Source organism: Procambarus clarkii, chromosome 21 (assembly GCF_040958095.1).
Source record: "Procambarus clarkii isolate CNS0578487 chromosome 21, FALCON_Pclarkii_2.0, whole genome shotgun sequence".
Classification (NCBI taxonomy): domain Eukaryota; kingdom Metazoa; phylum Arthropoda; class Malacostraca; order Decapoda; family Cambaridae; genus Procambarus; species Procambarus clarkii.
The window spans coordinates 15,265,286-15,337,374 of NC_091170.1; the positions used below are offsets into that span (position 1 = coordinate 15,265,286).

General features: G+C 44.7%; 1 protein-coding gene across 1 annotated transcript; it reads left to right on the forward strand.

The window, feature by feature from the left end:
- Positions 1 to 20,217: 20,217 nt before the first annotated feature.
- LOC138367100 (fap1 adhesin-like) lies at positions 20,218 to 21,306 on the forward strand. The gene has a single exon (XM_069328502.1). The coding sequence runs from the start codon at positions 20,218 to 20,220 to the stop codon at positions 21,304 to 21,306; it is 1,089 nt and encodes a 362-aa protein (XP_069184603.1).
- The last annotated feature ends 50,783 nt before the right edge of the window (positions 21,307 to 72,089 follow it).

The window sequence follows — 72,089 nt, forward strand, 5'->3', positions numbered from 1 at the left end:
GCCAGATACAAGGTATCATCTGGGAGAGGAAATTCTTCAAGAGTCAGAGAAGGAAAAAGTCTTGGGGGTTGATATCACGCCAGACCTGTCTCCTGCCGCACATATCAAGCGGATAACATCAGCGGCATATGCCAGGCTGGCCAACATATGAACGGCATTCAGAAACTTGTGTAAAGAATCATTCAGAACTTTGTATACCACATATGTCAGGCCAATCCTGGAGTATGCAGCCCCAGCATGGAGTCCATATCTAGTCAAGGATAAGACTAAACTGGAAAAGGTTCAAAGGTTTGCCACCAGACTAGTACCCAAGCTGAGAGGTATGAGCTACGAGGACAGACTACGGGAATTAAATTAAACCTCACTTCGCTGGAAGACAGAAGAGTTAGGGGGACATGATCACCACATTCAAGATTTTGAAGGGAATTGATAGGGTAGATAAAGACAGTCTATTTAACACAAGGGGAACACGCACAAGGGGACACAGGTGGAAACTGAGTGCCCAAATGAGCCACAGAGATATTAGAAAGAACTTTTTTAGTGTCAGAGTGGTTGACAAATGGAATGCATTAGGCAGTGATGGGGTGGAGGCTGACTCCATACACAGTTTCAAGTGTAGATATGATAGAGCCCAATAGGCTCAGGAATCTGTACACCTGTTGATTGACAGTTGAGAGGCGGGACCAAAGAGCCAGAGCTCAACCCCCGCAAACACAACTAGGTGAGAACTAGGTGAGTACACACACACACACACACACACACACACACACACACACACACACACACACACACACACACACACACACACACACACCCCTCCCCCCACTCACCCCCCTTCTCCCCCTCACCCCTCTCCCCAGGACCTCCCTTCTCCCCCATCCCCCATGCCCTCCCTTCTCCCACATGCCTTCCCGTCTCTCCCACCCCCATGCCCTCCCTTCTCCCCCTCCCCCCTAAGCCCCCCACTCTCCCCCACCCCACCTAAATCTTCCCCTCTCCCCCACTCCCCTAAACCCTCCCCTCTTCCTCACCCACCTCAGCCCTCCCTTTTCCCCCACGCCCCCCAAGCCCTCCACCCTTTTCTCTCCCCCCAAGCCCCCACATCTCCCCTATCCCCCACAGCCTCTCCTCCCCCCATGCTTCCCCAACCCTCCCTCTCTTACCCACCCCCTGTACCCTCCCCCTCTTATCCACCCCCTGTACCCTCCCCCTCTTATCCACCCCCTGTACCCTCCCCCTCTTATCCACCCCCTGTACCCTCCCCCTCTCCCCCACCACCCCAAGCCCTCCCTCCTCCACCAATCCCCCCGTGCCAGGTCCCCCCAGCTCCCACTCACCCCAGATCCCAAAGGTCCCCCCCAGAAAAGAAGCAGAAGAGAGTCAGTTTCAGGGTGATGTACTCGAACATAGATGGGATCACAAGCAAGACAAGTGAACTAAGGGAAAGAGCACAAGAAGTTAACCCAGATGTAATCGGACTCACTGAAACAAAACTCTCTGGAATCATAACGAATGCCGTGTTTCCCCAGGAGTATACAGTAATAAGGAAAGAGAGGGAAGGTAGAGGAGGAGGCGGAGTGGCCCTACTCATGAGAAGGGAATGGAGTTTTAAGGAGATGGCCATCCCGGGCTGTGAGGAGTTCAGAGACTACATAGCAGGCACCATAACAATGGGAGGACCAAGAATAGTAGTAGCAGTAATATACAACCCTCCACCAAATGACAGGAGACCCAGTCAAGAGTATGAAAACAACAACAAGGCAGTTAACACTATAATTGAGAGGGCAGCCTCTGCTGCCTGTAGAAATAGATCCCACCTGCTCATCATGGGCGACTTCAATCACGGAAAGATTGACTGGGAGAACAAGGAACCGCATGGAGGCGAGGATACGTGGAGAGCCAAACTATTGGAGGTGGTGACAAGCAACTTTTTAACGCAGCATGTCGGAGAACCCACAAGGATGAGAGGCAATGACGAACCAGCGAGACTCGACCTAGTCTTCACTCTGAACGACTCCGACATAAGAGAAATCGGTTTTGAGGACCCAGTAGGAATGAGCGACCACAGTGTACTGGTGTTTGAGTACTTGATTGAAGAAGGGTTATTGAACTCGAGGAGAGATACCGAAACCAAAAGGTTAGCATACCGAAAGGGAAACTATGAGGGGATAAGAAAATTCCTAACAGATATAGCATGGGAAACAGAGCTCAGGGGAAAGACGGCCCAAGATATGATGGATTACATCACGCAGAAGTGCAAGGACGCAGCAAACAAGTTTGTCCCAGTCCAAAAGGAAAACAGAGAAATGAAGATGAGAAACCCATGGTTTAATCAAAGATGTAGGCTAGCTAAGCAGCAAAGTAAAAGGGCATGGAGAAACTATAGGAATAACAGGACACTGGAGAGCAGAGAAAGATACCAGAATGCCAGGAATGAATATGTCAGGATGAGAAGAGAGGCAGAAAGACAATACGAAAATGACATCGCAAGCAAGGCAAAGACTCAGCCTAAATTGTTGCATAGCCACATTAGGAGAAAAACAACAGTAAAGGAACAGGTTATGAGATTAAGGATAGGGGCGGAAGGATTCACTACAAATGACAAGGAAGTGTGTGAGGAATTGAATAAGAAATTCCAGGAGGTCTTCACCTTAGAACAAGGAGAAATTCCAGAGGTAAGTGAGGGAATAGCTAACCAGGAACCACTGGAAGAGTTTGAGATTACCAGTGGGGAAGTAAGGAAGTGTTTACTAGAGTTGGACGTGACGAAGGCTATAGGCCCAGATGGAATCTCCCCTTGGGTTCTAAAGGAAGGAGCAAGAGAACTGAGCCTACCACTCTCCATAGTGTATAACAAATCACTGGCAACAGGGGAACTGCCAGATACTTGGAAAGCAGCTAACGTAGTCCCGATATACAAGAAAGGGGATAGACAGGAGGCACTGAACTACAGGCCAGTGTCCCTAACCTGCATACCATGCAAGCTGATGGAGAAGATTGTGCGAAAAAAACTAGTGGAGCATCTGGAGCGAAGGAACTTTGTAACACAGCATCAACATGGGTTCAGGGATGGCAGGTCCTGCCTCACAGGGTTACTTGAATTCTACGACCAGGCAACAAAAATAAGGCAAGAAAGAGAAGGGTGGGCAGACTGCATATTTTTGGATTGTCAGAAAGCCTTTGATACAGTGCCACACAAGAGGCTAGTGCGAAAGTTGGAGATGCAGGCTGGAGTGAGAGGGAAGGTACTCCGGTGGATAGAGGAATACCTAAGCAACAGGAGACAACGAGTCTGTGTGAGGGGTGAGGTCTCAGATTGGCGAGACGTCACAAGTGGAGTCCCGCAGGGGTCAGTCCTTGGACCTATACTGTTTCTGGTATATGTAAATGATCTCCCAGAGGGTATAGATTCGTTCCTCTCAATGTTTGCCGACGATGCAAAAATTATGAGGAGGATTGAAACAGAGGATGATAGTAGGAGGCTACAAGATGACCTGGATAGACTGAGTGAATGGTCCAACAAATGGCTGTTGAAGTTCAACCCGAGTAAATGCAAAGTAATGAAACTAGGCAGTGGAAACAGGAGGCCAGGCACAGGATACAGAATAGGAGATGAAGTACTTAATGAAACAGACAGAGAGAAAGATCTAGGAGTTGATATCACACCAAACCTGTCTCCTGAAGCCCACATAAAGAGAATAACGTCTGCGGCATATGCGAGGCTGGCTAACATCAGAACGGCGTTCAGGAACCTGTGTAAGGAATCATTCAGAATCTTGTACACCACATATGTAAGACCAATCCTGGAGTATGCGGCCCCAGCATGGAGCCCGTACCTTGTCAAGCACAAGACGAAGCTGGAAAAAGTCCAAAGGTATGCTACTAGACTAGTCCCAGAACTAAGAGGCATGAGTTATGAGGAAAGGCTGCGGGAAATGCACCTCACGACACTGGAAGACAGAAGAGTAAGGGGGGACATGATCACAACCTACAAAATCCTCAGGGGAATCGACCGGGTAAACAAGGACGAACTTTTCAACACTGGTGGGACGCGAACAAGGGGACACAGGTGGAAGCTGAGTACCCAAATGAGCCACAGAGACGTTAGAAAGAACTTTTTCAGTGTCAGAGTAGTTAGCAAATGGAATGCATTAGGAAGTGATGTGGTGGAGGCTGACTCCATTCACAGTTTCAAATGTAGATATGATAGAGCCCAATAGGCTCAGGAATCTGTACACCAGTTGATTGACGGTTGAGAGGCGGGACCAAAGAGCCAGAGCTCAACCCCCGCAAGCACAATTAGGTGAGTACAATTAGGTGAGTACACACACACACACACACACACACACACACACACACACACACACACACACACACACACACACACACACACACACACACTCAAAGATTAAGACAGAGGAGGACAGCTTGAGGCTTCAAGAAGACCTGGACAAGCTGCAGGAATGGTAGAACAAATGGCTGTTAGAGTTTAATCCAAGCAAATGTAATGTAATGAAGACAGGGGTAGGAAGCAGGAGACCAGATACAAGGCATCATTTGGGCGATGAGATACTTCAAGAGTTAGAGAGAGAGAAAGACCTAGGGGTTGATATCACGCCAGACCTGTCTCCTGACAGGTCATATCAAGAGGATAACATCAGCAGCATATGCCAGGTTGGCTAACATAAGAACGGCCTTTAGAAACTTGTGTAAGGAATCTTTCAGAACATTATATACCACATATGTCACACCAATCCTGGAGTATGCGGCTCCAGCATGGAGTCCATATCTAGTCAAGCATAAGACTTAACTGGAAAAGGTTCAAAGGTTTGCCTCCAGACTAGTATCCGAGCTGAGAGGTATGAGCTAGGAGGAGAGACTACGGGAATTAAACCTCACTTCGTTGGAAGACAGGAGAGTTAGTGGGGACATGATCACCACATTCAAGGTTCTCAAGGGAATCGACAGGGTTGATAAAGACAGGCTATTTAACACAAGGGGCACACGCACTAGGGGACACAAGTGGAAACTGAGTGCCCAAATGAGCCACAGAGATATTAGAAAGATCTTTTTTAGTCTCAGAGTGGTTGACAAATGGAATGCATTAGGAAGTAATGTGGTGGAGGCTCACTACATACACAGTTTCAAGTGTAGATATGATAGAGCCCAATAGGCTCAGTAATCTGTACACCTGTTGATTGACGGTTGAGAGGCGGGACCAAAGAGCCAGAGCTCAACCCCCGCAAGCACAACTAGGTGAGTACAACTAGGTGACTACACACACACACACACACACATACACACAAGGGGAATAAAAGTGAAATCTTTAATAAGATACAGGACGAGGTTCAAAGACTCAAACAAGAGTTTATGGATTATATTCAAGAGGAAATTAGGAGGAGTAGGGTAGAATGGAAAGGAGAAATAAAGGGGGCTTACAAATGAATTTTGCAGGAATCAGGGATACTTGGCAAGGGAAGGGGGAGTAGAAGTTGATGGAGTAGTTAGTGTGAGAGGGGTGGGATCAGCCAGGGGGGAGGCGACCAGCATGACCCTGAACTGAGAAAGAGGACAATCATAATCCATGGATTGCTTGAAGCCAAGGCACCATCGAGGCAGGAAAGGATGGAGATTGAAGATTTAGAGCAACAGGGGATCTTGAGTGATATCAGAGCCCAGATGGCAGGGAATGAGGTGCAAGTCCACCGACGCATTGGGCCATAGAACTGTGACAACAAACGCCCTGTCCTGGTACAGTTCACTAACGAAGAGGCAGTGGATTACATACTGCATCACAAACACTTACTCAGAGGTAGCGAAAACTACTATAATGTGAATATTGATAAATTTATGACGAAAGAGGAACAGAGTGCCCACAGGGCGAGCAAACCTCCACGATACAACTCTTCCCATTTGAGTGTAGTTACACACCCCAGTGCTAACCCACCCCATGCCCCACCCCTTGCTAACCAGCTCACACTTTCTTCCCAAGTCACTCCCTCCCCAAATCAGCCCCCCTGCCCCTGCTCATCTCCACAACACCTCTCCTGACCCCTCTGACCCCACTGCATTCAAATCCATCTGCTTCATCCCACATTCCAAGGACCCCCTCATCCCTTCAACCCTCAAAACCCGCCCAGCCCTCATCCACTCAACCCTCAAAACCCGCCCAGCCCTCATCCCTTCAACCCTCAAAACCCGCCCATCCCTCATCCACTCATCCCCCAAAACCCAACAAGCCCTCATCCCCTCAACCCCCAAAACCCTCTCAGCCCACACCCCTCCTCATCCCCTCCCCTGCCATGTGACCCCCACCCTTGCGAGGGGGGCGCATGGAATCCCCCCGTGGGGGACTTCCCCCTACCTCTTCCTCCAGTTCCCTCTTCCCCCCCCTTCTGACCCAATGCCTACACCTACCCCTGAGTTCCAAATATCTACCTTCCTAGATGACCAGCCCTCATTCGCCCCCCAAGCACCTCTCCCGACCTCTTTCACCCCCAGACACCCACCAGAACCCCCAGACACCCCACGGATTCCCCCAGACACCCCACGGAACCCCCCAGACACCTCCACGGATCCCTCCATCCCCCATTCACCCCCAGATCACCCCAGCCACCCAGAGAAAGGGCGAACTCTGGTACAAGAGTTTCAATGAAGAATCTCAAGATTTGGTACACCAATGCTGATGGGGTATCTAATAAAGCAGAAGAGATAAAAGAAAGTGTGAGTGAGGCAGATCCTGACATAGTTGCAATTGTGGAAACTAAAATAAATGACATGATCTCGTATGCAATCTTTCCAGAGGGCTACCAGGTGATAAGAAAAGAGAGGACACAGAGACAGGGAGGGGGAGTATCACTCCTATTAAAGCGGAAATGGAAGTTTGAAGACCTGGGAAATTGGGTTACCAATGAGAACACAAGCTTCATACATGGAACTTTGACAGCAGATGGGAGGAAGATTGTGATCTTGGTAATCTACAATCTCCCTCCAAACAGTAGAAGACCCAGGCAGGAGTATGATGACAACAACAAGGCATGCATAGCTGAACTGCAGAAGGCAGCAACACTAGACCACAGAATGAGAGCGAAGCGGCTGGTCATGGGGGACCTGAATCATGGAGAGATAAATTGGGAATCAAAGAATCCCCATGGAAGGGATGAAACGTGGGGAGCAAAGTTAGATGATGTTATAGACAGGAATTTCCTAACAAAACATGTGAAGGAAGACAGAAGAAAAAGAGGAGATGCACCTAGCCAATTAGACCTGATTTTCAGCCAGAACGTAGAAGACATCGAGAATTTGGAGCATGAAATACCTCTAGGGGCCAGCGAGCATTGTGTCCTAGTCTTTGACTACATGATGGAATTCAAACTTGTGACCATGCGACAAAAGGTCTGGGAAAGGAGAGTTGATTACAGGAAAGGGGAGTACTGGAGGATACGGGACTATCTGGGAGAAGTGCAGTGGGAGGAAGAAATTAAAGGAAAAACAGTGCAAGATATGATGGACCTAGTCATACAGAAATGCCAGGAGGCCGAAGAGAGATTTATACCAACAGTAATGGGAAAAAATACGAATTAATATAATAACCCATGGTTTAATAGACAGTGTCAGGAAGTAAAAATGGCCAGCAGGCGGGAGTGGAGGAAGTACAGAAGACAAAGGACAGAGGACAACAGGATTAGATGCAACAGAGCTAGGAACGATTACATTAATATAAGACGAACATCGGAAAGAGACTATAAGAACAATATTGCGATCAACGCGATAAAGCAACCTAAGTTACTACACAGCCATATAAGAATAAAAATGTCGGTGAACGACTAAGTGACAAGACTAAGGAAAACAGAGGGGGCGTATACTCAAAAGTGACAAGGAAATCTGCGAGGCACTGAATGCCAGTTTCCATGGAGTTTTCACTACCGAGCCTGAGCAACTCCCATTGTTAGAAGGGATTACCCTAGATGAAAGACTATCAGATATAGAGATGACAGTAGGGAAGGTGATGAAATAGTTGACAACACTGGATGCAACTAAAGAAGTTGGACCAGACAAAGTATCACAGTGGATAACAATGGGGCGGGGGATCCAGTGAAGGGGGAGGGACGGGGAGGGTATGAGTTGAAAGGGGAGGGAGGACAGGAAGGAAAGGGGGGGAGGGAGGACTCGGCAGGAGGAAGGGAGGGGTAGAAGGGTGGGGATTGGGTGTGAGGGGAGGGAGATTTGGCTGAACATTTGAGTGGGGGCAGGAAGGGTTTGGGGTAGGGGGGGTTTCTATGCAGAGGAGGGTGGCGGGGTTGTCCTCCCTTCTGGTGTTACTGGGTAGCTGGTTGTGGGTTCCCCCCTCGCCTTTGGGGGTGTTGTGTTGGGAGCTGTGACTTCCTGGTTTTCCCTTCTCGCCCTGCGCCTCTTCCTTGCTGCTGCCGCCACGGCTCTCTCCTCCCTTGTCATGTCTCTCTGGAGGAATACATTTTTTAATTTTCCTTTGTGCTCTCATTTGCAAACACTATCTTTATCATTCGGTCTCGGTCTTTGATGTACCAACCTAGCCTGAAAACCTTCTCAATGCTATGCTCAGCCCCTTCCATGTCTAGTGCCTTTAGTACTTTATTCACTGCTGCTTTGTCCTTGTCATTCCACTCTGTCCTATTAGAGCCTTCCTGCTCTTTAAAATCCACAGCAACCACTGATCTGTTTCTTTCCTGCAGTTGGCTAGTGGAGCGTGCCGCCTCCTGTGAGGTGGCTGCTTTCATGGCCACCTCCATCACTGCAGTCATTACTTCAGAGTTATTTTTTTAGTATTTCTGCAAACTATTACCACCTTCTTCCTGGATGGTTTTCTGGGTCTCAGCCTCAATACCATTCTCTTTGAGGGCTCTAATCTCCTCCTTTGCTGCTGTCAGCTCTCTTTTCAGTTTGCTTATTTTGTTCTTTATTTCCTGCATCATTTCTTGCATCTCACTCTTGATGTCCTCCAGAAACTGGGCGAACATTTCCTTCATTTCGTCACCTTGACTTTTCCCTGTTCCCCTGGTACCTCTGGCTGTCATGCTTGCCCCTGTTCCTATAGTTGTGCTGTGATAGGATTTGTCAGGAGGGCAGAGCGGGATGGGGGAGGGAGAGAGAGAGATAGAGAGGAAGAGAGAGAGAAAGAGAGAGAGAGAGAAAGGGAGTGATAAAGGGAGAGATAAATTGGTGGGTGGGTGGCGATCCGACCCTTCCACTGAAGTGAGATGAAAGTAGAAGGGGAGGAGGGGAGGAGATGGAGAGAGAGGCGGGAGGGAGAGAGAGAGGGAGAGAGAGGAGAGGGAGAGAGGGAGAGAGCGGGTGAGGGAGAGACGGGGTGAGGGAGAGAGGGGGGAGGTGTGTGTGTGTGTGTGTATGTGAGTGTGTGTGGGGGGGGGCAGAGAGGGGGGAAAAGAAAGAGAGGGGGGGAGGGAGGGAGGGAGGGAGGGAGAGAGAGAGAGAGAGAGAGAGAGAGAGAGAGAGAGAGAGAGAGAGAGAGAGAGAGAGAGAGAGAGAGAGAGAGAGAGAGAGAGAGAGAGAGAGAGAGAGAGAGAGAGAGAGAGAGAGAGAGAGAGAGAGAGAGAGAGAGAGAGAGAGAGAGAGAGAGAGAGAGAGAGAGAGAGAGAGTGGGAGAGAGAGTTGGAGAGAGTTAGAGAGTGGGAGAGAGAGAGAGAGAGTGGGAGAGAGATAGAGAGTTGGAGAGAGAGAGAGAGTCGGAGAGAGGGAGTGGGAGAGAGTGGGGAGGGGAAGAGTGTGTGTATGGGGGATGTGGGGGGACTGGGGGTGGGGGGAGGGCGGAGATGGCGACCAGGGCAGATCAGGTCAGATGGAGGGTTAAGAGGGGGGGGGGATAGTAAGGTCCTATCCCCTGTTCCCAGGTGTTCATGCCTTTTCCCCTGACTGAACGTTTGTGTGTGTGTGTGTGCGTGTGTGTGTGTGTGTGTGTGCGTGTGTGTGTGTGTGTGTGTGTTTTAGCGTGTGCTCGCTTGTGTGCATGCATATGTACGTGGGCGGGCGTGTGTGTCTGTGTCACGAGTTCCCTTAAGCGTTCCCTCTACCTAAATGAGCCACGTTGAGATTTTTAAATATATATGATATCCTGAACAAGAATTTGATAATATTTTACCTCAATCTGTACACCTAATTAATTGACCAGAGAGGGGTACATACCAGTCTGCCTCCCGTTCACACAACTAGATGAGTAAGGACGATGTATGATGACGATGGTTATCCGTCGTTGTCTCCCACTTGGTGATTCACTAAGTGCTAGTAGATTGATGATGTCGGTTCTTCTCTGTCTACACTAAGCTCTGGAGTCAGTCACTGTATCGTTGTGTGACAGTTCACTAATTTACTGTACCACTGATCACAGTCACCACTCAACAAACACAATCAGGCAGTTCCACAGCAGGTCGTCCCACCTGGCCGTCAGGTCAGGTCGCTCTATGCGGTCCTCCACACTTAAATGCACCGGTGATGCCACTAGCTCCACTTTGGTTTTTTCGCCAAATCTTTGCACTATCACTAGCGATATGACTATGCTATGTAGCACCCTGCTAGCTACACACTGCGAGAGGCCAAATACTATGATCTAGCCTCTATACTCCTTCAATGTCCCGAGAAATTGACGAATTTCCGCGGACCTCACTAATCGTGTGTGTCCCCCTACCGGCTCACTACTACTGTGTGTGTGTGTGTGTGTGTGTGTGTGTGTGTGTGTGTGTGTGTGTGTGTGTGTGTGTGTGTGTGTGTGTGTGTGTGTGTGTGTGTGTGTGTGTGTACTCACCTATATGTACTCACCTATATGTGCTTGCAGGATCGAGCATTGACTCTTGGATCCCGCCTTTCTAGCTATCGGTTGTTTACAGCAATGACTCCTGTCCCATTTCCCTATCATACCTAGTTTTAAAAGTATGAATAGTATTTGCTTCCACAACCTGTTCCCCAAGTGCATTCCATTTTTCTACTACTCTCACGCTAAAAGAAAACTTCCTAACATCTCTGTGACTCATCTGAGTTTCCAGTTTCCACCCATGTCCCCTCGTTCTGTTATTATTACGTGTGAACATTTGATCTATTTCCACTTTGTCAATTCCCCTGAGTATTTTATATGTCCCTATCATACCTCCTCTCTCCCTTCTTTTCTCTAGTGTCGTAAGGTTCAGTTCCTTCAGCCGCTCTTCATATCCCATCCCTCGTAGCTCTGGGACAAGCCTCGTCGCAAACCTCTGAACCTTCTCCAGTTTCTTTATGTGTTTCTTCAGGTGGGGGCTCCATGATGGCGCGGCATACTCTAAGACGGGTCTCACGTAGGCAGTGTAAAGCGCCCTAAAAGCTTCCTCATTTAGGTTTCTGAATGAAGTTCTAATTTTCGCCAGTGTAGAGTACGCTGCTGTCGTTATCCTATTTATATGTGCCTCAGGAGTTAGATTGGGTGTCACATCCACTCCCAGGTCTCTTTCTCGAATCGTTACAGGTAGGCTGTTCCCCTTCATTGTGTACTGTCCCTTTGGTCTCCTGTCACCTGATCCCATTTCCATAACTTTACATTTACTGGTGTTAAACTCCAGTAGCCATTTCTCTGACCATCTCTGCAGCCTGTGTAAGTCCTCTTGGAGGATCCTACAATCCTCGTCTGTCACAACTCTTCTCATTAATTTTGCGTCATCTGCAAACATTGACATGTATGATTCCACTCCTGTAAACATATCATTTACGTAAATTAGAAAGAGGATTGGTCCCAGCACCGATCCTTGAGGTACTCCACTTGTTACTGTTCGCCAGTCCGACTTTTCGCCCCTTACCATTACCCTCTGGCTCCTTCCTGTTAGGTAGTTCTTCACCCATACTAGGGCCTTTCCGCTTACTCCTGCCTGCCTCTCAAGTTTGTATAGCAGTCTCATGTGCGGTACCGTATCAAAGGCCTTTTGGCAGTCAAGAAATATGCAGTCTGCCCAGCCTTCTCTGTCCTGCCTTATCCTTGTTACTTTATCATAGAATTCTAAAAGGTTTGTTAGGCATGATTTCCCTGTCCAGAACCCATGTTGGTGCTTGTTTACAAACCCAATGCTCTCCAGGTGCTCAACAAGTCTTAGCCTAATTATTCTTTCAAGTATTTTGCAGGGGATGCTTGTCAGTGATACGGGTCTGTAGTTAAGTGCCTCCTCCCTATCCCCCTTTTTGAAAATCGGTACGACATTTGCCTCCTTCCAGCAACTGGGCAATTCTCCCGACATAAGTGACTCATTGAAGATCATTGCCAGAGGCACGCTGAGAGCCTGCGCTGCGTCTTTAAGTATCCACGGTGATACTTTGTCTGGTCCAACAGCTTTATTTGCATCCAGTGTTGTCAACTGTTTCATTACATCCTCTGCTGTCACCTCTATATCTGATAGTCTTTCATCTTGGGTAATCTCTTCTAACAATGGGAGCTGCTCAGGCTCGGTAGTGAACACTCCATGGAATTTTGCATTCAGTACCTCACAGATTTCCTTGTCGCTTTCTGTATATGCCCCTTCTGTTTTCCTCAGTCTTGTCACTTGGTCATTTACCGACATCTTCCTTCTTATATGGCTATGTAGTAATTTTGGTTGCTTTTTCGCTTTGACTGCAATATCGTTCTCATAATTTCTTTCCGACACTCGTCTTATGTTAATGTAATCATTCCTAGCTCTGTTACATCTAATCCTGTTGTCCTCTGTCCTTTGTCTTCTGTACTTCCTCCACTCCCTCCTGCTTCTCACCTTTGCTTCCTGACACTGTCTATTAAACCATGGGTTATTATATTCCCTCCTGCTTTTTTTCTTTATTGTTGGAATAAATCTATCTTCAGCCTCCTTGCATTTCAATATGACTTGGGTCATCATACCTTGCACTGTTTTTCCTCTAAGTTCTTCCTCCCACTGCACTTCTCCCAGGTAGTCCCTTATCCCTCTGTAGTCCCCTTTTCTGTAATCAAGTCTCCTTTCCCGGACCTCTTGTCCTTTGGTCACAATTTTAAGCTCCATCATGTAGTCAAAGGCTAGGACACAATGGTCACTAGCTCCTAGTGGTATTTCATGTTCCAACTGCTCGATGTCTTCTACATTCTGAGTGATAATGAGATCTAATAGGCTGGGCGTATCCCCTCCTCTTTCCCTAGTATCTTCTTTCACATGCTGTGTTAGGAAATTCCTGTCAATAACGTCTACCAGCTTCGCTCCCCAGGTCTCCTCCCCGCCATGGGGATTCCTCGTTTCCCAATCTATCTCTCCGTGATTTAGGTCCCCCATGACCAGCAGCTTCGCTCTCATTCTATGCGCTAAAGTTGCTGCCCTCTGCAGTTCATCCATACATGTCTTGTTGCTGTCCTCGTACTCCTGCCTGGGCCTTCTACTGTTTGGTGGGGGATTGTAGAGTATCAAGATTACAATCTTCTTCCCATCCACTGTCAGGGTTCCATGTATGAAGCTTGTGCTTTCATTGGTACCCGGATTTTCCAGCTCATCAAACTTCCATTTCCGCTTTATTAGTAGTGCCACTCCACCTCCCTGTCTCTGTGTCCTTTCTTTTCTTATCACCTGGTACCCCTCTGGAAAGATTGCATCCGAGATCATGCCATTTATTTTAGTTTCCACTATTGCCACTATGTCTGGGTCTGCCTCACTAACTCTTTCTTTTATCTCTTCTGCTTTATTGGCTACCCCATCAGCATTGGTGTACCAAACCTTGAGACTCTTCTTGGAAACTCGGGTGTCAGAGTTCCCCCTTTCACCAGGGGTCTGGGGGGAACTGGGGGGTGTCTGGGGGGCAAGTGGGGGCTGTGGGGGCTGTGGGGGCGAGTGGGGGGGTGCTAGGGGGGTGCCTGGGAGTGCCTGGTAGGCAAATGGGGTCTGGGCATCTAGGGGGGTAAGAAGGGCATAATGGGTCTGAAAGTTAGGGGTCTGAATAGCATAGGGGGGTTGAGAAATAGAGTGAGACTGAGAGTCAGATAGAGGTTGAGAGGTTGGGGGGAAGAGGGATACTGAGGTGAGATGAGAATGGAGCATGGGTGCTGGGAGTGGAAGAGAGGGTATATTAGATAGGGGGGAATCGGGGGTAGGTGGGGGTTTTGGGGTAGAAGAGGGGAAGAGGGAGATGGGGGAAGGTGTTAGGGGGTCACAAGGTGAGGGGGTTAAATGTGTGTGTGTGTGTGTGTGTGTGTGTGTGTGTGTGTGTGTGTGTGTGTGTGGGTGTGTGTGTGGGTGCGTGTGTGTGTGTGTGTGTGTGTGTGTGTGTGTGTGTGTGTGTGTGTGTGTGTGTGTGTGTGTGTGTGTGTGTGTGTGTGTGTGTGTGTGTGTGTGTGTGTGTGTGTGTGTGTGTGTGTGTGTGTGTGTTAGTGTGTGTGTGTGTGTGTGTGTGTGTGTGTGTACTCACCTAGTTCTACTCACCTAGTTGTGTTTGCGGGGGTTGAGCTCTGGCTCTTTGGTCCCGCCTCTCAACCGTCAATCAACAGGTGTACAGATTCCTGAGCCTATCGGGCTCTGTCATATCAGTCAGCCTCCACCACATCACCCCCTAATGCATTCCATTTGTCAACCACTCTGACACTAAAAAAGTTCTTTCTAATATCTCTGTGGCTCATTTGGGCACTCAGTTTCCACCTGTGTCCCCTTGTGCGTGTTCCCCTTGTGTTAAATAGACTGTCTTTATCTACCCAATCAATCCCCTTCAGAATCTTGAATGTGGTGATCATGTCCCCCCTAACTCTTCTGTCTTCCAGCGAAGTGAGGTTTAATTCCCGTAGTCTCTCCTCGTAGCTCATACCCCTCAGCTCGGGTACTAGTCTGGTGGCAAACCTTTGAACCTTTTCCAGTTTAGTCTTATCCTTGACTAGATATGGACTCCATGCTGGAGCTGCATACTCCAGGATTGGCCTGACATATGTGGTATACAAAGTTCTGAATGATTCTTTACACAAGTTTCTGAATGCCGTTCGTATGTTGGCCAGCCTGGCATATGCCGCTGATGTTATCCGCTTGATATGTGCTGCAGGAGACAGGTCTGACGTGATATCAACCTCCAAGTCTTTTTCCTTCTCTGACTCCTGAAGAATTTCCTCTCCCAGATGATACCTTGTATCTGGCCTCCTGCTCCCTACACCTATCTTCATTACATTACATTTGGTTGGGTTAAACTCTAACAACCATTTGTTCGACCATTCCTTCAGCTTGTCTAGGTCTTCTTGAAGCCTCAAACAGTCCTCTTCTGTTTTAATCCTTCTCATAATTTTAGCATCGTCCTCAAACATTGAGAGAAATGAATCGATACCCTCCGGGAGATCATTTACATATATCAGAAACAAGATAGGACCGAGTACAGAGCCCTGTGGGACTCCACTGGTGACTTCACGCCAATCGGAGGTCTCACCCCTCACAGTAACTCTCTGCTTCCTATTGGTTAGATACTCCCTTATCCACTGGAGCACCTTACCAGCTACACCTGCCTGTCTCTCCAGCTTATGTACCAGCCTCTTATGCGGTACTGTGTCAAAGGCTTTCCGACAATCCAAGAAAATGCAGTCCGCCCAGCCCTCTCTTTCTTGCTTAATCTGTGTCACCTGATCGTAGAATTCTATCAAGTCTGTAAGGCAAGATTTACCCTCCCTGAATCCATGTTGGCGATTTGTCACGAAGTCCCTTCTCTCCAGATGTGTTACCAGGTTTTTTCTCACGATCTTCTCCATCACCTTGCATGGTATACAAGTCAAGGACACTGGCCTGTAGTTCAGTGCCTCTTGTCTGTCGCCCTTTTTGTATATTGGGACCACATTCGCCGTCTTCCATATTTCTGGTAGGTCTCCCGTCTCTAGTGACTTACTATACACTATGGAGAGTGGCAAGCAAAGTGCCTCTGCACACTCTTTCAGTACCCATGGTGAGATCCCATCTTGACCAACAGCCTTTCTAACATCCAGATCCAGCAGGTGTCTCTTGACCTCCTCTCTCGTAATTTCGAACTCCTCCAAGGCCGCCTGGTTTACCTCCCTTTCTCCTAGCACAGCGACCTCACCCTGTTCTATTGTGAAGACCTCCTGGAACCTCTTGTTGAGTTCCTCACACACCTCTCTGTCATTCTCTGTATACCTGTCCTCGCCTGTTCTAAGTTTCAATACCTGTTCTTTCACTGTTGTTTTCCTTCTGATGTGACTGTGTAGTAGCTTTGGTTCGGTCTTGGCTTTGTTTGCTATATCATTTTCAAAATTTTTCTCTGCTTCTCTTCTCACCCTGACGTACTCATTCCTGGTTCTCTGGTATCTCTCTCTGCTTTCTGGTGTTCTGTTATTCCGGAAGTTCCTCCACGCCTTTTTGTTCAGTTTCTTCGCTTCCATACATGCCCTATTATACCATGGATTCTTCTGTTGCTTCTCGGATTTTTCCCTTTGGGCCGGAATGAACCTGTTTACAGCCTCCTGACACTTTTGGGTAACATAGTCCATCATACCCTGTACAGACTTGTCTCTGAGGTCTGTGTCCCAAGGTATTTCACTTAGGAAACTTCTCATCTGTTCATAATTGTGTGTGTGTGTGTGTGTGTGTGTGTGTGTGTGTGTGTGTATGTGTGTGTGTGTGTGTGTGTGTGTGTGTGTGTGTGTGTGTGTGTGTGTGTGTGTGTGTGTGTGTGTGTGTGTGTGTGTGTGTGTGTGTGTGTGTGTGTGTGTGTGTGTGTGTGTGTGTGTGTGTGTGTGTGTGATCCTGACGATTTTAGGAACACAGAAGAAACTTTAATGTCCATAAGCACTTTCTGACAACACGAACTTGTCTTTCCTGTGAGACGCTTTATATAGGACCAAACATCCGACTAAAAATGGTGCCCTACCACCCAGGAGGTAGTTGAGTGAGAAACAGGGAAAGAGTACATTAGGTAATAACCGGGAGATAAAATTAACGAAGAAGAAATGATGGTTGTAAGAACGGAAATAAAATTAAGGAAGGAAGCAAGTACATAATGAAGTGTGGGAGCATATTTACAAGCTATCAAGTGATCAATAAATATATGTATTGACAATTTAAATACCATTAAGAGGGGAAAAATGGAATATAATAGATTTTACCACAGACAAAAATGAAATCGGGCATGCAAATTGATACAAGAAAATAAAAACAATTTGCCAGCATTTTCATATATTTCAAAAACTTCAATTAGTCTTAGAAAGGTGAATGGAAAATTGCATCAATTCAGGGAATAAATTGTACATGATATTAATAAAGAAAGGCAAAGCTTTAACAAAAACAACATGACTAGCCCAATTGAACATGGCTGAATGAATAAAGGCTATAGTGAGTGTTTGGATTTGAAATATATTAGATAACAAGCTGTACCCGGTCACGCGTTGCTGAGCCACAGCAACCTTCCCCTGTCCCCCAGTCCCCCATTCCCCACTCCATCCCCTCTTCTTCACCCATTCCCCCTCCCCCGTCCTCTTGTCCTCTCCACAATCCACCAATCCACTGTCCCCTCGTCCTCCCCCATCATCTCATACTCCCCCAACCCCTAGTCCTCCCTTCCATATTCCCCTCCCTTGTCCCCCTCGTCTTCCCCACCATCCCCCACTCCCGTCCCCTTATCCTCCCCGCCGTTCTCCATTCCTCTGTCCCCTCGTCCCCACCATCTCAAACTCCCACGTCACCTCGTCCTCCCCTCCATTACCCCCTCCCCTGTCCTTTCGTCTTCCCCACCATCCCCCACTCCCGTCCCCTTATCCTCTCCACCGTTCTCCATCCCCCCCCCCCGTCCTTTCGTCCTCACCACCATTCCCAACTCCCTCGTCTAATGCGTTCCCAAATGATCTGATGTTCCCATCAGAAAATTGGGAACTCTCAAATGATCTGATATTCCAATCACTGAAAAATAAGAACAGCTTAAAAAAAGAAATGAAAAAAAATTAAAAAATAAAGAAAATCTCACAAAATAAAAGGTATGGTAAACAACACAGCTCAATTCCAAGGCAATGTCACACAAAATATTTAAATCAAAATGAAAATAAATCAAAATCTATGAAAATTCTATTTATCAATGCAATCAGAAATATTGAAATTAAATTGTAACATATTTAGTACAGCATGTGTTGCTCTTACTTGCAACAGATGGCGCTGTTTTTACCAAAAAAACATTGTTTTACCTGTCACAAAGGGTGGCATTTATACTTATACTCACGAAATGAACGGTATGGTAAACAACACATTTCAATTCCAACGCAATGTCACACAAAACAATTTAATCAAAATTAAAATAAATCGAATTCTATGAAAATTCAATTAATCAATGCAATTGGAAATATTGAAATGGAATTGTAACATAAGTAGTATAGCGCGTGTTGCTCTTACGTGCAACAGATGGCGCTGTTTTTTTCAAGAAGAGCATGTTTTTATCTGTCACAAGTGTGGCATTTATATAGTAGGTATATAAAAACAAGCGCGAATTCCAAAGGAATGTTGTGTCAAAATTTCAAAGCAATCGGTGAAGAACTTTCGGAGATTACAGCGTGTGTTGCCCTTACGTCCAACAGATGACGCTGTTAAAAAAACATGTTTTCTCTTGTCACAGATGAGTCATGTATATAAAAACATGCGCCTATTCAAATGCAACGTTGTGTATAAATATCACAGCTATCGGTAAAGAGGTTTCGAAGATTTCATTCACATGAAAAAGTTTGTCAAAAGAACATGTATTTTTCCGTCACAGACGTGACATCTATATAGTATATATATAAAAACCCGCTCGGATGCGAATGGAACGTTGTGTGAAAATTTCAAAGCAATCGGTGAAGAACTTTCGGAGATTAGCGATTTTGAACTAACGAACATTTCCATTTTTATATATATATAGATTTATTTATGTACAAGAATTCGGTCCTGTTTGAAAAGACTGGGGGTCATATTTAAGGTACTGGTGCGGTAAACAATGAGAGAGGATTCAATTAAATTTCTTTCAGTGAAAGTGGTGTTGTAGGTAATGTATTTCATCAAATCCCAGTTGACTGAATAGTTGATAAGACTTAGGTGCATATAGATGGCATTCCATTGTTTCCCAATTCTGATAAAATATCTGTGTTGTTCAAGACGTAGCACGAGAGGTTTTCCAGTCTAATCAATGTTAAGTCATTTACATTCCTAATCAGCATGTTATTAGATAAATCCTGCTGGGGACAAGATAATTTTGGATAAAAAATCTACAATCAGTACTAATGTTGTTAAAAACTAAATTCTTACTAAATGTATGGAAAATATTAATAATTTTCGTGAACTGGATTTTTTGTACAATGACTTTGGCTCCATCCACTGGTGTACCTTCCCCATCCCAGAGCATCATCCACTGGTATACCGTCCCCATCCCAGAGCATAATCCACGGGTGTACCGTCCCCATCCCAGAGCTTCATCCACGGGTGTACCGTTCCCATCCCAGAGCTTCATCCACGGGTGTACCGTTCCCATCCCAGAGCTTCATCCACTGGTGTACCTTCCCCATCCCAGAGCTTCATCCACTGGTGTACCGTCCCCATCCCAGAGCTTCATCCACTGGTGTACCGTTCCCATCCCAGAGCTTCATCCACTGGTGAACCGTTCCCATCCCAGAGCTTCATCCACTGGTGTACCGTTCCCATCCCAGAGCTTCATCCACTGGTGTACCGTTCCCATCCCAGAGCTTCATCCACTGGTGCACCGTTCCCATCCCAGAGCTTCATCCACTGGTGTACCGTTCCCATCCCAGAGCTTCATCCACTGGTGTACCGTTCCCATCCCAGAGCTTCATCCACTGGTGTACCGTTCCCATCCCAGAGCTTCATCCACTGGTGTACCGTTCCCATCCCAGAGCTTCATCCACTGGTGTACCGTCCCCATCCCAGAGCTTCATCCACTGGTGTACCGTTCCCATCCCAGAGCTTCATCCACTGGTGTACCGTTCCCGTTCCAGTGCTTAACCCACTGTTGTACCCCCAATAATATCACTAATATTCCAGCACGATACAATGCCATGTCTTGCAACAACACAGAAGGTTTCTGCTGTCACGATAAACAACGGACCCATTAGTCTGAGAGAGAAGTCGTGAGACAATTTTCCTAAAAGTATTATTAACAATGAGTAAATTTACTCCACTGGTCCCTCTCACGGCTTCTTCAGACAGGTATAAATAATTCCACCCTGACTGTCAGCAAGGTACGTATAATACTTGACAATTCTGGAGAAAAATGTATACAGATGTTAATGTGTCACTGGTACTAGGTGTTAATGGGTCACTGCTAAAAGATATTAATGGGACACTGCTACAAGATGTTAATGGGTCACTGCTACAAGACGTTAATGGGTCACTGCTACTAGATGTTAATGGGTCACTGCTACAAGATGTTAATGTGTCACTGCTACAAGATATTAATGGGTCACTGCTACAAGATGTTAATGGGTCACTGCTACAAGACGTTAATGGGTCACTGCTACAAGATGTTAATGTGTCACTGCTACAAGATGTTAATGGGTCACTGCTACAAGACGTTAATGGGTCACTGCTACAAGATGTTAATGTGTCACTGCTACAAGATGTAAATGTGTCACTGCTACTAGATGTTAATGTGTCACTGCTACAAGATATTAATGGGACACTGCTACAAGATGTTAATGGGTCACTGCTACTAGATGTTAATGGGTCACTGCTACAAGATGTAAATGAGTCACTGATACTAGATGTTAATGGATCACTGCTACAAGATGTAAATGTGTCACTGCTACAAGATGTTAATGGGTCACTGCTACATGATGTTAATGGGTTACTGCTACAAGATGTTAATGTGTCCCTGCTACAAGATGTTAATGGGTCACTGCTACAACATTTTAATGTGTCACTGCTACAAGATGTTAATGGGTCACTGCTATTAGATGTTAATGTGTCACTGCTACAAGATGTTAATGAGTCACTGCTACAAGATATTAATGGGTCACTGCTACAAGATGTTAATGAGTCACTGCTACAAGATGTTAATGGGTCACTGCTACAAGATGTTAATGTGTCACTGCTACAAGATGTTAATGAGTCACTGCTACAAGATGTTAATGGGTCACTGCTACTAGATGTTAATGGGTCACTGCTACTAGATGTTAATGGGTCAAGGCTGCAAAATGTTAATGGGTCACTGCTACAAGATGTTAATGAGTCACTGCTACAAGATATTAATGGGTCACTGCTACAAGATGTTAATGAGTCACTGCTACAAGATGTTAATGGGTCACTGCTACTAGATGTTAATGGGTCACTGCTACTAGATGTTAATGTGTCACTGCTATAAGATGTTAATGTGTCACTGCTACTAGATGTTAATGGGTCAAGGCTGCAAAATGTTAATGGGTCACTGCTACAAGATGTTAATGGGCCACTGCTGCTAGATGTTAATGGGTCACTGCTACTAGATGGTTGAATGTGTTTTTCATGAGAGGGAACTCTTCGAAACCTCTTTACCGATTGCTTAGACATGTTGATACAACGTTGCATTCGAATAGGTGCGTGATTTTATACACCTACTGTATACATGCCTCACCTGTGACAGGAAAAAACATTTTTTTTTGGGTGGGGGGAAAGTGCCATCTGTTGGACGTAAGAGCAACACACGCTGTAATCTCCAAAAGTTTTTCACTGATTGCTATGAAATTTTTAACACCACGTTTCATTCGAATACATGCGTGTTTTTACATACCTACTATATAAATGCCACACCTGTGACACATAAAAACATGTTTTTTTTTAAACGGCGCAACTTGTTGCACATAATAACAATACACGCTATACTAAATATGTTACGCTTCCATTTCATTGTTTCTGATTGCATTGATAAATAGAATTTTCATAGATTTCGATTTATTTTCATTTTAACTTAATGTTTTTGTGTGACAATGCATTGGAATTGAGCTGTGTTTTTTATCATATCATTCATTTGGTAAGTATAAGTATAGATGCCACACCTGTGACTGATAAAAACATTCTTTTTTTAAGAAATTGTGCCATCTGTTGCACATATGAGCAACACACGCAATACTAAATATGCTACGATTCCATTTCAATGTTTCCGATTTCATTGATAAATTGAATTTTCATAGATTTCGATTTATTTTCATTTTGATTTCATTATTTTGTGTGATATTGCATTAGAATTGAGCTGTCATGTTTACCATACCGTTCATTTCGTGAGTATAGTTTATTTGTTTGTTTTTTCATTGTTTTTTATTTATTTTTTAACCATTTTTCTTATATCTCAGTGATGGGAACATTAGATCATTTGATGTTCCCAATTTTCTACTGGGAACATCAGATCATTAGGGAATGCATCGGATGAGGGAGTGGGGAATGGTGGTGAGGATGAGGGGATGGGAGTAGGGGGATGGTTGGGAGGACGAGAGGATAAAGGAGTGGGTAATGGTGGGCAGAACGAGGGGATGAGGGAGTTGAGGAGGGTTATTTTGAGGTTATCTTGAGAGGATTTCGTTTTTTTTTTTTTTAATGTCCCTGCGGCCCGGTCCTCGACCAGGCCTCCACCCCCAGGAAGCAGCCCGTGACAGCTGACTAACACCCAGGTACCTATTTTACTGCTAGGTAACAGGGGACATAGGGTGAAAGAAACTCTGCCCATTGTTTCTCGCCGGCACCCGGGATCGAACCCGGGACCACAGGATCACAAGTGCAGTGTGCTGTCCGCTCGGCCGACCGGCTCCCTTGTGTGGAGTCACACAAAGCAAAGCAAGACCGGCAATGTCACACAAAGGGTGGGGACAAAGGACAGGGGAATGGAGAATGGTGGGGAGGACAAGGAGACGGGGAAGTGGAGGACGATTGGATGGGGGAGTGAGAGATGGAGGGGAGGACGAGGGGATGGTGGAGAGGACAAGGGACGGGGGAGCGAGGAATTGCTGAGAAGGCGAGGGGACAAGGGGGGGGAATGTTTGGGAGGACGGGGAAACAGGGTAAGGTTGCTGTGGCTGAGCAACGAACATGCATTGTTGAGCCGCAGCAATGCATGGCTGGGTACAGCTAGTTTTATATATTTTTGGTTGTACTATTTATATTTAGCTGATGAGTATATCTGTTTCATCGTTCCACAAGATTTCTTCGTCTCTCTCAACCTCTACCCCGCTCCACCTCTACCTCTACCCTCCCCTACCTCTACCTCTACCTCTACCCCACTCCACCTCTACCTCTACCCTGCCCCACCTCTACCTCTACTTGGTATACATTTTCCCTCTCAACGTTCTGTAGCTGGTGCAGTAAATTAAGCTTCCCTTTCAGCGGTCCCTCAGTCGCAAATCCACATTAAATATTCATCGTATATTTTCAATATTTTCCCCTCCTTCCAAAATTTTTAATATCTCCCCCAAATTTTTCGTGTGTACTGATGGGTAAAAAAAAATGGCTCCCCTGGTGATGTTTGCTTCACCGTGACGCAAGTGTTTGCTCCCGTGTTTTATTGGGTTCCTTTATTCTACAGAGAGCCGCGCCTGCAAACACAGCAGCTGACCAAGCAAAATGGGTATTTGCTAAAATTTCCTCCATAAATGGAAGGGTGTAGAAATATCTCCACGCCGCTGCAGGAGCGGGAGAATGGTCGTTGATATCAGGAGGGGAGGGGAGGGGGGGGGGGGGAGAAGCCTACACCGACATACATATATATTTGAAGTTTGTTTAACAAGAAATTTTGTGACAGTGTTTTGCTTGATAATTCGAGATGAGCTCAAGAGTTCGGTTCACCCTTACACACTGTCTATATTATCAGTATTTAATATTTTTAGATAAATTTGTGTTACATATATATATATATATATATATATATATATATATATATATATATATATATATATATATATATATATATATATATATACATATATATATATATATATATATATATATATATATATATATATATATATATATATATATACATATATACATATATATTATAAATAAATTTCATTTTCGCTTTTGTGAGTGTTTTATACTATATTTGTTCAATATTAGTATACCATACGATGCGGATTAGTCCATTATTTCCGAAATGTTTATGAAGAATATTTTGTAACAAGAAATGTTCTTTTGGTGTCACCACCAACCCTCCAAGTGTCACTTATCTTACTCAAGTGTCACCACCAACCCTCCAAGTGTCACTTATCTTACTCAAGTGTCACCACCAACCCTCCAAGTGTCACTTATCTTACTCAAGTGTCACCACCAACCCTCCAAGTGTCACTTATCTTACTCAAGTGTCACCACCAACCCTCCAAGTGTCACTTATCTTACTCAAGTGTCACCACCAACCCTCCAAGTGTCACTAATCTTACTCAAGTGTCACCACCAACCCTCCAAGTGTCACTTATCTTACTCAAGTGTCACCACCAACCCTCCAAGTGTCACTTATCTTACTCAAGTGTCACCACCAACCCTCCAAGTGTCACTTATCTTACTCAAGTGTCACCACCAACCCTCCAGGTGTCACTAATCTTACTCAAGTGTCACCACCAACCCTCCAAGTGTCACTTATCTTACTCAAGTGTCACCACCAACCCTCCAAGTGTCACTTATCTTACTCAAGTGTCACCACCAACCCTCCAGGTGTCACTAATCTTACTCAAGTGTCACCACCAACCCTCCAAGTGTCACTTATCTTACTCAAGTGTCACCACCAACCCTCCAAGTGTCACTTATCTTACTCAAGTGTCACCACCAACCCTCCAAGTGTCACTTATCTTACTCAAGTGTCACCACCAACCCTCCAAGTGTCACTTATCTTACTCAAGTGTCACCACCAACCCTCCAAGTGTCACTTATCTTACTCAAGTGTCACCACCAACCCTCCAGGTGTCACTTATCTTACTCAAGTGTCACCACCAACCCTCCAAGTGTCACTTATCTTACTCAAGTGTCACCACCAACCCTCCAAGTGTCACTTATCTTACTCAAGTGTCACCACCAACCCTCCAAGTGTCACTTATCTTACTCAAGTGTCACCACCAACCCTCCAAGTGTCACTTATCTTACTCAAGTGTCACCACCAACCCTCCAAGTGTCACTAATCTTACTCAAGTGTCACCACCAACCTTCCAGGTGTCACTAATCTTACTCAAGTGTCACCACCAACCCTCCAGGTGTCACTTATCTTACTCAAGTGTCACCACCAACCCTCCAGGTGTCACTAATCTTACTCAAGTGTCACCACCAACCTTCCAGGTGTCACTTATCTTACTCAAGTGTCACCACCAACCCTCCAAGTGTCACTTATCTTACTCAAGTGTCACCACCAACCCTCCAGGTGTCACTAATCTTACTCAAGTGTCACCACCAACCTTCCAGGTGTCACTAATCTTACTCAAGTGTCACAACTAACCCTCCAGGTGTCACCCATCTCTGAAGATGACACCCATAACCCTCTTGTATTGATGATTTCGTTAGAATATAATTATTGAATATTACTTTATCTCTTGCTTTACCATATATTTGTGCTCTTGGAAGCTTGTACAGTAGGATTTTTTTATTATTATTATTTTCTACCACAGACGTGGCCACACATTTACAATGCTAACCAGCATATATACATTTTCTTCTGTCCTCCATGGACAGGGTTAGAGATGTGTTAAACATATAGTTCAGGGGTTTATTGAACAATCAACCACAGAAGGTGATTCGATGCTTTTAAAATGCTTACAGTAGGAATGAGATAGTTGAGTCATCAGCCAACATGTGTGCTCAGGCCTCACCACTACCTCTTCCCTTCATTATAGTGAGATCTTCCCTTCATTATAGTGAGATCTTCCCTTCATTATAGTGAGATCTTCCCTTCATTATAATGAGATCTTCCCATCATTATAGTGAGATCTTCCCTTCATTATAGTGAGATCTTCCCTTCATTATAGTGAGATCTTCCCTTCATTATAATGAGATCTTCCCTTCATTATAGTGAGATCTTCCCTTCACTATAGTGAGATCTTCCCTTCATTATAATGAGATCTTCCCTTCATTATAGTGAGATCTTCCCTTCATTATAATGAGATCTTCCCTTCATTATAGTGAGATCTTCCCTTCATTATAGTGAGATCTTCCCTTCATTATAATGAGATCTTCCCTTCATTATAGTGAGATCTTCCCTTCATTATATTGAGATCTTCCCTTCATTATAATGAGATCTTCCCTTCATTATAGTAAGATCTTCCCTTCATTATAGTGAGATCTTCCCTTCATTATAATCAGATCTTCCCTTCATTGTAGTGAGATCTTCCCTTCATTATAGTGAGATCTTCCCTTCATTATAGTGAGATCTTCCCTTCATTATAGTGAGATCTTCCCTTCATTATAATGAGATCTTCCCTTCATTATAGTGAGATCTTCCCTTCATTATAGTGAGATCATCCCTTCATTATAATGAGATCTTCCCTTCATTATAGTGAGATCTTCCCTTCATTATAGTGAGATCTTCCCTTCATTATAATGAGATCTTCCCTTCATTATAGTGAGATCTTCCCTTCATTATAGTGAGATCTTCCCTTCATTATAATGAGATCTTCCCTTCATTATAGTGAGATCTTCCCTTCATTATAATGAGATCTTCCCTTCATTATAGTGAGATCTTCCCTTCATTATAGTGAGATCTTCCCTTCATTATAGTGAGATATTCCCTTCATTATAGTGAGATCTTCCCTTCATTATCATGAGATCTTCCCTTCATTATAGTGAGATCTTCCCTTCATTATAGTGAGATCTTCCCTTCATTATAATGAGATCTTCGCTTCATTATAATGAGATCTTCTCTTCATTATAGTGAGATCTTCCCTTCATTATAGTGAGATCTTCCTTTCATTATAATGAGATCTTCCCTTCATTATAGTGAGATCTTCCCTTCATTATAGTGAGATCTTCCCTTCATTATAATCAGATCTTCCCTTCATTATAGTGAGATCTTCCCTTCATTATAGTGAGATCTTCCCTTCATTATAATGAGATCTTCCCTTCATTATAGTAAGATCTTCCCTTCATTATAATGAGATCTTCCCTTCATTATAGTGAGATCTTCCCTTCATTATAGTGAGATCATCCCTTCATTATAATGAGATCTTCCCTTCATTATAGTGAGATCTTCCCTTCATTATAGTGAGATCTTCCCTTCATTATAATGAGATCTTCCCTTCATTATAGTGAGATCTTCCCTTCATTATAGTGAGATCTTCCCTTCATTATAATGAGATCTTCCCTTCATTATAGTGAGATCTTCCCTTTATTATAATGAGATCTTCCCTTCATTATAGTGAGATCTTCCCTTCATTATAGTGAGATCTTCCCTTCATTATAATGAGATATTCCCTTCATTATAGTGAGATCTTCCCTTCATTATCATGAGATCTTCCCTTCATTATAGTGAGATCTTCCCTTCATTATAATGAGATCTTCCCTTCATTATAGTGAGATCTTCCCTTCATTATAGTGAGATCTTCCCTTCATTATAATGAGATATTCCCTTCATTATAGTGAGATCTTCCCTTCATTATAGTAAGATCTTCCCTTCATTATAATGAGATCTTCCCTTCATTATAGTGAGATCTTCCCTTCATTATAATGATATCTTCCCTTCATTATAGTGAGATCTTCCCTTCATTATAATGAGATCTTCTCTTCATTATAGTGAGATCTTCCTTTCATTATAGTGAGATCTTCCCTTCATTATAATGAGATATTCCCTTCATTAAAGTGAGATCTTCCCTGCATTATAATGAGATCTTCCCTTCATTATAGTGAGATCTTCCCTTCATTATAGTGAGATCTTCCCTTCATTATAATGAGATCTTCCCTTCATTATAATGAGATCTTCCCTTCATTATAGTGAGATCTGACAAACACATGAATTTCAGATTATATTGCAACTAGAGTCGAAGACTTTGGCCAATAATTCATATTATATACTTTTAGATCAACTAACAATCTGACCTACGTAGATCTTTACGTAGATCGCATGGAGGCTTCGTTCAGACATCAGAGTGGTAAACTCTTATTAACAGACCAGGTGGGCGATGGTCTGGTTGACAGACAATCAGTGAGGCTACCCTGGGAGATTATACAGTGATCTGATCCTTTATACTCAGTGTGACGGCGTGATGCCCTGCTTAGTGACCCCTACTGACAGCTCGACACATCGACGTCTACCTGATCGTTAACTCTATAGAAGCTCTCAAAATGTCAGCTTATTCTTAGTGATCAGGGTTGCAATTATTTGTGTGAAAGTTCCATCATATTAGGGAAATACAATTTTAAGAGGGGAGGTTGCTGAACTGGTTGACGGGTTGGTGTTGCACAAATTTGACCTGCTGCTGTTTCCAAGGAGATAGACAGTCTGTGTTGTTAAACTCGTGTAAAACAAGTGTTTGCTAAGTGAGTAATTGGGCGTCGGCACGGATACCGCGACTGGTAATATGTTGATTATTTCCAAAGAATAAAATGATAATACGATCTCGCTAATTTGCCATCGGATGGTGTGAGATGAACGTGATTGGGTCGTTAGGGAGTTACACGCTCTGCTGGTTAGTGATGCGGGCCGAGACCAGTATTTCTGAGCAAGAATGATTTAAGATTATCGTCATACATTCGTTGATAAAGGCAAAGGGAAAGGAGGGATTTATCAGGGGAAAAGCGCCAAGCAATAACGAGTATATAGTGCTTGGAAGGGGTCATTATAAGGATTTGGGATGGAACAGGGAAGGAATGGTGTCCAAGCAAAGGCAAAGGGAATGTTCAAGAAAGATTTCGATGTTCTTTTTCGTTGACTGGGATAATTGTGGAAGAGTCCCAGATGTCTTTTAAGTCACAGTCTCAAGTCCAGGTGTGACTGAAGTAATCAAAATGTTCCAACTCCACTAATGGAGCTCCAGTGGAAGAGTACTCACTGGGGCTGGTCTAGAATGATTAAGGTCTTATGAGTAAGTAATCCTTTTGTTTGTGAATATATATTTTCTTATTTGTTTGTGGTAAACTATCTCTGGACATCTCCCAGATATCTCTAATGAAAATTATTCTCATTCAATATTAATAAGTCCCAAAGTTCCAAATCAGATTTATTAACTTAAAGTCTAATACGGATTTCAAGGAAATATCCAGATTGACTGTCTTAATCACAGAGAACAATTTGTGAGTGCGTCGACACCTATTCACTCACACACTGTAAAGAAAACATCAGTAAAGGAACAGGTAATGAAATTAAGGAAAGGGGCAGAAGGATTCACTACAAACGACAAGGAAGTGTGTGAGGAACTGAATAAGAAAGTCCAGGAGGTCTTTACCTTAGAGCAAGGAGAAATTATTGAGATAAGAGAGGGAATAGTTAACAAGGAACCACTACAAGAGTTTGAGATTACCAGCGGGGAAGTAAGGAGTTGTTACTAGAGTTGGATGTGACAAAGGCTATAGGCCCAGATGGAATCTCCCCTTGGATACTAAAGTAAGGAGCAGAAGCACTGTGCCTACCACTCTCCATAGCGTATAACAAATCACTGGCAACAGGGAAACTGCAAGAAATTTGGAAAGCAGCTAATGTAGTCCAATATACAATAAAAAGGGATAGGCAGGAGGCACTGAACTACAGACCAGTGTCCCTAGCCTGCATACCATGCAAGCTGATGGAGAAGATTGTGCGAAGAAAGCTAGTGGAGCATCTGGAGCGAAGGAACGTTGAAACACAGCATCAACATGGGATCAGGGATGGCAGGTCCTGCCTCACAGGATTAATTGAATTCATCGACCAGGCAACAAAAATCAGGCAGGAAAGAGAGGGATGGGCAGACTGCATATTTTTGGATTGCCAGAAAGCCTTTGATATAGTACCACACAAGAGGCTAGTGAAAAAGATGGAGATGCAGGCAGGAGTGAAAGGGAAGATACTCCATTGGATAAGGGAGTACCAAAGGAACAGAAGACAACGAGTCACTGTGAGCGGTGAGGTCTCAGATTGGCGAGATGTCACAAGTGGAGTCCCGTAGGGTTCAGTCCTTCGAACTATACTGTTTCTGATAAATATAAATGATCTCCCGGAGGGTATAGACTCATTTCTCTCAATGTTTGCTGATGACGCAAAAATTATGAGGAGGATTGAAATAGAAGAAGACAGTAGGAGACTACAAGATGACCTGGACAGATTGAATGAATGGTCCAGCAAATGACTGCTCAAGTTTAACCCAATTAAATGCAAAGTAATGGAACTAGGCAGCGGAAACAGAAGGCCAGACACAGGATACAGAATAGGAGATGAAGTACTTCATGAAACGGGCAGAGAGAAAGATCTAGGCGTTGATATCTCAACAAACCTGTCTCCTGATGAAGCCCACATAAATAAAATTATGTCAGCGGCATAAGCGAGGCTGGCTAACATCAGAAATGCATTCAGGAATCTGTGTAAGGAATCATTCAGAATCTTGAATACCACATATGTAAGACCAATCCTGGAGTATGCAGCCCCAGCATGGAGCCCGTACCTTGTCAAGCACAAGACGAAGCTGGAAAAAGTTCAGAGGTATGCCACTAAAATAGTCCAGGAACTAAGAGGCATGAGTACGAGGAAAGGCTGCGAGAGATGCACCTTACGACACTGGAAGACAGAAGAGATTGGGGAGACATGATCACTACCTACAAAATCCTCAGGGGTATTGACAGAGTAGACAAGGATAAACTATTGAACACTGGTGGTACGCAAACAAGGGGACACAGGTGGAAAATGAGTACCCAAATGAGACACAGAGACGTTAGAAAGAACTTAAAATGGAAATAAATGGAACACACTAGGAAGTGATGTGATGGAGGCTGACTCCACACACAGTGTCAAATGTAGATGTGATAGAGCCCAGTAGGCTCAGGAATCTGCACATCAGTTGATTGATAGTTGAGAGGCGGGACCAAAGAGCCAGAGCTCAACCCCCGCAAGCACAAATAGGTGAGTACACTCAAGGATTTCCGTCTCCTGTCACTCTACACACTGCGCCCTCAATACTACCACTAGAAAACCGTTTGAAGGCCAATTAAATGTTTAACCAGGTCACCTGACCACCAAAACAAGTCCTTGGACTTCATCAATGTTGCCAGAGGTTCGTGGCGAAGTGAAATATCAACCTTTGCGGTCGAGATAAAACTCGACAATTACGTTTCCTTTAAACCTACAGTTATACCCCTATTTTATTTATGTGATTTGTTTACACAACACAACTAAGGAAGGTCTTATAATCTCGAATGACGCAATTCGTGGTGCACGAGAGATAGTTAACATTTTTGAACTAGATTATTGTATGGTGGGAGGAGAAGGACAGTATCTTGCGGTGACACAGATGATACTCTGGCACTGACGCAGATGGCCCTCTGTCACTGACGCAGATGACCCTCTGTCACTGACGCAGATGGCCCTCTGTCACTGGCGCAGATGGCACTCTGTCACTGACGCAGATGGCCCTCTGTCAATGACGTAGATGGCCCTCTGTCACTGACGCAGATGGCCCTCTGTCACTGACGCAGATGGCCCTCTGTCACTGACGCAGATGGCCCTCTGTCACTGACGCAGATGGCCCTCTGTCACTAACGTAGATGGCACTCTGTCACTGACGTAGATGGCACTCTGTCACTGACGTAGATGGCCCTCTGTCACTGACGTAGATGGCCCTCTGTCACAGACGTAGATGGCCCTCTGTCACTGACGTAGATGGCCCTCTGTCACTGACGTAGATGGCACTCTGTCACTGACGTAGATGGCACTCTGTCACTGACGTAGATGGCCCTCTGTCACTGACGTAGATGGCCCTCTGTCACTGACGTAGATGGCCCTCTGTCACTGACGTAGATGGCCCTCTGTCACTGACGTAGATGGCCCTCTGTCACTGACGTAGATGGCACTCAGTCACTGACGCAGATGACACTCTGGCACTGACGCAGATGGCTCTCTGTCACTGACGCAGATGACACTGACGCAGATGGCTCTCTGTCACTGACGCAGATGGCTCTCTGTCACTGACGCAGATGACAAACTGGCACTGACACACTGGTCCCGCCTCTCAACTGTCAATCAACTGGTGTACAGATTCCTGAGCCTACTGGGCTTTGTTACGTACTCCTAGCTGGATACGTATATACATTTAAATAAACTTATTTTGTTCCATTTCATCATTACCTGTATATGTATATATATTATATTTTTGTAAATTATCGTGGGGTGTGGCAATATCAGTGGGGACAGGAGCGCGGTTGCTCTTCACACGTCTAATACCTGTTAGATTCGGGAAATTAGAATTGCTGGACCTGTTCAGTTATGGGAGTTCCAGATGTCACTTTTTAATATTTATATATTTGTTAATTTACTGTAATTAAGCAGGTGGCATTGTAACTTATATATTTTGAAAGTAACTATTATATTTTATTGCATTCTTATGTATTTTGAGAACAAGTGGTTGTTCAATTAGTTTTAAATATTAAAAAGTGTATTTTCCATCCCTCATCCTGGATGAGGCAGAGGGGAAGAGAATTATGGGAAAAGACAGCGTGAGACTTAGTAGCTTCAAAGGACCAGGAGGGGTAACATGTGGGAGTTAAGTCTGAGAGTTCCTGTTGTCATTAGTAGATATATAGTCTGGGAGAAACAGTATTTCTGATTTCTCATCATGGAGTCCCCATCTGAAGAAGCATATAATGAAACTGGAAAAGGTTCAGAGGCTTGCAACGAGACTCGTCCCAGAGCTACGAGGGATGGGGTATGAGGAGCGCCTGAGGGAACTGTGCCTTACGACACTAGAAAGAAGAAGGGAGAGAGGGGACATGATAGGAACGTATAAAATACTCAAAGGGATTGACAGAGTGGACATAGACGAAATGTTCACACGGAGGAGTAACGGAACGAAGGGACATGGATGGAAGCTGGAAACTCAGATGAGTCACAGAGATGTTAGGAAGTTTTCTTTTAGCGTGAGAGTAGTGGGAAAATGGAATGCACTTAAGGAACAGGTTGTGGAAGCAAATACTATTCATAATTTTAAAACCAGGTATGATAGGGAAATGGTACAGGAGTCATTGCTGTAAATAACCGATGCTCGAAAGGCGGGATCCAAGAGTCAATGCTCGATCCTGCAGACACAACTAGGTGAGTACAACTAGGTAAGTACACACACACCACATTCAAGATTCTGAAGGGAATTGTTAGGATAGATAAAGACAGGCTATTTAACACAATGGGCACACGTACAAGGGGACACAGGTGGAAACTGAGTGCCCAAATGAGCCGCAGAGATATTAGAAAGAACTTTTTTAGTGTCAGAGTGGTTGACAAATGGAATGCATTAGGAAGTGATGTGGTGGAGGCTGACTCCATTCACAGTTTCAAGTGTAGATATGATAGAGCCCAATAGGCTCAGGAATCTGTACACCTGTTGATTGACGGTTGAGAGGCGGGACCAAAGAGCCAGAGCTCAACCCCCGCAAACACAACTAGGTGAGTACAACTAGGTGAGTACACACACAGCTTCCACTGCACCCCTCTTCCACTCACCCCCAAACCCCACGCAACCCTCACCCCCTCCTATGCACCTCCAGCCCACATTTAACCCCCTCACCTTGTGACCCCCTAACACCTTCCCCCATCTCCCTCTTCCCCTCTTCTACCCCAAAACCCCCACCTACCCCCGATTCCCCCCTAACTAATACACCCTCTCTTCCACTCCCAGCACCCATGCTCCATTCTCCTCTCAGCCCTCTGCCCTCAATATCCCTCTCCCCCCTAACCTCTCAACCTCTATCTGACTTTCAGTCTCACTCTATTTCTCAACCCCCCTATGCTATTCAGACCCCTAACTTTCAGACCCATTATGCCCTTCCTACCCCCCTAGTTGCCCAGACCCCATTTGCCTACAAGGCACTCCCAGGCACCCCCCTAGCACACCCCCATTCACCCCCACAGCCCCCACTCGCCCCCCAGACACCCCCCAGTTCCCCCCAGACCCCCGGTGAAAGGTGGAACTCTGACACCCGAGGTTCCAAGAAGAGTCTCAAGGTTTAGTACACCAATGCTGATGGGGTAGCCAATAAAGCAGAAGAGATAAAAGAAAGAGTTAGTGAGGCAGACCCAGACATAGTGGCAATAGTGGAAACTAAAATAAATGGCATGATCTCGGATGCAATCTTTCCAGAGGGGTACCAGGCGATAAGAAAAGAAAGGACACAGAGACAGGGAGGAGGAGTGGCACTCCTAATAAAGCGGAAATGGAAGTTTGATGAGCTGGAAAATCCGGGTACCAATGAAAGCACGAGCTTCATACATGGAACTCTGACAGTGGATGGGAAGAAGATTGTAATCTTGATACTCTACAATCCCCCACCAAACAGTAGAAGGCCCAGGCAGGAGTACGAGGACCGCAACAAGACATGTATAGATGAACTGCAGAGGGCAGCAACTATAGCGCATAGAATGAGAGCGAAGCTGCTGGTCATGGGGGACCTAAATCACGGAGAGAAAGATTGGGAAACGAGGAATCCCCATGGCGGGGAGGAGACCTGGGGAGCAAAGCTGGTAGACGTTATTGACAGGAATTTCCTAACACAGCATGTGAAAGAAGATACAAGGGAAAGAGGAGGGGATACGCCCAGCCTATTAGATCTCATTTTAACCCAGAATGTAGAAGACATCGAGCAGTTGGAACATGAAATACCACTAGGAGCTAGTGACCATTGTGTCCTAGTCTTTGACTACATGATGGAGCTTAAAATTGTGACCAAAGGACAAGAGGTCCCGGAAAGGAGACTTGATTACAGAATAGGGGACTACAGAAGATTAAGGGACTACCTGGGAGAAGTGCATTGGGAGGAAGAACATAGAGGAAAAACAGTGCAAGGTATGATGAACCAAGTCATATTGAAATGCAAGGAGGCTGAAGAGAGATTTATTCCAACAATAAAGAAAAAAAGATGGAGGGAATATAATAACCCATGGTTTAATAGACAGTGTCAGGAAGCAAAGGTGAGAAGCAGGAGGGAGTGGAGGAAGTACAGAAGACAAAGGACAGAGGACAGCAGGATTAGATGTAAAAGAGCTAGGAATGATTACATTAACATAAGACGAGTGTCGGAAAGAAATTATGAGAATGATATTGCAGTCAAAGCGAAAAAACAACCTAATTACTACATAGCCATATGAGAAGGAGGATGTCGGTAAATGACCAAGTGACAAGACTGAGGAAAACAGAAGAGGCATATACAGAAAGCGACAAGGAAATCTGCGAGGTACTGAATGCAAAATTCCATGGAGTGTTCACAACCGAGCCTGAGCAGCTCCCATTGTTAGAAGCGATTACCCTAGATGAAAGACTATCAGATATAGAAGTGACAGCAGAGGAGGTAATGAAACAGTTGACAACACTGGATGCAAATAAAGCTGTTGGACCAGACAAAGTATCACCGTGGATACTTAAAGAGGCAGTGCAGGCTCTCAGCGTGCCTCTGGCAATGATCTTTAATGAGTCACTGATGTCGGGAGAATTGCCCAGTTTCTGGAAGGAGGCAAATGTCGTACCGATTTTCAAGAAAGGTGATAGGGAGGAGGCACTTAACTACAGACCCATATCACTGACAAGCATCCTCTGCAAAATACTTGAAAGAATAATTAGGCTAAGACTTGTTGAGCACCTGGAGAGCATTGGGTTTGTAAACAAGCACCAACATGGGTTCTGGACAGGGAAATCATGCCTAACAAACCTTTTAGAATTCTATGATAAAGTAACAAGGATAAGGCAGGACAGAGAAGGCTGGGCAGACTGCATATTTCTTGACTGCCAAAAGTCCTTTGATACAGTACCGCACATGAGACTGCTATACAAACTTGAGAGGCAGGCAGGAGTAAGCGGAAAGGCCCTAGTATGGGTGAAGAACTACCTAACAGGAAGGAGCCAGAGGGTAATGGCAAGGGGCGAGAAGTCGGACTGGCGAACAGTAACAAGTGGAGTATCTCAAGGATCGGTGCTGGGACCAATCCTCTTTCTAATTTACGTAAATGATATGTTTACAGGAGTGGAATCATACATGTCAATGTTTGCGGATGACGCAAAATTAATGAGAAGAGTTGTGACAGACGAGGATTGTAGGATCCTCCAAGAGGACTTAAACAGGTTGCAGAGATGGTAAGAGAAATGGCTACTGGAGTTTAACACCAGTAAATGTAAAGTTATGGAAATGGGATCAGGTGACAGGAGACCAAAGGGACAGTACACAATGACGGGGAACAGCCTACCTGTAACAATTCGAGAAAGAGACCTGGGAGTGGATGTGACACCTAATCTAACTCCTGAGGCACATATAAATAGGATAACGACAGCAGCGTACTCTACACTGGCGAAAATTAGAACTTCATTCAGAAACCTAAATGAGGAGGCTTTTAGGGCGCTTTACACTGCCTACGTGAGACCCGTCTTAGAGTATGCCGCGCCATCATGGAGCCCCCACCTGAAAAACACATAAAGAAACTGGAGAAGGTTCAGAGGTTTGCGACGAGGCTTGTCCCAGAGTTACGAGGGATGGGATATGAAGAGCGTCTGAAGGAACTGAACCTTACGACACTAGAGAAAAGAAGGGAGAGAGGAGATATGATAGGGACATTTAAAATACTCAGGGGAATTGACAAAGTGGAAATAGATGAAATATTCACACGTAATAATAACAGAACGAGGGGACATAGGTGGAAACTGGAAACTCAGATGAGTCACAGAGATGTTAGGAAGTTTTCTTTTAGCATGAGAGTAGTGGATAAATGGAATGCACTTGGGGAACAGGTTGTGGAAGCAAATATTATTCATACTTTTAAAACTAGGTATGATAGGGAAATGGGACAGGAGTCATTGCTGTAAACAACCGATAGCTGGAAAGGCGGGATCCAAAAGTCAATGCTCGATCCTGCAAGAACAAATAGGTTCATACAAATAGGTGAGTACACACACACACACACACACACACACACACACACACGCACGCACACACACACCCACACAATTGACCCCCTCTCTGGTCAATTAATCAGGTGTACAGATTGAGGTAAAATATTAAATTCTTGTTCAGGATATCATATATATTTAAAATCTCAACGTGGCTCATTTAGGTAGAGGTAACGCTTAAGGGATCTCTTGACACATACACGCACGCCCGCCCATGTAACTATGCACGCACGCAAGCGTGCACACGCTTAAACAGACACACATGCACGCACACACACACACAAACGTTCAGTCAGGGGAAAAGGCATTAACACCTGAGATCAAAGGATAGGACCTTACTATCCCCCCCCCCTCTTAACCCCCCCATCTGACCTGACCTGACTTGGTTGCCATCTTCGCCCCACCCCCAGTCCCCCGCATCCCCCATACACACACTCTTCCCCTCCCCACTCTCTCCCCCTCTCTCCCTCTCCCACTCCCTCTCTCCCACTCTCTCTCTCTCTCCCACTCTCTATCTCTCTCCCACTCTCTCTCTCCCACTATCTCCCGATCTCTCTCCCGCTCTCTCTCCCTCTCTCTCTCTCTCTCTCTCTCTCTCTCTCTCTCTCTCTCTCTCTCTCTCTCTCTCTCTCTCTCTCTCTCTCTCTCTCTCTCTCTCTCTCTCTTTGCTTCCCCCTCCCTCTCTGCCCACACACACACACACACACACACACACACACATACACACACACACACATACACATACACACACACCTCCCTCCCCTCCCCTCTCTCCCTCACCCGCTCTCTCCCTCTCCATTTCTCTCCCTCTCCTCTCTCTCCCTCTCTCTTTCCCTCCTGCCTCTCTCTCCATCTCCTCCCCCCCCCCCCCGCCTCCCCTTCTACTTTCTTCTCACTTCAGTGGAAGGGTCGGATCGCCCCCACACACCAACTTATCTCTCCCTTTATCACTCCCTTTCTCTCTCTCTCTTTCTCTCTCTCTCTTTCTCTCTCTCTTCCTCTCTCTCTCTCTCTCTCTCCCTCCCCCATCCCGCTCTGCCCTCCTGACAAATCCTATCACGGCTCAACTATAGGAACAGGGGCAAGCATGGCAGCTAGAGGTACCAGGGGAACAGGGAAGAGCCAAAGTGACGAAATGAAGGAAATGTTCGCCCAGTTTCTGGAGGACATCAAGAGTGAGATGCAAGAAATGATGCAGGAAATGAAGAACGAAATAAGCAACCTGAATAGAGAGCTGACAGCAGCAAAGGAGGAGATTAGAGCCCTCAAAGAGAATGGTATTGAGGCTGAGAATCAGAAAACCATCCAGGGAGAAGGTGGTAATAGTTTTTTGGATGAGAATGCGACAATAAAAGCAACATTTGTGGAAATACTAAAAAAGAAAAATAACTCTGCAGTGATGGAGGTGGCCATGAAAGCAGCCACCTCACAGGAGGCGGCAGCTCCACTAGCCAACTGCTGGAAAGGAACAGATCAGTGGTTGCTGTGGGTATTAAAGAGCAGGAAGGCTCTAATAGGACAGAGTGGAATGACAAGGACAAAACAGCAGAGAATGAAGTACTAAAGGCACTAGACATGGAAGGGGCTGAGCATAGCATTGAGAAGGTTTTCAGGCTAGGTTGGTATAACAAAGACCGAGACCGAATGATAAAGATAGTGTTTGCAAACGAGAGCACAAAGGAGAAGATCCTATCAAGGAAGAGCTCCCTGAAAAACGTGGGAAAATTAAAAAATGTATTTCTCCAGAGAGATATGACAAGGGAGGAGAGAGCCATGCCGGCAGAAGCAAGGAAGAGGCGCAGGGCGAGAGGGGAAAACCAGGAAGTCACAGCTCCCAACACAACACCCCCAGAGGCAAGGGGGGGGGGGGGGGAACCCACAACCAGCTACCCAGTAACACCAGAAGGGAGGACATCCCCGCCACCCTCCTCTGCATAGAAAACCCCCCTTCCCCAAACCCTCACTGCCCCCACTCAAATGTTCACCCAAATCTCCCTCCCCCTATATCCAATCCCCACCCTTCTACCCCTCCCCTCTTCCCGAGTCCTCCGTCCCCCCCTTTCCTTCCCGTCCTCCCTCCCCTTTCACCCCATACCCTCCCTATCCCTCCCCCTTCACTGGATCCCCCGCCCTTCATCCCAGTATCCTCTGAGACCCTGTTATCCATCTCACAGGTCCTCACACCCATGGAACAGCCTCCCCCACCAGCAGAACACTCACCTAGGAGGCGATTTGAGAAGGGACAGAAGAAAGTGAGCCTCAAAGCGATGTACACTAACATAGATGGAATTACAAATAAAGCAAATGAGCTTGGAGAACGGGTACTAGAGGAAAACCCAGACATAATAGCCCTCACAGAAACAAAGCTCACGAAAACGATAACAAACACAGTGTTCCCACAGGACTATCATGTTATGAGGAAAGAGAGGGAAGGGAGAGGTGGTGGTGGTGTAGCTCTGCTGGTAAGAAAAGGCTGGGACTTTGAGGAGATGGATATTCAGGGCTTTAAAGGTTTCAGTGACTACATAGCAGGTACCATAACAAATGGAGGGAAAAAATTATAGTCATAGTCATATATATTCCACCACCAAATACAGAAGACCTAGACAGGAATATGATAGAAACAACATGACCACCATTAACATAATAGAAAGAGCAGCTTCTGTTGCTAGCAGGAATGGATCTGGACGACTAATTATGAGAGACTTCAACCAGGGGAAGATAGATTGTAAGAACAGAGATCCGCATGGAGGACCAAAAATATGGAGAGCTAAGCTGCTGGACGTGGCAAGAAGATGCTTTCTAAGCCAGCACATCAAAGAACCAACAAGAATGAGAGAAGATGAACCAGCAATGCTTGATTTGATATTTACCCTAAATGAGTGGGATATAAGGGAAGTTAAGATGGAAGCGCCCTTGGGAATGAGTGACCACAGTGTATTGAACTTTGAGTACCTTGTAGAGCTAAAACTTATCTCCCAGCAAAAAGAACTAGGAATAAAAAGACTGACATACCGAAAGGGGAATTATGAACAGATGAGAAGTTTCCTAAGTGAAATACCTTAGGACACAGACCTCAGAGATAAGTCTGTACAGGGTATGATGGACTATGTTACCCAAAAGTGTCAGGAGGCAGTAAACAGGTTCATCCCGGCCCAAAGGGAAAAATCCGAGAAGCAACAGAAGAATCCATGGTATAATAGGGCATGTATGGAAGCGAAGAAACTGAACAAAAGGGCGTGGAGGAACTTCCGGAATAACAGAACACCAGAAAGCAAAGAGAGATACCAGAGAACCAGGAATGAGTACGTCAGGGTGAGAAGAGAAGCAGAGAAAAGTTTTGAAAATGATATAGCAAACAAAGCCAAGACCGAACCGAAGCTACTCCACAGTCACATCAGAAGGAAAACAACAGTGAAAGAACAGGTATTGAAACTTCGAACAGGCGATGACAGGTATACAGAGAATGACAAAGGGGTGTGTGAAGAACTCAACAAAAGGTTCCAGGAGGTCTTCACAATAGAACAAGGTGAGGTCACTGTGCTAGGAGAAAGGGAGGTAAACCAGGCGGCCTTGGAAGAGTTCGAAATTACGAGAGAGGAGGTCAAAAGACACCTGCTGGACCTGGATGTTAGAAAGGCTGTTGGTCCAGATGGGATCTCGCCATGGGTACTGAAAGAGTGTGCAGAGGCACTTTGCTTGCCACTCTCCATAGTGTATAGTAGGTCACTGGAGACGGGAGACCTGCCAGAAATATGGAAGACGGCGAATGTGGTCACAATATACAAAAAGGGCCACAGGCAAGAGGCACTGAACTACAGGCCAGTGTCCTTGACTTGTATACCATGCAAGGTGATGGAGAAGATCGTGAGAAAAAACCTGGTAACACATCTGGAGAGAAGGGACTTCGTGACAAATCGCTAACATGGGTTCAGGGACGGTAAATCTTGCATTACAGGCTTAATAGAATTCTACGATCAGGTGACAAAGATTAAGCAAGTTCGAGAGGGCTGGGCAGACTGCATTTTCTTGGATTGTCAGAAAGCCTTTGACACAGTTCCACATAAGAGGCTGGTACATAGGCTGGAGAGACAGGCAGGTGTAGCTGGTAAGGTGCTCCAGTGGATAAGGGAGTATCTAAGCAATAGGAAGCAGAGAGTTACGGTGAGGGTTGAGACCTCCGATTGGCATGAAGTCACCAGTGGAGTCCCACAGGGCTCTGTACTCGGTCCTATCTTGTTTCTGATATATGTAAATGATCTCCCGGAGCGTATCGATTCATTTCTCTCAATGTTTGCGGACGATGCTAAAATTATGAGAAGGATTAAAACAGAAGAGGACTGTTTGAGGCTTCAAGAAGACCTGGACAAGCTGAAGGAATGGTCGAACAAATGGTTGTTAGAGTTTAACCCAACCAAATGTAATAAAGTGAAGATAGGTGTAGGGAGCAGGAGGCCAGATACAATGTATCATCTGGGAGAGGAAATTCTTCAGAAGTCAGAGAACGAAAAAGACTTGGGGTTGATATCACGCCAGACCTGTCTCCTGCAGCACATATCAAGCGGATAACATCAGCGGCATATGCCAGGCTGGCCAACATACGAACGGCATTCAGAAACTTGTGTAAAGAATCATTCAGAACTTTGTATACCACATATGTCAGGCCATTCCTGGAGTACGCACCCCCAGCATGGAGTCCATATCTAGTCAAGGATAAGACTAGGACAAGGGGACACAGGTGGAAACTGAGTGCCCAAATGAGCCACAGAGATATTAGAAAGAACTTTTCTAGTGTCAGAGTGGTTGACAAATGGAATGCATTAGGAAGTGATGTGGTGGAGGCTGACTCCATACACAGTTTCAAGTGTAGATATGATAGAGACCAATAGGCTCAGGAATCTGAACACCTTTTGATTGACGGTTGAGAGGCGGGACCAAAGAGCCAGAGCTCAACCCCCCGCAAACACAACTAGGTGAGTACAACTAGGTGAGTACGCACACACACACACACACACACACACACACACAGACACACACACACACACACACACACACACACACACACACACACACACACACACACACACACACACACACACACACACACACACACACACACACACACACACACACACACACACACACACACACACACACACACACAAATACAGGAGTACCTAAGCAACAGGAGACAACGAGTCAGTGTGAGGGGTGAGGTCTAAGATTGGCGAGACGTTACGAGTGGAGTCCCGCAGGGGTCAGTCCTTGGACCTATACTGTTTCTGATAAATGTAAATGATCTCCCAGAGGGTATAAAATCGTTTCTCTCAATGTTTGCCGATGATGCAAAAATTATGAGGAGGATTGAAACTGAGGACGATAGTAGGAGGCTACAAGATGACCTAGACACACTGAGTGAATGGTCCAACAAATGGCTGTTGAACTTCAACCCGAGTAAATGCAAAGTAATGAAACTAGGCAGTGGAAACAGGAGGCCAGACACAGGATACAGAATAGGAGATGAAGTACCCAATGAAACGGACAGAGAGAAAGATCTAGGAGTTGATATCACACCAAACCTGTCTCCTGAAGCCCACATAAAAAGAATAACGTCTTTAGCTCTTTCCCTTAGTTCACTAGCCTTGCTTGTGTGTGTGTGTGTGTGTGTGTGTGTGTGTGTGTGTGTGTGTGTGTGTGTGTGTGTGTGTGTGTGTGTGTGTGTGTGTGTGTGTGTGTGTGTGCGTGTCTGTGTGTGTGTGTGTCTGTGTGTGTGTGTGTGTGTGTGTGTGTGTGTGTGTGTGTGTGTGTGTGTGTGTGTGTACTCACCTAGTTGTACTCACCTAGTTGTGTCTGCAGGATCGAGCATTGACTCTTGGATCCCGCCTTTCGAGCATCGGTTGTTTACAGCAATGACTCCTGTCCTATTTCCCTATCATACCTGGTTTTAAAATTATGAATAGTATTTGCTTCCACAACCTGTTCCTGAAGTGCATTCCATTTCCCCACTACTCTCACGCTAAAAGAAAACTTCCTAACATCTCTGTGACTCATCTGAGTTTCAAGCTTCCATCCATGTCCTCTCGTTCTGTTACTATTCCGTGTGAACATTTCGTCTATGTCCACTCTGTCAATTCCTCTGAGTATCTTATACGTTCCTATCATGTCCCCCCTCTCCCTTCTTCTTTCTAGTGTCGTAAGGCACAGTTCCCTCAGGCGCTCTTCATACCCCATCCCTCGTAGCTCTGGGACGAGTCTCGTTGCAAACCTCTGAACCTTTTCCAGTTTCATTATATGCTTCTTCAGATGGGGACTCCATGATGAGGCGGCATACTCTAAGACTGGCCTTACGTAGGCAGTGTAAAGCGCCCTACATGCCTCCTTACTTAGGTTTCTGAATGATGTTCTAACTTTTGCCAGTGTAGAGTACGCTGCTGTCGTTATCCTATTAATATGTGTCTCAGGAGATAGATTAGGTGTTACGTCCACCCCCAGGTCTCTTTCACGCGTCGTTACAGGTAGGCTGTTCCCCTTCATTGTGTACTGTCCCTTTGGTCTCCTATCTCCTAGTCCCATTTCCATAACTTTACATTTGCTCGTGTTGAATTCAAGTAGCCATTTCTCTGACCATCTCTGCAATCTGTTCAGGTCCTCTTGGAGGATCCTGCAATCCTCATCTGTCACAACTCTTCTCATCAACTTTGCATCATCCGCAAACATGTGTGTGTGTGTGTGTGTGTGTACTTTCCTAATTGTAATCACCTAATTGTGCTTGTGGGAGTTGAGCTCTGGCTCTTTGGTCCCGCCTTTCACCCGTCAATCAACAGGTGTTCAGGTTCGTAACCCTATTGGGCTCTATCATATCTACATTTGAAACTGTGTATGGAGTCAGCCTCCACCACATCTCTTCTTAATGCATTCCATTTGTCAACCACTCTGACACTAAAAAAGTTCTTTCTAATATCTCTGTGGCTCGTTTGGCACTCAGTTTCCACCTGTGTCCCCTAGTGCATTTGCCCTTGTGTTAAATAGACTGTCTTTATCTACCCTATCAATTCCCTTGATAATCATGAATGTGGTGATCATGTCCCCCTAACTCTTCTGTCTTCTAGCGAAGTGAGGATTAATTCCGGTAGTGTCTCCTCGTTGCTCATACCTCTCAGCTCGGGTACTAGTCTGGTGGCAAACCTTTGAACCTTTTCCAGTTTAGTCTTATCCTTGACTAGATATGGACTCCATGCTGGGCTGCATTCTCCAGGATTGGACTGACATATGTGGTATACAAAGTTCTAAATGATTCTTTACACAAGTTTCTGAATGCCGTTCTTATGTTGGCCAACCTTGCTTATTCCACTTATGTTATCCTCTTTATATGAGCTGCAGGAGACAGGTCTGGCGTGATCTCAACCCAAGTTTTTTTCTCTCCCTGACTCATGAAGAATTTCATCTCCCAGATTATACCTTATATCTTTTTTCCTGCTCCCTTCACCTATCTTCATTACATTACATTTGCTTGGGTTAAACTCTAACAACCATTTGTTCGACCATTCCTTCAGCTTGTCTAGGTCTTCTTGAAGCCTCAAGCTGTCCTCCTCTGTCTTAATCCTTCCCATAATTTTGGCATCGTCCGCAAACATTGAGAGAAATGAATCTATACGCTCCGGGAGATCATTTACATATATCAGAAACAAGATAGGACCGAGTACAGAGCCCTGTGGGGCTCCACTGGTGACTTCACGCGAATCTGAGGTCTCACCCATCACCGTAACTCTCTGCTTCCTATTGCTTAGGTACTCCCTTATCCACTGGAGCACCTTACCAGCTACACATGCCTGTCTCTCCAGTTTATGTACTCTTACCTGGTTCTCTTATACGGTACTGTGTCAAAGGCTTTCCGACAATCCAAGAAAATGCAGTCCGCCCAGCCCTCTCTTTCTTGTTTAATCTGTGTTACCTGGTCATAGAATTCTATTAAGCCTGTCAGGCAAGATTTACCCTCTCTGAACCCATGTTGTCGATTTGTCACGAAGTCCTTTCTCTCCTGATTTGCTACCAGGTTTTTTCTCACGATCTTCTCCATCACCTTGCATGGTATACAAGTTAAGGACACTGGCCTGTAGTTCAATGCCTCTTGCCTGTCGCCCTTTTTGTATATTGGAACCACATTCGCCGTCTTCCATATATCTGGTAGGTCTCCCGTCTCCAGTGACCTACTATACACTATGGAGAGTGGCAAGCAAAGTGCCTCTGCACACTCTTTCAGTACCCATGGCGAGATCCCATCCGGACCAACAGCCTTTCTAACATCCAGGTCCAGCAGGTGTCTCTTGACCTCCTCTCTCATAATTTCAAACTCTTCCAAGGCCACCTGGTTTACTTCCCTTTCTCCTAGCACAGTGACCTCACCTTGTTTTATTGTTAAGACCTCCTGGACCCTCTTGTTGAGTTCTTCACACACCTCTTTGTCATTCTCTGTATACCTGTCCTCGCCTGTTCTATGTTTCAATACCTATCCTTTCACTGTTGTTTTCCTTCTGATGTGACTGTGGAGTAGCTTTGGTTCGGTCTTGGCTTTGTTTGCTATATTATTTTCAAAACTTTTCTCTGCTTCTCTTCTCACCCTGACGTACTCATTCCTGGTTCTCTGGTATCTCTCTCTGCTTTCTGGTGTTCTGTTATTCCGGAAGTTCCTCCACGCCCTTTTTTCAGTATCTTTGCTTCCATACATGCCGTATTATACCATGGATTCTTCTGTTGCTTCTCGGACTTTTCCCTTTGGGCCGGAATGATCCTGTTTACTGCCTCCTGACACTTTTGGGTAACATAGTCCATCATACCTTGTACAGATTTATCTCTGAGGTCTGTGTCCCAAGGTATTTCCCTTAGGAAACTTCTCATCTGTTCATAATTCCCCTTTCAGTATGCCAGCCTTTTGATTCCTAGTTCTTTTGGGGGGGGGGGGGAGATAATTCCTAGCTCTACCAGGTACTCAAATTTCAACACACTGTGATCACTCATTCCCAAGGGCGCATCCATCATAACTTCCCTTATATCCCACTCATTTAGGGTAAATATCAAATCAAGCATTGCTGGTTCATCTTCTCTCATTCTTGTTGGTTTCTTGATGTGCTGGGTTAGAAAGTTTCTTCTTGCCATGTCCAGCAGCTTAGCTCTCCATGTTTCTGGTCCTCCATGCGGGTCTCTGTTCTCCCAATCTATCTTCCAATGGTTGAAGTCTCTCATAATTAGTAGTCCAGATCCATTCCTGCTAGCAACAGAAGGTGCTCTTTCTATTATGTTAATGGTGGCCATGTTGTTTCTATCATATTCCTGTCTGGGTATTCTGTCATTTGGTGGTGGATTATATATGACTACGACTATAATTTTTTTCCCTCCATTTTTTATGGTACCTGCTATGTAGTCACTGAAACCTTCACAGCCCTGAATAACCATCTCCTCAAAATCCCAGCCATTTCTTACCAGCAGAGCTACACCACCACCACCTCTTTCTTCCCTCTCTTTCCTCATAACTTAATAGTCCTGTATGAACACTGCATTTGTTATCGTTTTCGTTACCTTAGTTTCGGTGAGGGCTATTATGTCTAGGTTTTCCTTTAGTACCCATTCTCCAAGCTCATTTGCTTTATTTTTAATCCCATTTATGTTAGTATACATTGCTTTGAAGCTCACTTTCTTGTGTTTATTTTCTAGTCCCCTTCTTGGTGAGCATTCTGCTGGTATGGAAAGCTGTTCCCTGGGTGAGAAGATCTGTGAGGAGGTTTGCAGGGTCCCAGAGGATTTTGGGGTGGGGGTGGGGGTGAAAGGGAAGGGGGGACAGGTAGGGTGTGGGTTAAGGAGATATTGGGGGGGGATCATGGATGATACGGGATGAGGGGGAGGAGGGATAGGTAGGCTATAGGATGAAGCGGGGAGGGGGGGACATGGGGAGAATGGTGGGAGGGGGGGACATGGTGGGAATGGGGGAGGGGTGATAGGTTAAGAATGGGGTAGGGGTAGGGAGGGTTGGGTGAGCATTTGAGTGGGGGCAGGTAGGGTGAGGGGAAGGGAGGGTTTCTATGCAGAGGGAGGTGGTGGTGTTGACCTCCCCTCTGGTGTTGCTGGTTGTGGGTTCCCCTCTTGTCTCTGGAATTGTTGGGGGTTGCGATTTTCTGGTTTACTCCTCTCTCCCTGCGCTTCTTCTTCCTCGCCTCTGCTGCCCTGGCTCTCTCCTCCTTCGTCCTGTCACTCTGCAGGAATACTTTCTTGTATTTCTACCCATACTGTAGACGACTCTTCCTTTCTAAAATAACCTTTTTGGTGGCCTCGTTTGTAAACACCAACTTTACCAGTTGGTTTCTGTCCTTGTTATACCAGCCAAACCTGAAAACCTTCTCAATGTTTTGTTCAGCCCCTTCTATCTGTAACCCCTTCAGTAGCCCATGTACTGCCTCTCTATTCTTGCTATTCCATTCCTGCCTATTGGATCCTTCCTGTTCTTTGATGCCTACAACTACCACTGATCTCTTTCTCTCCGGCAGCTGGCTGGTACACCTTGCTGCTTCCTGTGAGGTAGCAGCTTGCATGGCTACCTCCCTCACTGTGTCCATTGCTTCTAAGCTCTTTCTCAGTCTTTCCACAAATGTTTAAGGTACAGAGGCATTTCCTTCCAATGCAACATTCCTACCTTCACTTTGGATGATAATCTGATGCTCGGCCTGTTTAGTTTTCTCTGTGAGGGATTTGATCTCCTCCCTTGCAGATGTCAGCTCACATTGCAGGTTGTTAATTGTAATCCTCATTTCATGCATCTCCCTCCTGAATACCTCCAGAACTTGGGTAAACATTTCCTTCGTTTGGTTACTTTGGCTATTCCCTGTGTCCCTGTTGCGTCCACCTGCCATTTTGTCCCATTCCCTTATATGCTTTGATAGGGTTAGGCAGGAGGAGGGGGGGGGGTGCGGAGAGAGAGGGCAGAGAGGTGGGCAAAGAGGGGGGCAGAGAGAGAGAGAGAGAGAGAGAGAGAGAAAGAGAGAGAGAGAGAGAGAGAGAGAGAGAGAGAGAGAGAGAGAGAGAGAGAGAGAGAGAGAGAAGAGAGAGAGAGAGAGAGAGAGAGAGAGAGAGAGAGAGAGAGAGAGAGAGAGAGAGAGAGAGAGAGAGAGAGAGAGAGAGAGAGAGAGAGAGAGAGAGAGAGAGAGAGAGAGAGAGAGAGAGAGAGAGAGAGAGAGAGAGAGAGAGAGAGAGAGAGAGAGAGAGAGAGAGAGAGAGAGAGAGAGAGAGAGAGAGAACAGAAACACTGAAGACGAGAGAAAGAGAGAGGGAGGGCGGGGTGGGGGAGAGGAGGGAGGTAGAATGGGAGGGGGGCGGAGATTGTCACTTCAGGTCAGGTGGTCCGGTGGTGGGAGAGGGTGAGGGAGATGGAAGGGGGTCCCACTGTGTGGGAGGGTTTTGGGGGTAGAGGGTGAGGAATATCTCATATGCTACAGAAGAGAGAAAGGCTGAGGGATAATGTATGTGTGTGTGTGTGTGTGTGTGTGTGTGTGTGTGTGTGTGTGTGTACTCACCTAGTTGTACTCACCTAGTTGTGCTTGCGGGGGTTGAGCTCCGGCTCTTTGGTCCCGCCTCTCAACTGTCAATCAACAGGTGTACAGGTTCCTGAGCCTATTGGGCTCTATCATATCTACACTTGAAACTGTGTATGGAGTCAGCCTCCACCACATCACTTCCTAATGCATTCCATTTGTCAACCACTCTGACACTAAAAAAGTTCTTTCTAATATCTCTGTGGCTCATTTGGGCACTCAGTTTCCACCTGTGTCCCCTAGTGCGTGTGCCCCTTTTGTTAAACAGCCTTTCTTTATCAACCCTGTCGATTCCCTTGAGGATCTTGAATGTGGTGATCATGTCCCCCCTAAGTCTTCTGTCTTCCAACGAAGTGAGGTTTAATTCCCGTAGTCTCTCCTCGTAGCTCATACCTCTCAGCTCGGGTACTAGTCTGGTGGCAAACCTTTGAACCTTTTCCATTTTAGTCTTATGCTTGACTAGATATGGACTCCATGCTGGTGCCGCATACTCCAGGATTGGTCTGACATATGTGGTATATAACGTTCTGAAAGATTCCTTACACAAGTTTCTAAAGGCCGTTCTTATGTTAGCCAACCTGGCATATGCTGCTGCTGTTATCCTCTTGATATGAGCTTCAGGGGACAGGTCTGGCGTGATGTCAACCCCCAGGTCTTTCTCTCTCTCGGACTCTTGAAGTATTTCTTCTCCCAAGTGATACCTTGTATCTGGTCTTCTGCTTCCTACCCCTATCTTCATTACGTTACATTTGCTTGGATTAAACTCTAACAGCCATTTGTTCGACCATTCCTGCAGCTTGTCCAGGTCTTCTTGAAGCCTCAAACAGTCCTCCTCTGTCTTAATCCTTCTCATAATTTTGGCGTCGTCAGCAAACATTGAGAGGAATGAGTCTATACCCTCTGGGAGATCATTTACGAATATCAGAAACAGGATAGGTCCAAGTACAGAGCCCTGTGGGACTCCACTGGTGACTTCACGCCAGTCTGAGGTCTCACCCCTCACTGTAACTCTCTGCTTCCTATTGTTTAGGTACTCCCTTATCCACTGGAGCGCCCTACCAGTTACTCCTGCCTGTTTCTCCAGCTTATGCATCAACCTTTTATGGGGTACTGTGTCAAAGGCTTTCCGACAGTCCAAAAAAATGCAGTCCGCCCACCCTTCTCTTTCTTGTTTAATCTTTGTCACCTGATCGTAGAATTCTATCAGTCCTGTAAGGCAAGATTTACCCTCCCTGAACCCATGTTGATGAGTTGTCACGAAGTCTCTTCTCTCCAGATGTGTTACTAGGTTTTTTCTCACAATCTTCTCCATCACCTTGCATGGTATACAAGTTAAGGACACTGGCCTGTAGTTCAGTGCCTCTTGTCTGTCACACTTTTTGTATATTGGTACTACATTAGCAGTCTTCCATATTTCTGGTAGGTCCCCCGTTTCCAGTGACCTACTATACACTATGGAGAGTGGTAGGCAAAGTGCTCCTGCACACTCTTTCAATACCCATGGCGAGATTCTATCCGGCCCAACAGCTTTTCTCACATCCAACTCCAATAGGAGCTTCTTGACCTCATCTCCTGTAATTTCGAACCTATCCAAGGTCACCTGGTTTGCTGCCACCTCTTCTAGCGCCGCGACATCTCCCTGTTCTATTGTAAAGACCTTCTGGAATCTTTTGTTGAGTTCTTCACACACCTCTTTGTCATTCTCTGTGTACCTGTCCTCGCCCACCCTAAGTTTCATCACCTGTTCCTTCACTGTTGTCTTCCTCCTGTTGTGACTGTGTAGTAGCTTTGGTTCGGTCTTGGCTTTATTGGCTATATCATTTTCATACCTTTACTCAGCTCGGGTACTAGTCTGGTGGCAAACCTTTGAACCTTTTCCAGTTTAGTCTTATCCTTGACTAGATATGGACTCCATGCTGGGGCTGCATACTCCAGGATTGGCCTGACATATGTGGCATACAAAGTTCTGAATGATTCTTTACACAAGTTCCTGAATGTGTGTGTGTGTGTGTGTGTGCGTGTGTGTGTGTGAGTGTGTATGTACTCACCTAGTTGTGTTTGCGGGGGTTGAGCTCTGGCTCTTTGGTCCCGCCTCTCAACCGTCAATCAACAGGTGTACAGATTCCTGAGCCTATCGGGCTCTGTCATATCTACACTTGAAACTGTGTATGGAGTGAGCCTCCACCACATCACCCCCTAATGCATTCCATTTGTCAACCACTCTGACACTAAAAAAGTTCTTTCTAATATCTCTGTGGCTCATTTGGGCACTCAGTTTCCACCTGTGTCCCCTTGTGCGTGTTCCCCTTGTGTTAAATAGACTGTCTTTATCTACCCTATCAATCCCCTTCAGAATCTTGAATGTGGTGATCATGTCCCCCCTAACTCTTCTGTCTTCCAGCGAAGTGAGGTTTAATTCCCGTAGTCTCTCCTCGTAGCTCATACCTCTCAGCTCGGGTACTAGTCTGGTGGCAAACCTTTGAACCTTTTCCAGTTTAGTCTTATCCTTGACTAGATATGGACTCCATGCTGGGGCTGCATACTCCAGGATTGGCCTGACATATGTGGTATACAAAGTTCTGAATGATTCTTTACACAAGTTTCTGAATGCCGTTCGTATGTTGGCCAGCCAGGCATATGCCGCTGATGTTATCCGCTTGATATGTGCTGCAGGAGACAGGTCTGGCGTGATATCAACCCCCAAGTCTTTTTCCTTCTCTGACTCCTGAAGAATTTCCTCTCCCAGATGATACCTTGTATCTGGCCTCCTGCTCCCTACACCTATCTTCATTACATTACATTTGGTTGGGTTAAACTCTAACAACCATTTGTTCGACCATTCCTTCAGCTTGTCTAGGTCTTCTTGAAGCCTCAAACAGTCCTCTTCTGTTTTAATCCTTCTCATAATTTTAGCATCGTCCGCAAACATTGAGAGAAATGAATCGATACCCTCCGGGAGATCATTTACATATATCAGAAACAAGATAGGACCGAGTACAGAGCCCTGTGGGACTCCACTGGTGACTTCACGCCAATCGGAGGTCTCACCCCTCACCGTAACTCTCTGCTTCCTATTGCTTAGATACTCCCTTATCCACTGGAGCACCTTACCAGCTACACCTGCCTGTCTCTCCAGCTTATGTACCAGCCTCTTATGCGGTACTGTGTCAAAGGCTTTCCGACAATCCAAGAAAATGCAGTCCGCCAGCCCTCTCTTTCTTGCTTAATCTGTGTCACCTGATCGTAGAATTCTATCAAGCCTGTAAGGCAAGATTTACCCTCCCTGAATCCATGTTGGCGATTTGTCACGAAGTCCCTTCTCTCCAGATGTGTTACCAGGTTTTTTCTCACGATCTTCTCCATCACCTTGCATGGTATACAAGTCAAGGACACTGGCCTGTAGTTCAGTGCCTCTTGTCTGTCGCCCTTTTTGTATATTGGGACCACATTCGCCGTCTTCCATATTTCTGGTAGGTCTCCCGTCTCTAGTGATTTACTATACACTATGGAGAGTGGCAAGCAAAGTGCCTCTGCACACTCTTTCAGTACCCATGGTGAGATCCCATCTGGACCAACCGCCTTTCTAACATCCAGATCCAGCAGGTGTCTCTTGACCTCCTCTCTCGTAATTTCGAACTCCTCCAAGGCCGCCTGGTTTACCTCCCTTTCTCCTAGCACAGTGACCTCACCCTGTTCTATTGTGAAGACCTCCTGGAACCTCTTGTTGAGTTCCTCACACACCTCTCTGTCATTCTCTGTATACCTGTCCTCGCCTGTTCTAAGTTTCAATACCTGTTCTTTCACTGTTGTTTTCCTTCTGATGTGACTGTGGAGTAGCTTTGGTTCGGTCTTGGCTTTGTTTGCTGTATCATTTTCAAAATTTTTCTCTGCTTCTCTTCTCACCCTGACGTACTCATTCCTGGTTCTCTGGTATCTCTCCCTGCTTTCTGGTGTTCTGTTATTCCGGAAGTTCCTATGTGAGTGTGTGTGTGTGTGTGTGTGTGTGTGTGTGTGTGTGTGTGTTTGTGTGTGTGTGTGTGTGTGTGTGTGTGTGTACTCACCTATTTGTGCTTGCAGGATCGAGCATTGACTCTTGGATCCCGCCTTTCCAGCTATCGGTTGTTTACAGCAATGACTCCTGTCCCATTTCCCTATCATACCTAGTTTTAAAAGTATGAATAGTATTTGCTTCCACAACCTGTTCCCGAAGTGCATTCCATTTTTCCACTACTCTCAAGCTAAAAGAAAATTTCCTAACATCTCTGTGACTCATCTGAGTTTCCAGTTTCCACCCATGTCCCATCGTTCTGTTATTATTACGTGTGAACATTTCATCTATTTCCACTTTGTCAATTCTCCTGAGTATTTTATACGTCCCTATCATATCTCCTCTCTCCCTTCTTTTCTCTAGTGTCGTATGGTTCAGTTCCTTCAGACGCTCTTCGTATCCCATTCCTCGTAACTCTGGAACAAACCTCGTCACAAACCTCTGAACCTTCTCCAGTTTCTTTATGTGTTTCTTCAGGTGAGGGCTCCATGATGGCGCGGCATACTCTAAGACGGGTCTCACGTAGGCAGTGTAAAGTGCCCTAAAAGCCTCCTCATTTAGGTTTCTGAATGAAGTTCTAATTTTCGCCAGTGTAGAGAACGCTGCTGTCGTTATCCTATTTATATGTGCCTCAGGAGTTAGATTAGGTGTCACATCCACTCCCAGGTCTCTTTCTCGAATTGTTACAGGTAGGCTGTTCCCCGTCATTGTGTACTGTCCCTTTGGTCTCCTGTCACCTGATCCCATTTCCATAACTTTACATTTACTGGTGTTAAACTCCAGTAGCCATTTCTCTTACCATCTCTGCAACCTATTTAAGTCCTCATGGAGGATCCTACAATCCTCGTCTGTCACAACTCTTCTCATTAATTTTGCGTCATCCGCAAACATTGACATGTATGATTCCACTCCTGTAAACATATCATTTACGTAAATTAGAAAGAGGATTGGTTCCAGCACCGATCTCCACTTGTTACTGTTCGCCAGTCCGACTTCTCGCCCCTTACCATTACCCTCTGGCTCCTTCCTGTTAGGTAGTTCTTCACCCATACTAGGGCCTTTCTGCTTACTCCTGCCTGCCTCTAAAAGTTTGTATAGCAGTCTCATGTGCGGTACTGTATCAAAGGCCTTTTGGCAGTCAAGAAATATGTAATCTGCCCAGCCTTCTCTGTCCTGCCTTATCCTTGTTACTTTATCATAGAATTCTAAAAGCTTTGTTAGGCATGATTTCCCTGTCCAGAACCCATGTTGGTGCTTGTTTACAAACCCAATGCTCTCCAGGTGCTCAACAAGTCTTAGCCTAATTATTCCTTCAAGTATTTTGCAGGGGATGCTTGTCAGTGATACGGGTCTGTAGTTAAGTGCCTCCTCCCTATCACCTTTCTTGAAAATCGGTACGACATTTGCCTCCTTCCAGCAACTGGGCAATTCTCCCGACATAAGTGACTCATTAAAGATCATTGCCAGAGGCACGCTGAGAGCCTGCGCTGCCTCTTATTCCAAAGTATCCACGGTGATACTTTGTCTGGTCCAACAGCTTTATTTGCATCCAGTGTTCTCAACTGTTTCATTACCTCCTCTGCTGTCACCTCTATATCTGATAGACTTTCATCTAGGGTAATCACTTCTAACAATGCGAGCTGCTCAGGCTCGGTTGTGAACACTCCATGGAAATTTGCATTCAGTACCTTGCAGATTTCCTTGTCGCTTTCTGTATATGCCCCTTCTGTTTTCCTCAGTCTTGTCACTTGGTCATTATCTTCCTTCTTATATGGCTATGTAGTAATTTAGGTTGCTTTTTCGCTTTGACTGCAATATCATTCTCATAATTTCTTTCCGACACTCGTCTTATGTTAATGTAATCATTCCTAGCTCTGTTACATCTAATCCTGTTGTCCTCTGTCCTTTGTCTTCTGTACTTCCTCCACTCCTTCCTGCTTCTCACCTTTGCTTCCTGACACTGTCTATTAAACCATGGGTTATTATATTCCCTCCTGCTTTTTTCCTTTATTGTTGGAATAAATCTCTCTTCAGCCTCCTTGCATTTCAATATGACTTGGTTCATCATACCTTGCACTGTTTTTCCTCTAAGTTCTTCCTCCCACTGCACTTCTTCCAGGTAGTCCCTTATCCTTCTGTAGTCCCCTTTTCTGTAATCAAGTCTCCTTTCCCGGACCTCTTGTTCTTGGTCACAATTTTAAGCTCCATCATGTAGTCAAAGACTAGGACACAATGGCCACTGGCTCCTAGTAGTATTTCATGTTCCAACTGCTCGATGTCTTCTACATTCTGGGTGAAAATGAGATCTAATAGGCAGGGCCAATATCCCCTCCTCTTTCCCTAGTATCTTCCTTCACATGCTGTTAGGAAATTCCTGTCAATAACGTCTACCAGCTTCGCTCCCCGGGTCTCCTCCCCGCCATGGGGATTCCTCGTTTCCCAATCTATCTCTCCGTGATTTAGGTCCCCCATGACCAGCAGCTCCCCAGGTCTCCTCCCCGCCATGGGGATTCCTCGTTTCCCAATCTATCTCTCCGTGATTTAGGTCCCCCATGACCAGCAGCTTTGCTCTCATTCTATGCGCTATAGTTGCTGCCCTCTGCAGTTCATCTATACATGTCTTGTTGCTGTCCTCGTACTCCTACCTGGGCCTTCTACTATTTGGTGGGGAATTGTAGAGTATCAAGATTACAATCTTCTTCCCATCCACTGTCAGAGTTCCATGTACGAAGCTCGTGCTTTCATTGGTACCCGGATTTTCCAGCTCATCAAACTTCCATTTCCGCTTTATTAGGAGTGCCACTCCCTCTCCCTGTCTCTGTGTCCTTTCTTTTCTTATCACCTGGTACCCCTCTGGAAAGATTGCATCCGAGATCATGCCATTTATTTTAGTTTCCACTATTGCCACTATGTCTGGGTCTACCTCACTAACTCTTTCTTTTATCTCTTCTGCTTTATTGGCTACCCCATCACCATTGGTGTACCAAACCTTGAGACTCTTCTTGGAAACTCGCGTGTCACAGTTCCCCCTTTCACCGGGGGTCTGGGGGGGACTGGGGGGTGTCTGGGGGGCGAGTTGGGGCTGTGGGGGTGAATGGGGGGGGTGCTAGGGGGTTGCCTGGGAGTGCCTGGTAGGCGAATGGGGTCTGGGCATCTAGGGGGGTAGGAAGGGCATAATGGGTCTGAAAGTTAGGGGTCTGAATAGCATAGGGGGGTTGAGAAATAGAGTGAGACTGAGAGTCAGATAGAGGTTGAGAGGTTGGGGGGGAGAGGGATATTGAGGGCAGAGGGCTGAGAGGAGAATGGAGCATGGGTGCTGGGAGTGGAAGAGAGGGTTTATTAGTTAGGGGGGAATCGGGGGTAGGTGGGGGTTTTGGGGTAAAAGAGGGGAAGAGGGAGATGGGGGAAGGTGTTAGGGGGTCACAAGGTGAGGGGGTTAAATGTGGGCTGGAGGTGCATAGGAGGGGTGAGGGTTGGGTGGGGTTTGGGGGTGAGTGTAAGAGGGGTGCAGAAATAATTATCTTACTGATAATTGTAGCTGTCCTTTGTGATATTCTTTCTTGCAGAGAGGGCAAATCCGTCTCCAGTCTAAGAGTTTCAAGCCTAGTCCACTTGGGGGGCTCCCAGTGCGGCTCTCATAGCATTGTTTTGGGCAAGTTCAAGCTTTTTCCACTGTTGGTGTGATAGATTTGTGAGTGCAGGTGCGGCATAATCGATCACTGATCTGACTGCTTGTACATAGTATGTGCGAAGGATATACTATGTACCCGAAGAGGGAGGTTAGCGACCTGAAGATTACCATCCGGGCCGCAGTTCGCTCTCTCAAGTAAGTGACCTCAGCATTAAAATTCATGTGTGTGTCCAGGATTATTCCTAGATACATATTTCTGATAACGGAGGAATGAGACACCGACAGCATTGGGACCTATTTTATTTAATTTTTTAGTAGAAACAAATAAAAAAAATTTTCAGACCATGTTAATGAACAGGATAACTTGTATAATTTTACAACAGCATAAATACAGTATAACTTGACTACAATGACTTAATAACATTAATACATATGCTTATATCCGGTAACTAAATAGAAACATGGTCTGCAGAACGCGGAATCCTTATTAACTATTGGTACAAGTAAGGCAAACGTTTACATAATTTTCAAGTAGAATCAGGGCTTATAGAGTATCATATAGTGGCCTAACACATGACAGAAATAATGCCCCAATCCCAGACATAATGTGAAATCGTAAATTACCAGTAGCTGTAGAATACACCTAGAGGGCAAATTTAACATTACTCTTACAAGTGAGAGTAAGTAGCTGCGGACAGCGTAATACTTAGGGGCCGACGCTGCACCCCCCCAGTTTACCAACAATAAAGGACAAAGTACATAGGACTGTGTGGAGGGTTATTTGCCACTGACCATTGGAAGGGGAGGAGGGTGGGAAAAAAACAATTTTTTCCTTTGACTTGTGAATCGGAGCGAGGCTGGAGCAAGAAAGAACGCATGTCCCCTCCTCTCTTCTTATATAGGCCCCCCGCGGCGCTCCGCACGCTGCGCTGCGGATCGCGCTGTGCAACTGTCTTCTCCTCCATCAGAAATTCCTCCGCATTCCTACGTAATGCAGCGGTTATTAGGTGTCCACCCATTCAATTGGTTGACCCTGTACTGTGAGTTGGATGTTGGGCTTCGCTATTTTTATGGGCATGGCCTTTGACTTTGATCCCAATCTGTTTTACCTCTTTACTGATGCAGTCTAAGCATTTGGGTGAAAGGCGCGCCGCATACCTTCCTTTTATGTTGATGACAAAGTCGTCCACGTAGTTTAGCAGCCTGCAGTGATGTGGAAGTTTCAACCTCATTATTCTTTCCATTAAACAATTGAAGAGTAGAGGGCTGAGAATACCTCCTTGCGGTGTACCATTTTCATGTCTTTTGTACTCAGACACTGTGCCATGAAGTTTTACTTTTGCTTCTCTGTTTATGAGACAGTTTTTGGTCCAGGAGAGCAGGTTGCCTCTGACCTCTTTGTCAATGAGGCAGCAGAGAATAGCTGGGGCGCTAGCCAGTTCAAAGGCTTTTTCGAGGTCCAGGAATATCAGCATTCCTGGTCTGTCATTCAAGTGGGCTAACAGAGTTGTAATACATTACACTTTACCAACCCTTCTTCTATAGGCATACATATCATGGTGCAGTTTAGGCATTTTCCACTCCAGTCTGTTGAGTGCCGTTCTGTCAGCCGAATTGGCTGCACAGCCCAGCCTTGGAGAGAGATGGGCCTGGGATTAACTGGATCTTTGGGTTTTGGGATCGGCACTATGTCTGCTCTATTCCAAGCAGAAGGTCTAGTCTGAGAAGTCCAGGCTAAATTAATTAACCTTAGGTATGCAACTTCTCCCTCTGGGCCGAGGATTTTAATCATTTTATAGGTTATTTTTTCGGCTCCAGGGGATGTATCCTTGGAGTTTTTCTTATCCCGATTGAGCTCATCCAGTGTGAAGGGGGCATTAGTGTCAGAGACTTCTTCACATGCTGTAAGGATTCTGTGCCACCTTACTTCCTCTAGTCCGGTCTGTACTGCTAATACATCTGGTGGAAGTTGATTGCTGGCTGCTCTCTCTGCAAACCTGGTTGGCAGTACTTCGGCTTCCTGTTGAGGATCCTTGGGGTGTGGAGCTTTAGGTGTTTTATTCCCTTTGGCCCGGTGAATTTGCTGCCGTGAGAGGTGTGTTCATTCAGGTGTGAACACCATTCCAGCCACTTTTGTTCTTTTATTAGTCTGGTCTCTCGATGCACATGTTCCTTGACCTCACAAAGTAAGGTCCTGTTGCGATCACTTGGCTGCTTTTTGTATAGCTTTCTTGTTCTGTTGAGTCTATGGTTGAGTTCTTTGACACGTTCGCAATAGTACCAATGACCTTTATGGTGTCCGGTGGACTGTTTATCAGTGGGATTGAGTGGTTGGTTGCACTTTGAATCGCTTTGACAAATTCTTGTTCTGCCTGATTAATGTCTTCGAAAAGATCATAGTTTCTATGCCACTCTGAAATGAGGTTTGAAATCGGTCCCAGTTTGTTAAAGCAAAGTTCCAGGCTTCAGATAGAGGCTGAGGTGGGGTGGGTAGGTCTAACTTAAGATCAATTTGGACCCCATAGTGGTCGCTTGTGAGTGTGGGCTCAACTGACCATGTTGCTGCATCTCTTAGGGAGGCTGAAACGAAAGTAAGGTCTAATCTGCCTCCTTGGATGTGGGTGGGTTCATTATTGTTTAGGATTTGTATTTCTGGAAGCTGGTCTAGTAGATGTGCAATGTGAATGCCGGCTTCATTTGTTGTGTTCGAGCCCAGTGCCAATCGATAATGGGCATTAAAATCTCCACAAATGATTGTGTTTGTTGTTGCCGCGTGTCCAAATAACACAGAGATCCATTTCTTCATGTGGAGACTTGTACACATTAAACACTTCAAGTTTGTCGTGTCTTAGCTCAATGGTTGCTTTGAGCTAAATTTAGTTGGAGCTCTGAGGACAGAGCTGGATTCGCTACGGGAGGAGGTACGACAGCTGAAACAACATCAGGAAGAAACAAAGGAGGCGACCAGTGTTAAAAAGACCTCGTCTTGGCAAGTTGTAAAGGACAGGGGTCTTAAGAAGACCTTGGCAAAACCGACACCTAATACCCTATGGACTTCTAAAGCATTTGATGTGTTAGAGGACGAGTGCTGTGGTGAACCTGTAGTTCAACGAGGAGGCAAAGGCAAAGCAACGAGGAACATTGAAGCGCAGGTCCCTCAAAGTGCCCTAAAGGAAAAGCGAATTTTGGTTGTGGGAGATTCCCAGGTGAGGTATTTAGACAGAACGTTTTGTGCCAGAGATAAAGGAAACAGGTTAAGGGTTTGCTATCCGGGAGCTGGTATTGGTGATATTGTTGGAAACATGAAAGATATTATGACGGGAAATGGGAACAAACCCATTATTTGTATTAGTGCAGGGGGTAATGATGTTGGGCAAGTTAGGAGTGAGGAACTAATACAGAGATTCAAGACAGCAATAGAATTAGTTAGGAGCAAGGGAGGAATCCTGATCATATGTGGCATTCTTCCAAGAAAGGGAGTGGGAAATGAATGGATGTCGAGGGCACTTGGTGTCAATTGCAGGCTGGAAAGATATTGCAAATCTAATGCAATATCTTTCATAGACAACTGGGAACACTTCTATGGAAGAAATGAAATGTATGCTCGGGATGGGGTGCATCTATCGAGGGCTGGGGTTGTTGCTGTTGCGAACTCGTTGGAACCAGTGGTTAGAGGTGTTTGTTTGGGTTTATACTGTTAGCAGATTGTGGTGTGGGAATTCATTTGGAGGAAGGAGATAATAAAAGTATGTGTTTGGGGGAGAAAGGAATTGGCAAAATGATCAGGGAAATTGAAGGGCCTCAAAATAACAATCCACTTAGGGTATATTACACTAACAGTAGAAGTCTAAGAAATAAAATAAACGAAATAAATGCTCTTGTCTGCACAGAAAAAAACAAATATTATCGCGCTTACCGAAACGTGGATGAATGTAGAAAATAGAGAACTATTAGCTGAATATCAAATAAATGGATTTAAACTATTTCACACAGATAGATATATTAGACGAGGAGGGGGAGTAGCCATATACGTTAGGGACAATTTGAAATGTAGTCTCAAAGAGGGAATCAAGTCTGAGCCAGACACAGAAACTATTTGGATAGAATTAAACGAAAAAGCAAATAATATTATAATAGGAGTTATATATAGGCCACCAAATTTAGACAGAATGGAAGCAAAGCACCTATGGGATGACATATCTAGAGCATCTAGATCTAACAGTATTTATGTCATGGGTGACTTTAATTTTAGTGGAATAAACTGGTTGAACAAAACAGGGAATAATGAAGCAGAAGAGTTTCTAGAATTAATTGACGATTGCTTTCTTACGCAACACATTAAGGAACCAACGCGGGAAAATAATATTTTAGATTTAGTGTTAACTAACAGGGAAACACAAATTAAGGGCATCGAAATAGGAAATGAGCTAGGGAACAGTGATCATAAAGAAATCAGATTTAGCATAGAATGGAATAGACCTGTTGGAGAAAATTCAGTTAAAGTACCTGATTTTCGAAAAGCTCATTTCAATAACCTAAGAAATTTATTGGGTCAAATAGATTGGAAAGTCTTGGGTATGGGGTATGGGCCGGTCTTAGAGCTAGACGTGAACCCAGCGATAGGTGACGTAAAAGGGGTTTTCGATGGAGACTCAAAATATAACCTATTTAAAAATATTCTAAGCGAAGCCCAGGAATGTAGTATACCATATAAATTGAATAGATCGAATACTAATGATCCAAAGTGGATAACAAAGGATCTGAAGAACCTTATTGGTAAAAAGAGAGCGTGGTACAAAAGGATTAAGAATGGGGAAGTCAGTTTAGAACAGGAATTCGAACAACTGGATAGAAATACTAAGAAAGAGATAAGGAAAGCAAAAAAAATAACTATGAAGTTCGCATAGCAGAGCAAGCAAAGACAAATCCTAAAGGGTTTTTTCCAGTTATACCGGACAAAGATTAGGGAGAGGATAGGTCCATTAAAAACTGAGACAGGTCAAATAACAGATAGTGATGAAGAGATGAGTAGTATTTTTAATAAATATTTTATATCTGTATTTACTAAAGAGGAACTTAACAATATGCCTTCAGCCGAACAAGTATATGTAGGTGGGGACGAGGACAAGTTGACTAGTTTAGCAGTTACCAGGGAGGATGTTCTTAAACAAATAGTTAAACTCAAACCAAACAAATCCCCAGGGCCTGATGAAGTACTTGCCAGGGTGCTTAAAGAATGCAAAGAGGAGCTTTGTGACTCACTGTCTACCATATTTAATAAATCAATAGAGTTAGGCAGAGTGCCAGAGTTATGGATAGTTGCTAATGTGATACCAATTTTTAAGAAAGGAGATAGATCACTTGCGTTAAACTATCGACCAATTAGCCTAACGTCTATTGTGGGAAAGTTACTTGAATCGATAATTGCAAATAAAATTCGTCTTCATCTTGAAAAACACAAATTAATAAATGAGTCGCAACATGGTTTTACAAATGGTCGTTCATGTTTAACAAATTTGCTATTTTTTTATTCCAGCATAGTTGAGGCAGTTGATAGTGGTAAGGATTGTGATGTTGTGTACCTTGACTTTAGCAAAGCTTTTGATACGGTGCCACATGAAAGACTGATTAAATAAAAGAGGCTCATGGTATTGAAGGTGCTATATTAAGTTGGATTAGGGCATGGCTATTCCAAAGGAAACAGAGAGTTAGTATAAATGGGGTTAAGTCAGGGTGGGAAAATGTTGTAAGTGGAGTGCAACATTTCTGCATTGGAGGGCAGCAGTACTCCACTCTAGAGATGCTATACCGATGATGATACTTTTCATAACGCTTGTGCTCTCTAGATTGGAGTACTGCTGCACAATGACAGCCCCTTTCAAAGCTGGAGAAATTGCTGACCTGGAGAGCGTGCAGAGATCCTTTACTGCTAGAATCCACTCAGTAAAACATCTAAATTACTAGGACCAACTAAAGAGCCTAAATCTGTACTCCCTTGAGCGCAGGCGGGAGAGATACATAATAATTTACACTTGGAAAATAATTGAGGGGCTGGTCCCAAACCTGCACACAGAAATAACATCACATGAGACCAGAAGACATGGCAGGATGTGCAGAATACCCCCGTTGAAAAGCAGAGGTGCAATAGGTACTCTGAGAGAGAACTCTATCAACGTCAGAGGCCCGAGACTGTTCAACACGCTTCCACTACACATAAGGGGCATAACTGGCCAACCCCTCACAGTGTTCAAGAGAAAACTGGATAAGCACCTCCAAAGGATACCTGATCAACCAGGCTGTGACTCATACGTCAGGCTGCGAGCAGCCGCGTCTAACAGCCTGGTTGATCAGTCCAGCAACCAGGAGGCCTGGTCGACGACCGGGCCGCGGGGACACTAATCCCTGGAAGCACCTCAAGGCAAGGTAGGGCTCTGTCCTGGGACCTCTGTTGTTTATAATATATATCAATGATTTAGATTCAGGTTTGAGTAGCAACATTTGCAAATTTGCCGATGATACAAAAATCGGCAGGGAAATTAACACGGAAGAAGACTCACTATCACTTCAAGTTGATCTAAATAGGGTTTTGAAATGGTCAAAGGATTGGCAGATGCAGTTTAATGCTGATAAATGTAAAGTTTTGAGGCAAGGTAATGATGAAAGAGTTACAAGATACGAGCTAGATGGTGTTGAGATTGCGAAGTCAAATTGCGAAAGGGATCTGGGAGTTATGATAAGTAAGAATTTAAAACAAAAGGATCAATGCATGAATGTTCGTAATAAGGCAAATAGGACACTGGAATTTATTAATCGAAGCGTCGCGTCAGACTAAAAATAAAAATGAATTTTGGAGAATTGATTTTTTAATTACCATCAACAGTGAAAAGAAATATAAGAAATATTGAGAAAATTCGTGTTAAAATTATCAATCCTACTTTTCGGTCATATTTAATATATATATATATATATATATATATATGACAATGTCAGACCACGGAGGAAAAATGAAACAGGAAATTTCCTTAAGTACTTTCGTATATTAAATACATCTTCAGAAGGACCTTCTGAAGATGTATTTAATATACGAAAGTACTTAAGGAAATTTCCTGTTTCATTTTTCCTCCGTGGTCTGACATTGTCACATTCTTAATCACGTGTTTATTTTCGTGATATACACACATATATATATATATATATATATATATATATATGTCGTACCTAGTAGCCAGAACTCATTTTTTGGCCTACTATGCAGGGCCCGATTTGCCTAATAAGCCAAGTTTTCCTAAATTAATATATTTTCTCTAAATTTTTTCTTATGAAATGATAAAGCTACCCATTTCATTATGTATGAGGTCAATTTTTTTTTATTGGAGTTAAAATTAACATTGATATATGACCGAACCTAACCAACCCTACCTAAACTAACCTAACCTATCTTCATAGGTTAGGTTCGGTTAGGCAGCCGAAAAAGTTAGGTTAGGTTAGGTTAGGTAGGTTAGGTAGTCGAAAAACAACTAATTCATGAAAACTTGGCTTATTAGGCAAATCGGGCCTTGCATAGTAGGCTGAGAAGTGCGTTATGGCTACTAGGTACGACATATATATATATATATATATATATATATATATATATATATATATATATATATATCCGCATTAGGTCAGGTGATAATACAATGAAGGTGAAAAACATGGGGGGATACATAAGGGATAAACATAGGGATAAATATAAGGGATAAATATATATATATATATATATATATATATATATATATATATATATATATATATATATATATATATAACTTTAGAACACTTTCCCACCAGGAGACTCGAACCCTAGCCAGCACAGAAGCCTTCCAGCAACTGGCATAACAGGTACGCCTTAACCCGCTCCACCACCCGCTCAGACCCTTAAAAGAGATGGTAATTTCGGAGTATTTAAATACACCAAAGATCACCACCTCCCAAGAGCACTAGAGCAAGTGAGGGGTCATTTAGACGTTAATTTCATCAAGTCCCTGTTAATATGGGAAGACACAGTGTCTATGCTTGAGGCACAACTCTCCTAAACACGAGAGTGAAGTATAGAACTTTAGAACACTTTCCCACCAGGAGACTCGAACCCTAGCCAGCACAGAAGCCTTCCAGCAACTGGCATAACAGGTACGCCTTAACCCGCTCCACCACCCGCTCAGACCCTTAAAAGAGATGGTAATTTCGGAGTATTTAAATACACCAAAGATCACCACCTCCCAAGAGCACAAGAGCAAGTGAGGGGTCATTTAGACGTTAATTTCATCAAGTCCCTGTTAATATGGGAAAACACAGTGTCTATGCTTGAGGCACAACTCTCCTAAACACGAGAGTGAAGTATAGAACTTTAGAACACTTTCCCACCAGGAGACTCGAACCCTAGCCAGCACAGAAGCCTTCCAGCAACTGGCATAACAGGTACGCCTTAACCCGCTCCACCACCCACTCAGACCCTTAAAAGAGATGGTAATTTCGGAGTATTTAAATACACCAAAGATCACCACCTCCCAAGAGCACTAGAGCAAGTGAGGGGTCATTTAGACGTTAATTTCATCAAGTCCCTGTTAATATGGGAAGACACAGTGTCTATGCTTGAGGCACAACTCTCCTAAACACGAGAGTGAAGTATAGAACTTTAGAACACTTTCCCACCAGGAAACTCGAACCCAAGCCAGCACAGAAGCCTTCCAGCAACTGGCGTAACAGGTACGCCTTAACCCGCTCCACCACCCGCTCAGACCCTTAAAAGAGATGGTAATTTCGGAGTATTTAAATACACCAAAGATCACCACCTCCCAAGAGCACTAGAGCAAGTGAGGGGTCATTTAGACGTTAATTTCATCAAGTCCCTGTTAATATGGGAAGACACAGTGTCTATGCTTGAGGCACAACTCTCCTAAACACGAGAGTGAAGTATAGAACTTTAGAACACTTTCCCACCAGGAGACTCGAACCCTAGCCAGCACAGAAGCCTTCCAGCAACTGGCATAACAGGTACGCCTTAACCCGCTCCACCACCCGCTCAGACCCTTAAAAGAGATGGTAATTTCGGAGTATTTAAATACACCAAAGATCACCACCTCCCAAGAGCACTAGAGCAAGTGAGGGGTCATTTAGACGTTAATTTCATCAAGTCCCTGTTAATATGGGAAGACACAGTGTCTATGCTTGAGGCACAACTCTCCTAAACACGAGAGTGAAGTATAGAACTTTAGAACACTTTCCCACCAGGAGACTCGAACCCTAGCCAGCACAGAAGCCTTCCAGCAACTGGCATAACAGGTACGCCTTAACCCGCTCCACCACCCGCTCAGACCCTTAAAAGAGATGGTAATTTCGGAGTATTTAAATACACCAAAGATTACCACCTCTCAAGAGCACTAGAGCAAGTGAGGGGTCATTTAGACGTTAATTTCATCAAGTCCCTGTTAATATGGGAAGACACAGTGTCTATGCTTGAGGCACAACTCTCCTAAACACGAGAGTGAAGTATAGAACTTTAGAACACTTTCCCACCAGGAGACTCGAACCCTAGCCAGCACAGAAGCCTTCCAGCAACTGGCATAACAGGTACGCCTTAACCCGCTCCACCACCCGCTCAGACCCTTAAAAGAGATGGTAATTTCGGAGTATTTAAATACACCAAAGATCACCACCTCCCAAGAGCACTAGAGCAAGTGAGGGGTCATTTAGACGTTAATTTCATCAAGTCCCTGTTAATATGGGAAGACACAGTGTCTGTGCTTGAGGCACAACTCTCCTAAACACGAGAGTGAAGTATAGAACTTTAGAACACTTTCCCACCAGGAGACTCGAACCCTAGCCAGCACAGAAGCCTTCCAGCAACTGGCATAACAGGTACTCCTTAACCCGCTCCACCACCCGCTCAGACCCTTAAAAGAGATGGTAATTTCGGAGTATTTAAATACACCAAAGATCACCACCTCCCAAGAGCACTAGAGCAAGTGAGGGGTCATTTAGACGTTAATTTCATCAAGTCCCTGTTAATATGGGAAGACACAGTGTCTATGCTTGAGGCACAACTCTCCTAAACACGAGAGTGAAGTATAGAACTTGGGAGGTGGTGATCTTTGGTGTATTTAAATACTCCGAAATTACCATCTCTTTTAAGGGTCTGAGCGGGTGGTGGAGCGGGTTAAGGCGTACCTGTTATGCCAGTTGCTGGAAGGCTTCTGTGCTGGCTAGGGTTGGAGTCTCCTGGTGGGAAAGTGTTCTAAAGTTCTATACTTCACTCTCGTGTTTAGGAAAGTTGTGCCTCAAGCATAGACACTGTGTCTTCCCATATTAACAGGGACTTAATGAAATTAACGTCTAAATGACCCCTCACTTGCTCTAGTGCTCTTGGGAGGTGGTGATCTTTGGTGTATTTAAATACTCCGAAATTACCATCTCTTTTAAGGGTCTGAGCGGGTGGTGGAGCGGGTTAAGGCGTACCTGTTATGCCAGTTGCTGGAAGGCTTCTGTGCTGGCTAGGGTTCGAGTCTCCTGGTGGGAAAGTGTTCTAAAGTTCTATACTTCACTCTCGTGTTTAGGAGAGTTGTGCCTCAAGCATAGACACTGTGTCTTCCCATATTAACAGGGACTTGATGAAATTAACGTCTAAATGACCCCTCATTTGCTCTAGTGCTCTTGGGAGGTGGTGATCTTTGGTGTATTTAAATACTCCGAAATTACCATCTCTTTTAAGGGTCTGAGCGGGTGGTGGAGCGGGTTAAGGCGTACCTGTTATGCCAGTTGCTGGAAGGCTTCTGTGCTGGCTAGGGTTCGAGTCTCCTGGTGGGAAAGTGTTCTAAAGTTCTATACTTCACTCTCGTGTTTAGGAGAGTTGTGCCTCATATATATATATATATATATATATATATATATATATATATATATATATATATATATATATATATATATATATATATATATATATATATATATATGTCGTACCTAGTAGCCAGAATGCACTTCTCTGCCTACTATGCAAGGCCCGATTTGCCTAATAAACCAAGTTTTCATGAATTAATTGCTTTTCGACTACCTAACCTACCTAACCTAACCTAACTTTTTCGGCTACCTAACCTAATCTAACCTATAAAGATAGGTTAGGTTCGGTAGGGTTGGTTAGGTTCGGTCATATATTTACGTTAATTTTAACTCCAATAAAAAAAAATTTACCTCATACATAATGAAATAGGTATCTGTATCATTTCATAAGAAAATAATTAGAGAAAATATATTAATTCAGGAAAACTTGGCTTATTAGGCAAATCAGGCCTTGCATAGTAGGCCGAGAAGTGCGTTCTGGCTACTAGGTACGACATATATATATATATATATATATATATATATATATATATATATATATATATATATATATATATATATATATATATATATATATATATATATATATATATATATATATATATATACATATATTTATTTTTTTATTTTACCACCATGTTGGGGATATTACCACTATGTTGGGGATATTACCACCATGTTGGGGATATTACCACCATGTTGAGGATATTACCACTATGTTGGGGATATTACCACCATGTTGGGGATATTACCACCATGTTGGGGATATTACCACTATGTTGGGGATATTACCACCATGTTGGGGATATTACCACCATGTTGGGGATATTACCACCATGTTGGGGATATTACCACCACGTTGGGGATATTACCACCATGTTGGGGATATTACCACCATGTTGGGGATATTACCACCATGTTGGGGATATTACCACCACGTTGGGGATATTACCACCATGTTGGGGATATTACCACCATGTTGGGGATATTACCACTATGTTGGGGATATTACCACTATGTTGGGGATATTACCACCATGTTGGGGATATTACCACCATGTTGAGGATATTACCACTATGTTGGGGATATTACCACCATGTTGGGGATATTACCACCATGTTGGGGATATTACCACTATGTTGGGGATATTACCACCATGTTGGGGATATTACCACCATGTTGGGGATATTACCACTATGTTGGGGATATTACCACCATGTTGGGGATATTACCACCATGTTGAGGATATTACCACTATGTTGGGGATATTACCACCATGTTGGGGATATTACCACCATGTTGGGGATATTACCACTATGTTGGGGATATTACCACCATGTTGGGGATATTACCACCATGTTGGGGATATTACCGCCATGTTGGGGATATTACCACCATGTTGGGGATATTACCACCATGTTGGGGATATTACCACTATGTTGGGGATATTACCACCATGTTGGGGATATTACCACTATGTTGGGGATATTACCACTATGTTGGGGATATTACCACCATGTTGGGGATATTACCACCATGTTGAGGATATTACCACTATGTTGGGGATATTACCACCATGTTGGGGATATTACCACCATGTTGGGGATATTACCACCATGTTGGGGATATTACCACTATGTTGGGGATATTACCACCATGTTGGGGATATTACCACCATGTTGGGGATATTACCACCATGTTGGGGATATTACCACCATGTTGGGGATATTACCACCACGTTGGGGATATTACCACCATGTTGGGGATATTACCACCATGTTGGGGATATTACCACCATGTTGGGGATATTACCACCATGTTGGGGATATTACCACCATGTTGGGGATATTACCACCATGTTGGGGATATTACCACCACGTTGGGGATATTACCACCATGTTGGGGATATTACCACCATGTTGGGGATATTACCACCATGTTGGGGATATTACCACCACGTTGGGGATATTACCACCATGTTGGGGGATATTACCACCATGTTGGGGATATTACCACCATGTTGGGGATATGGCCTCGGCTACCAATGTCTTTTGTACAGTCACTGTACAAATGGTTCAGGAATTTTGAAACTTATGAAAGCTTTTTATAACAATGTAAAAAATAATGAAGTCTGCAAGCATTTTAAAGCATGAAGAACAGTTGGTTTAAACCTTGCAAATAGCTTCATTAATTACCGCAAATTTACTGCAAATAATAATGGCTCCTTATATCAATTATGGAAGAGAAGAAATATTGCAGGTACTGGAAGGAAAGGTCTCATGAATCACTGTCAAGCAAATAACAGCGAGGAAAGCCAATTGTGGGATGATATATGACCATGCAACTCCGCTCCCCTAACGACATGTAAGCTCACTAATGACACACGAAATCGTTATGATAAAATATGTTTCTTTGTTAAATAGCGAGGCTCGTTTTGTCTGGCACTCAGCGTGTACACTTTATGTATAAATATATGTAATATATGCGAATATGTGCAAACATACACGTCCCAGCTATGACGCAGGTAGTCTTAATTAATAGCATGCCACATATGACACAGGTGAAGAAAAGGTAGTCTTGTCTGACACAAGTATTCTTAATAATACATGTCAGATATGACATAGAAAATCTTAGTGATTACATGACACGTATGACACAGGAAGTGCTGCTAACATGACACATATGATACAGGAAGTGCTGCTAACATGACACATATGACACAGGAAGTGCTGCTAACATGACACATATGACACAGGAAGTGCTGCTAACATGACACATATGACACAGGAAGTGCTGCTAACATGACACATATGACACAGGAAGTGCTGCTAACATGACACATATGACACAGGAAGTGCTGCTAACATGACACATATGACACAGGAAGTGCTGCTAACATGACACATATGACACAGGAAGTAATGCTAACATGACACATATGACACAGGAAGTGCTGCTAACATGACACATATGACACAGGAAGAGCTGCTAACATGACACAAATGACACAGGAAGTGCTGCTAACATGACACATATGTCACAGGAAGTGCTGCTAACATGACACATATGACACAGGAAGTGCTGCTAACATGATACATATGACACAGGAAGTGCTGCTAACATGACACATATGACACAGGAAGTGCTGCTAACCTGACACATATGACACAGGAAGTGCTGCTAACATGACACATATGACACAGGAAGTGCTGCTAACATGACACATATGACACAGGAAGTGCTGCTAACATGACACATATGACACAGGAAGTGCTGCTAACATGACACATATGACACAGGAAGTGCTGCTAACATGACACATATGACACAGGAAGTGCTGCTAACATGACACATATGACACAGGAAGTGCTGCTAACATGACATATATGACACAGGAAGTGCTGCTAACATGACACATATGACACAGGAAGTGCTGCTAACATGACACATATGACACAGGAAGTGCTGCTAACATGACACATATGACACAGGAAGTGCTGCTAACATGACACATATGACACAGGAAGTGCTGCTAACATGACACATATGACACAGGAAGTGCTGCTAACATGACACATATGACACAGGAAGTGCTGCTAACATGACACATATGACACAGGAAGTGCTGCTAACATGACACATATGACACAGGAAGTCCTGCTAACATGACACATATGACACAGGAAGTCCTGCTAACATGACACATATGACACAGGAAGTCCTGCTAACATGACACATATGACACAGGAAGTCCTGCTAACATGACACATATGACACAGGAAGTCCTGCTAACATGACACATATGACACAGGAAGTCCTGCTAACATGACACATATGACACAGGAAGTGCTGCTAACATGACACATATGACACAGGAAGTCCTGCTAACATGACACATATGACACAGGAAGTCCTGCTAACATGACACATATGACACAGGAAGTCCTGCTAACATGACACATATGACACAGGAAGTCCTGCTAACATGACACATATGACACAGGAAGTCCTGCTAACATGACACATATGACACAGGAAGTCCTGCTAACATGACACATATGACACAGGAAGTCCTGCTAACATGACACATATGACAAAGGAAGTCCTGCTAACATGACACATATGACACAGGAAGTGCTGCTAACATGACACATATGACACAGGAAGTCCTGCTAACATGACACATATAACACAGGAAGTCCTGCTAACATGACACATATGACACAGGAAGTCCTGCTAACATGACACATATGACACAGGAAGTCCTGCTAACATGACACATATGACACAGGAAGTCCTGCAGACTTGTCGCTGACATCAACTTCTCACTCTTCTAATGTATTCGAAGACACACTAGGATCAATATGTGTCATAGAACAATTCATATTTTGCACACAAGAGGAACCACATGCCACATAAGAGGCACCCCATGCCACATAAGAGGCCCCACATGCCACATAAGAGGCCCCACATGCCACATAAGAGGCATCACATGCCACATAAGAGGCCCCACATGCCACATAAGAGGCCCCACATGCCACATAAGAGGCATCACATGCCACATAAGAGGCCCCACATGCCGCATACGAGGCACCACATGCCACATAAGAGGCACCCCATGCCACATAAGAGGCCCCACATGCCACATAAGAGGCATCACATGCCACATAAGAGGCCCCACATGCCACATACGAGGCACCACATGCCACATAAGAGGCATCACATGCCGCACAATAGGCAACACGTGCCACATAAGAGGCACCACATGCCACATAAGAGGCAACACATGCCACATAAGAGGCATTCCTGCCCCATAAGAGGCACCACATGCCACATAAGAGGCACCACATGTAACATAATAGGCACCACATGCCACATAAGAGGCACCACATGCCACATAATAGGCACCACGTGTCACATAAGTGGCACCACATGCCACATAGGAGGCACCACATGCCACATAATAGGCACCAAGTGTCACAT

What these genes read in the sequence shown, in the direction of transcription:
- LOC138367100 (XM_069328502.1), top strand. Translation starts at nt 20,218, where the DNA reads ATGTATACAGATGTTAATGTGTCACTGGTACTAGGTGTTAATGGGTCA.